This window comes from Agelaius tricolor, unplaced genomic scaffold, assembly GCF_023055355.1.
Source record: "Agelaius tricolor isolate 1412-34295 unplaced genomic scaffold, bAgeTri1.0.p SCAF_13, whole genome shotgun sequence".
Classification (NCBI taxonomy): Eukaryota; Metazoa; Chordata; class Aves; order Passeriformes; family Icteridae; genus Agelaius; species Agelaius tricolor.
The window spans coordinates 18,296,921-18,369,009 of NW_027269273.1; the positions used below are offsets into that span (position 1 = coordinate 18,296,921).

The window sequence follows — 72,089 nt, forward strand, 5'->3', positions numbered from 1 at the left end:
GAGTGACCAGAAATCTTCCCTCATGCTTCCTTGGTGTTACATTTGCTGTGTGGCACCTGAGGGAGGTTTGCAGAAATGGTTTCATTAGAGGGGGAAAAAACTCTGCACTGGAAATAAGCCCTTACAGCTGATGCCTCAAGCTATTCAGCAGCCGTCCAGAAACTCTTACCCACACTTATCTGGTGTGCAGCCTGGGGAATAGCCCTTCCCCTCCTGGCACGTGCCCACAGTTATGTGCAGAGTCAGGCACACCCCAACACACATGAAAATGCAAATAAGCGTACACATATGTAGTTTAACTTCCAAGTGCCTATCCACACATACAATGCCTCTGTGCATGTCAGTATGTTCCTCTTTTCTCGTTTCCATTTACTCATACAGGGCAATCCATCCCTGGTGCAGATTTGCTTCCAATTCTGACAGTCATGTGAAACACAAAGCTCTATGCTTTGAGTTCATCCTCTGTACAGCCAGCCCTGACAACAAACTGTGGGAAAGGCAGCTCATATTTGAATATCCTATCTGTAATTCATACTTTATCTGGTTCTCTAGACATTTGCTTAGCATCCCTTTATCCCAGACTCTGTCTGAACTCAGGTTTCATGACTACTCAGATACCTGCTGCTCCTTGAGGCTTTCTAGTGGAAGGCTGAAGTACAGAAGAGGAAAATGTAATGATGGTAAGTAGGTTGTGGGAATGACACCATTCATTGGTACTCTAGGTATCAAAGTACTCACTAACGGGCAATTTACAAGAGACACTTTTAAGCCATTTTGAAGGAAATCACTGGCTGCTGTGAGCAGGAGAGTGCTTTGTGCAAGCATGAGCTATCGCCCAGGAGCTGCCCTTTGCAGCTACACAAGGAATACAAGTGCCTCTTTCCATTTCCACACTCCTCTATGGATGTCTGCGAGCAGGAGTTTACCCTTTGCAGAATCCTACTAGTTGCCCATGTCATGTGGGCTCAGCAAGGCCGCACAGAAGTTTAAGCCAACTGTCTTCTAAAGCCAGTTTCCTTTCTAAAGGAAAAGGGAAGGCCTCTTTCCTTATTCCAGTGGAATATCTCAAATAGGCATGCAGATCTAGCATTTTGTTTTCCTTATCTTCCTCAGAGCAAACAATATGAATCACTGAAATGCTGTTTTGCAAAGGTCCTAGGCATTTCCATAAAGTTGTACTTTACTAGGGTTTTCTCTTCACTTGTTCTGGCATGTTAACTTATTCTGATTAGCTGTTATGGTAAGTTTCATCTAAACACTGACAGAAATTTGAAGATTTTGATTAAAGTGAAAGGTACTTCAAAGTGCAAATGCCCATTTGTGTACATGCCCACATATTTGTAAATAATACCACATGTGCTGGTGGTCATTTTGCCTTTGGTGGGACACACCAGCACAGCTCAACCTCTAGGTTCACTTTATTGCTAGCAAGTGAAAAGTAGGAGGATGAATTTCCATAGACCATCCTCATCAACTTCACTTGTTCCCAGATAGACTTTGACATACATATCTTTATAGCACCTTCCAGTTCCTAAAGGCACCTACAGGTAAGCTGGAGACAGACTTTGCTTTTTACGAGACCATGTAGTGTTAGGACAAGGGGGTACAGCTCCATACCAAAAGAGGTCACGTTTGGATTACAGGGCAGGAAAAAATTTTTACTGTGAGGATGGTGAGACACTGGCACAGGTTGTCCAGAGAAGTTGTGGATGGCCCATCCCTGGGAGTGTTCAAGGCCAGGGTGGATGGGGCTTTGAGCAACCTGGACTAGTGGAAGGTGTCCCTGCCCATGGCAGGGGGGTTGGAACTGGAGGATCTTTAAGGTCCCTCCCAGCCAAAGTATTCTGTGATCTAACCTGAGCAAAGATACAGCTCGGCAGTGAATGAAAACCCAGTGAGGTGTGTGCCCAGAATTGCAAGTGCAAGTGGTCATACAAATGCTGGACCACAAAGAATGATGGCTTATAACTAGTGGTTCAAAGAGAACTAGCAGGAAATCTGGGGTCACTGGCTGGCTCTGCCACAGATTTCCTTTATGTCCTTGCCTCATTCACTTACTCTAGCTGTTCTCCAGCTAAAGAAGACAATAGTACCTCCCTAATGGTCTTAGGAAGGTCTCTTGAGACTGAAGAGGGAGGACTTGACTCTGTGAATATACTCCTGAGCAAAAGGGATTCCAGATTAGAACTGCCTGGGTCTGCTGCTGCTTCCCAAAGTAATGATACCAAATATCTGAAGCAATAATAAAACTTCACAATGTTTTCCCATTTGGGGTTGGAGGACATATTTTGTTCAATAACCTGGAATGCAAAGTTTGGCTATAGTTGTGATCCCTTGTTTCTTGGTATGTTTGTTTTTTTGGGGGTTGTTTTGGGTCTGGTTTTTTTGTTGTTGTTTTTATTTATGTGGGGTTTTTTCCTTTGGCTGGTTTGGTTTGGGTTGGGTTTTTTAAAATGATTTTTGGTCATTGAAGTCAAATTCAAAGTGCCTACCCCCTCCTTGTTTTACATCAAGAGAGTGCTCCTTTACAGAACAGTTAACTCATTCAGATTTTCTTCTGGATAATTTTTGTGCCTTTCTTCCTCTAACTCAAAGTTTGCAGTGCAGCCTGGCAGAAGTTCTTTAGTTCTGTAAGCTGCAATTTTCCTGGAAAATCTCCTTGCTGGATAATTCCTGATGAGGCTGCAGGAAAGGACAGGTTTGTTTAGCTGTCTGCATTGGAGTGGAATATTGCCCTCTTCCTGCACCTGTCTGTTGGCTTTAGAAGTGTGGGACACTGAATAACCCAGCAGAGAGGTATCACCTGGGAGCAAGGAGGTAAGAGCATGTCCTCTTGGTGAGATGCTGTTATTCTCTGGATAGGTCTTCTGCCTTTCTAGGCGGGACAGTGTGGCCTCTTTAACCCCATCACTGGATCAGTGTCCCCAAACTACACAGTGTGACCATCCCACTTGAATTAAGCAAGTAGCTCCTGGCTTCTGACTCCACAACCCAGCCTTGGATATCCCTCTCAGGCTGATGCAGTCCCCTCTTCCTCCCACTCCCCTGAAGCCCCCTGCTTGTGGGCTCCTTGATATTTCCCAGTCCTTCCCTAATGAGCACTGCAGAATTACAGCTAATTAAGGATGTAAATGATGCTGGAGAGGGAGAGAGGGGGAGAGGATGGGAAGGGGCGGGGGGGGAGGGCAGCTACTTGCTGTGTGCAGCTCTGCAGTAAAGTGTCTCCTACCTCAGCAGAAAAGTTATCACGGGAGACAATGTCAACTTTCCGGAGGGGGAGGGCCCTTCGCAGGCTCCATCCCCGCCTGCAACAGCCGCGCCTCTCTCTCGGTGTCAGCGCTGCAGATGCTCATGTCCTTCCTCCTCCCAAATGCTGCTTTGTCAGCCAAAGCTGTCAGCGAGCCCTGCTCTCCCTCTCTGATACTTGCCACCACCCACACCTGTGTGTCCCCTGAGGGGTGAAGGGCTCACAAGACCCCCAAACCTGCTGGTGCTCTGGGTGAGCAACCTGTTGTGTTCCTCCTGCTTGCAAAGGGATTTTGTCCCCCTGGTGTGGGCCAGGCCCACCTGCACATTCAGAGGGTCAGAAAGGACACCAGTGCTCAGGGGGAGGGTGGATTTTGGCCATTTCTCCCTGGCACTGGGGCACTTGCCTCTCTGGGCTGCCAGCCCTGGCCCTCAGCCCCTGCTCCCCAGGGGAGGATTAGGGCAAAGTCCCTTGTCTCTGCAGCGGTGGCCAATGACTGGGACAACGTGTGTGGGGTGACAGGCGCCCGCGGCAGCCTGGGCTGCCAGCTCCAGCCACGCGACCCTGAGGTACGTGGCTGCTCACACATGTGAGCTGGTCTGGCTTGATAGGAAATGCTCCTAAAGGGTGCAGCAGGGGCACTGGAGGAATTCGAGGTTCATCCAGCAAGGGGCTGCAAACCCTCCATCCCACCACCAGCCTTGGCTGCAGCTCCTGCCCACACCAGGGAGCCAGGAGTCAGCCGGCTGGCAGCCCTGCTTTGGGGGTGATGATTCTGCTGGCGACGAGCAGCTGTTTGAACCCATTCCAGTCTTGCTGGGTCCTCCCGAGCGCGTTTCCAAGCACTCCGGGTCCCTGTTGGTGAATTTCTCTGCACATTGCCCGGATCAATGAATTGCGAAGGGATGCCTGCCCTGGCACCACAGCCAGTCTGTCTGTCTGTCCCCTGCCCAGCTGAAGCAGGATGCACGCCCCAGGTCAAGGGGACGTGGCATTGGGTGGCAGCGACAGCAGCAGCGGTTTTTGTTGTTGTTTCCCCAGAACGCTGTGCAATATATTCCGATTTTTTTTCTTGTCATTAAGCCAGTGCCTCGGAGATGATGATGTAGTCCCTATGTGGGCCGCAGAAAGCACTTCGAGCCGTGCTGGAGTCGTGCTGGGTGGCTCTGATAGCAGAGCTAATGGGAGCGAATGGGATGCAACGAACTGTTCTAATGACACCAGCCAGGGAAGAGACAACAGTAAGAATAAATAAATGTTAACTATTTTCCTCTTCCAGACATTTGCATCTATTGCCATTAAGTTCATTTAAATAAGAGAGAGAGCGAGAAAGAAGGGGAAACTTACTACTACTCTTAATAACCAGTGTCTAAAAATAAATTAGGATGCTGGGATGCACTTAAGGCATTTTAAAAATAAGTCTGATTTTTCCCCCCTTTCCTCTTTTTTTTTGAAGTGTTGGAGGGTTTTAATTTGGGCCAAGTAATTTTGGTGCAAACGCTTGGGCGCCTTTCGTTGGGAAATTGGGAGGAATGCAAACAAGATTTCACTTCATTAAACAGGGGCAAACAGTAGAGAAATTGCACTTACTTATGGAAATGACTTTTAAACATGAACAGCATTTACTTGCATTGCCTTGTGCTGAATTTTTTTTTAAAAAGATTATACATGTGAATAATTCACTGCAGGCCAATTAGATGATGATTTCATTTTTAACCTCCCTTCCTTGCCATCTTGCTGGTTGTCCCTTTCATTACAATTTCCACCCTCTTCCTTCCCTTCAATAAATTAATAAAGATCAAATAATCCCTCTTCCTGCAGTGCCATGAGATAGCTTCTTGGAAAGGGTGTAAGGTGAGAAATTGGAGGATCCCCATCTCTACTGAACTGCCCTGGGATGCAGCAGGAATTACTCCATGGGATTTCTACAAGCAGAGCTGCATCCATGTGTTCAGGAATAAGGAATGGGAGGAATGGAAAATGGACAGAAATGAAATTGGGAGAATTTCAGAAGAAAAAAAGATCTTCATGTTCTTTGCATGCAGAATCAGGTGCTGGAGAGAGGCTGAGCAAGCAGGACTCACCCTCTGTGAGGCTCCACTGATGCTGGCAGGATCACACTGGTGTGACTTGGCTCTGGCCAAGTTAAAAGCAGCCCTTGGGTGACTCTGTGACATTGCTGGGGATAGAGTGATGCCCCAAAACTCTTCAGCATCCCTGGGCCCAGATGCAGGTAACAAAGATGTGCGGCCACTACTCAAACGAAGGAAGAATGGGCTGTAAGAGGAAGCCAGAGGAGGGTGATGCTGACTTTTGTCAGAGGCCTGTGGTAGGTGGACCTTACAGCAAGTGGACAGAGAGAGAGTTCTCCACAGGGCCTCACAGTTTTTCTGTATTCTACAGATGATAGAGATTCTTGCTGTTATTCACATGTGTCAGGGGTTTTCCCAGCTCACCGTGGAAAGCAGTCAGTGAGGTTTCATGCCAGCAGGGTCTGGTCACAAAACTTTCAGGGTGCTGGGAAGAAGGAGTTCCAGAAGACACTGGCTCCCTCTGGTCCCTAGTTTTTGCTTCTGCATTTCATCAGATGCCTGCCAGCTTAAAGGGGCATTGGCAGACTCATGCAAATCTCAGTCATACTTATAGGATGGCAACACCTGTCCTCAAAATAGTTTTTTTCCAAATATTTAACTCCTGGAACTCTGTTCAGTAATTAAATTATGAAATACAGAGCCAAAAAAACCCCTCTAAAAACATAATAACAAAATACATAGTTATTTCTATGTAAAAAATCAGCCAATCTTCCTGGTTAGTTTCTTATGTGACTTTTACCTGTATATGAAACTGCTATCTTCCTTTAATTTGCCCAAAACTGAAGGAGAAACTCGGGTGCCTTCCCAGTGAAACTTCCAGTCCCCTGTCATTTCAAGGGCAAAGGTAAATTGGAATATCTTCCCTCTTTGCATCATGAACATTATACCTTTCTTCTTGGCTAAGGAAGAGGTTTTTCCCTGATGTCAACGGAGTCACGCTGCGGAAGAGCCACTGCTGATGGGGTCTGTTCCAGCCTGTGGGGTGAGTGCCTGTCCTGTCTTCTCCCTACAGGTGGTGAAGCAGAGGCACGGAGCAGGTAGGACACCTGTTTACTCCTGTATGCCCTGGCCAAGCATAGGCAGTCATGTGACAGCTGGGACCCTGGTCAGAAGTAGGACTGTCCATAATTTAATTTCTTCTGCAGCTCTCACTTAAAAGTTTATTTTATGGAGAAAGATCTTTCTGGGAAACTCCCCTCCCCATTGCTGGCAGTTGTCACAGCACTGTGTCATCCCTTCCTTCACCCCTGTCTCTGAAGCCATCACCATCTTCCTTCAGGAGCTCTTATCTTGCACTGTCCCAGCCTGATCCCTTCAAACTGTTTCCCACAATGTTTCATGCTCATTTTGTCAGTGTGTTCTTTCTCACCAGATCAGATTCCCAGCCTTTCTGTGCTTCAGTGTTTTTATGGCTCTTCACTGGTTACAATTTTATTGGGAAAGAGGTGGCTGCAAGCAATGACCTGTGATTTCCAGGGAAGAGCAAGGGGAGAGCAAGGAAACTTCAAGCAGCATGGCCTCCCGCTGGGAGCTGTCCCTTTTAGAGCCCTTGTGTCAATTATGACTTCCCCACTCTATTTGTTTACCCTGGGGAAGCCCAGCATGCTCCCTTCAGGGCTTGAGGCAGGCAAATTCCCTGTCCCAGCAATAGCACAAAGGTCTTTCAGCCAAGGCTCAGGAACTTTGCATTGCCTATTTCTGAGTCAACCTACAGCATCAGGACCTAAGCTCCAAGGAACAGGTTCCCTAAGGAAAATGTGTTCACTTTCACTCTGGCATCTCTGTTGTATCTGGCATCCTCCAGCTGGGGCTGAGGAACACAGAGAGCAGTGAGCCCACACTACAGCAGCCACTGCTGCCTTAGCTCTGTGACTGATGCTGCTGGCTGTAGTGTAGAGTACAGGACATTTTCTGGCTGTTCCTAACATCTATTCCAAACAAACTCCAACACAGATTCTTTTATGCTGGAATATCCATGATTGGAGTCATTCAGAGACATCCTCCTGAGAATCTTTGTGGAGAGAAAAAGCCCAGGAACATCAGCTATGAAACAGCATTTTGTGTGCTGAGCTCTGTCTGTAGGAGAGGCACTTCCACCTGGCACACATCTCTGGAATGCAGGGATAGGACCCTTTGGGCTGTTTGGTACCTCTGTTGACCTCAGCAGGTTGATCACTGGGGACAATTTTAGCTCCATGCACTCATTAACCTGCTTCCCCTGAAGGACCTTTGAGGCTGAGGGCTCTGTGGGGTGGGCACCCACATCAGCCCTTCCCCATGGGCACCCTCTTGCTGATCTGCTTGTGCAGCACCTGGAACCAGGAAATGGTCCTGGGTGCTGATCGTCCCCATGTCCACGAGAGCCATGGAGGTCATCTGCTGGGAGGGCAAGGCAAGGCAAGGCAACATCCTCTGTGCAGTCAAGAAATGTTGGGCTGAGGAGGACTTCAGATGTGGCTGACTCTGAAATGAGCTTTGTTCCTTTCTTCAGCCTCTAGTGACAGAGTGTGTCTCTGGGCAGTGAATCAACAACCTCAGGAAGAGGTGAGCAAGTGTCAGGCACCATTATTGACATTCTTGCTGACACCCTCCCTTCAGAGATCACATCCCTGGGGATGGAGAGGCCAGGGCTGGGCTCCCTGAACAGGGGTCAGAGAAGATTCTGGACTGAGACCTCCCAGCAGGATTTCTACCCACAGCTGCAACTCTTGAGAGCCCATTTGCAGAGGCCTTGTTTCCCATATGGGCTCTACAGAGAATTAGCAGTGGCAGAGTGCTGATGGCACTGGAGAGCTGCTGGTGATGCTGTCAAATACCATCAGAGCTTGAAAAGCAATGTCAGCAGCATCCCCTGGGTGTTATATACTTATTTTCTAAGGCCAGCAGGTGTTAGCCTTGAAGCAGGGTGAGCACATCCATTTCACCCCATCATTGGTGGAAACCATACTATTAAGGACTGACCAAAACATGACATTTCCCACAGTGAACTTCAAATGATGTTCAGTTTGGGCAGAGCAGGGACAGTTTTCTCTCACCAGTATTTCTATGAGAGTGTAATTTGGATAGCAGATGAAAAATCCTTCTATTTAAGGAAACAAAACCAATTTATTTAGCTTTTAAAAGAATTTGAAGTACTGGTAGGTATGAAAAAAAATTAATCTGAACATCTTTTCCAATTTATTGTGTTTAAAATATAAATGCAGAGTATGTTATCTTCAATTTGAGAAAATTGAAATTATCTTCAATTTGAGAAAAAAATGCAGGGCCTATAGGGCTTTGTAATAATAGAAGAAATATTTAAAGAAAAGAGGAAAAAAATGGCAGTGTTTCTGAAGAGTTTTGGAAGGAAACATGGCAAGTATAAACTGGAAAATGTAAAAATACTCCCTACTTTTCAATTCTCAAAGTCTAAGGAGACTTTGGATATTAGTGACTCTGCTTTATAGATATGATGGTGCCATATTGGTACTGTTCCCTCATTGAGTGGATCAATTCACATTAGAGGAGTGCACAGACTTTTACAAATGTATTTTCTTCTCCTTTTTCTCCTCCTTCCAAAATACAGATCGATTTATCTTCTTTGTGCGAGCGTGAGGACACCAAGACACAGAGATGGGAGTGGTCTTACCCAAGGTCACGCTGCACAAATTATCATGGCAAGAGTCACTCATCAGTTCTGTGAGGAACAGCAGAGGAAAATGTTGTTCAGCATCCTGTGTTGGACTACCACCATGGCACTGTTTTTCCAGTCCATCCTGTGATCACCAAATATTCTTGTCATCTCTGACATGCAGAAGAAACAGAGGCTGGTCCAAACTGACTTCTGGTGCTACAGACACTGAAGTCCTTGCAAAAGGAGAAACTTGAGATGTCACTGGCTGAAGATACCCCAGGTTACTGTGAAGGTATTACAAACTGAGGCACATGCATATTGTGGCTGTTTTTCCTGACCTTGGGGTCACGTGCAAGGAAACAATTGGTGGGAAAGCAAAGGAGAAAAGAACAGTGATTTCTCTGGGGCCCTGACAGAAGGAATAAGAATGTGGGGGCACCTGGGATGGCCACAGAACAGAAAACCTGAAACATCTCTTCACCCATTTGTTCTGCATTTTCCACTCTGTGGGTCCTGCTCCCCTCTTTCCTCACCCTCCCCCAGCTTGCTTGGTGATTCAGGAAGAAGAGGCCAAGGAGAGTAATATTGTGCTGAAGACAGGACTGGAAGGGCAGTAATTTAGACTCAGAGGCTTATAGTATTATTGCCTGCAAAGCCATTCATGGGAAATGATTCCACCCATCCCCATTCCACTCCCCCCCTCCATACCACTCTCCTTGCTCTGCAATAACAATAACAGAAATGCCTTCAGGAGGCTTTTCTACTCAAAATGCAGGCAAAGGAGCACTTTTCTCCACCACCCCTCTTCTTTCCCTTCTCTTCTCCCTGCACTCGCTTGTCCCCCCTGCCTCTAAGCCTAACTGCTGCTCCCTCCCTTCTCCCCTCCCCCCCCACGGGATAAAAAAATAAAAATAATAATAGGGGTAATAAGAGAGGAGGTAATGGAACGTTCTCCAACTGGGCACATGTCAGAAGCCATTATATGTGGTGCAGATTTGCATAATTCAAGAAGCATCAAATTAAATTTGCATAATTCCTTTGATTACACTTGTTATTAAATGTAAGTGACATTGATTTACAAAATGGCCCAATATAAGGTTAATAGCAAATGTCACCTTCCAGCAGGGTGAATAGGGTGCGTGTGTGGTGGTGGTGGTGACGGAGGAGGGGGAGAGGGGGGCCTGGGGAGGAAGGCGAGCAGACAATTGATTTCTGCTCCTCTCTCCTCCTTAAAGGGCTCAGGTCTCCTTTGCAGAGGAGCCCTCGACTCTGCATGTCATGGGGACACAGTGTCATCAGGACTCCCCATGTCATGGGGACACAGTGTCATCAGGACACCCTGCCAAGTGGCACTGGTGCCATGGCTCTGCTGCCTCTGCTCTGCACCACAGCTCTGTATCACAGCGTGGCCACTGAGCCACTTCCCAGTGGGAGCCAGGCAGGGTGGAAGGAGCAGGGGAAGCCAAAAAGTGTCTGTCCCAGGCCTAGGCATGCTTGGTGGGCAGGAAAAGCAGCTTGGACAGCATCTCTGCAGGAAGGTCTGATTGAGGCAAGTTTTTTAAGATAGTATGTGAGCTGGATGTGGGCTGTGTCCAGCTGGCAGGAAACCCTGTATGTCTGCTGGGACAGCACTAGGAGGGAGTGAGAGCCATGGAAGGAGCAGTGCCTGAAATGCCAGCTCTGATGGCAGAGATTCCATAGTAAAAACACATTTGTGATTACAGCAAGACCTGTAAGTTACATGAAGAGCTGCAGCCATAAATGAAGGACTCTGTGCCATACATACAGGGCTGCTGGAGATACAGGCCCATCACCACTGTCCCCACCTCAGCCTGGTATGACAGGAATTGGAATCAAACACTACCAGGGTACTCTGGGGGCTGTAACAGGAGTCGTACGTCCATTTTGCTAACATGGGCCTCAGACCATCTTGAACACTTGCCTTGTGAGTAGATTCCATCTCTGAACATCTTTTTGCCTTCTTCATTCTGTATTTTTCTCCAGAAAGGGCATGTGATTTCATGCAAAGAAACAGATTGGCAAGTTGTGTAGGCACCTGAGGAGTCTAGTGATAAAATAAAGTCATATGTGTACCAGAACAGGATGAATATCAGACTTCTAGTCACAAGCACTTTCAAAGACACAGAAACCTAGCCATAACCTGGTTTTTGTTCTGCAGAAAATTTCTTTTGCAAATCAAGAGGCTGGCTGAAGGGGGAACAGGGACCCATAGCTAACTTTTTGGTTAAACTCTCTTGCTCAAGGTGAAAAAGGATGCTTCTTTTGGTATCAGAGCTCTGTAAACATTGTCTAGTAGCATCCAAACAAAATTAGAACTAAATCTCTCTCTGAGCCAGCTGTCAGAAGGGTTTTTCAGAATGTTTCAAAGGAAATGGCATTCACTATTTGTAGCAGGAAGGATATGGTGATTGGTGTAAAATTCCAGGTAGTTGCCGTTTGTAGCTGATTTTTGAACTCTCATAAGCCTTCCGAAGCTCTGGTAGTCCATGCCCAGGATGGAATCAGTGCACCCATCTTTCAGATCCCAACATAATCACATGAAACCAGGTCTAATAATCTAGATTATTATCTACTGAATGAGAGACATTAAATGTATTTTACAGGCCTTTGGGCAATCTAAAAGGAAGCTTCAGCATGAACATTTCTAAGTGTCCCACATCAGTTGAAGAGCATTGCCTTGCTGCATCCCAAGTATCCAAGGCTTGCTCCACAGCAGAATTTATTATGACCCTCCTGAACCCAGATTCTCAAAGGTGCCCAGCAATTTGCAGTGCCAAACTTCAGACAGTTGAAGAAAACATCTTTGTGAGGCTAAGCACATTTATAGTGGCTCCGGCCTGGTTTCCATTCCTGTTGTGAGGAAAGAAGATGAAGTGTCTGGGTTTGGTGGACAGACTTAAAAGGGTGAATGGAATACACAGGACCACTGTGCATGCCCCAGATTTCCTGAGAGCATGCAGGAGGTGTCTTTGTGCAGTGTCAAGGGATTGGTCTTTACTTTGAATATTTGTGTCTTCTGAGCAGGTGTTGTGCTTCCCTCTGCAAAGCAGCCCTCCCCTGTGGCCTGGTGACAGCCCCTTAATGCAGAGGACGCAGGTTGTATTCCCAGCCCTGTCAATCCCGTGTTCTCCACTGCGTCCCCTCCACACGCGGGCGCATCTTGGCTGGTGAGCCTGCAAACTCTTTGGAGCTCTGCTTCAGATCCCCTCCGTGCTCTCACAGACTGCTCGACACATTGGTTCCCAAGTGTGTGTCTCTTGCTTCCCTTCTGAGGCTGGCAGGGATATTTGAGCAGGTCCATGACCCAGACCCTGTCAGGCTGCATCAACCCTTAATGCATCCCGTGAAAGCCAGCTGCTGGCAGTGCAGGTTTGCAGGGCATTTCAGAGGGTGTTCCTCTGCAAGAGCTCTCTCGAAACTCTGTGTCAATCATGCTCCCTGGCCATCATGCCCACTCTGACATGGGGATGCTGACTTGAATGAGGACAGTGAGAGCCTTGTTTTTAACATGGATTAAGGGGCTATGAAATTTGCTGCCAGGTTTGGAGGTGCAAGGGATCCCAGCCCAGACATGGCTGGTGCTCACGTGTGCAATTGCATCCTGAGCTATTTTCGTGCCAGCATAAGCTGTAACTCTCCCAGGTCAAAGTTGGCATGGGCAGAGGCAGTTAGCACTGGCAGCTGCTCCTGCTGCTTTGCCAGGGGAGAGGGTCATTTCTTTTCCCTTCCTCTTGCTAGTTTGGCAGCTGCCAGGCTGGTACAGAGCTCCCCTCGCCGTCGGGAGGATGGGGAGCCGGGCCGGAGCCCCCGGAAGCTGGCAACAGGCGCTCAGGCAGCGGTGAGAGAGTGAGAGAGCCTCTTATTAAGGGTACCCCTGGCTCTGGCTGACAATTGCTGACATCGTCATATTTAGCACCCGCATGCAGCGAGCCTGAGAGACACTCACTCACTCACTGGGTGAGCCAACTGCAAATTAATCGTCAGTTCATTACTGCTCTGCGCCTTTCATCCTGACAGCAGCCTTTCAAACGGGGATATAATTGGAAGGGTCCATGTGGCAGGAATTTGGTGAGGGCTAGGAGGGAGAGACCTTAGCTCCCCCTCTCCTTTCCTCTCTCTCCTTTTCTCAGGCTGAGTTTTGGGAACAAACAGCAAGCTCAGGACAGGCTGATGAAGGAAATTAATCTCTCCTTCCCCTGATCTTGTCCAGGCCAGCTACAACCCTTGACATACATTGAGATTTTGTACCAAGAGATGTGTTTGCATCCAGGAGGTTCCCTCAAGCTATAATTGCCCTCAGTTTGCAAACAAAGTGTGCAGAGTAGTAGGGTTGCCTGTGAGAACTTGAATATGTGCATCATTATGATTGCTGGTGGTGGGTATTTCTGCTATGGTTATTACTGTGCTGCTGGGAGGCCCTGTCTACACAGGCACAGTGGAAAGTGAATCTGCAGCCAGGAAGGTATTACAGGCAAGGGCCAAGGCTGAGAAGCAGAGTTTGGAGGGAGGGTGTTGGGACAGAATTTACTTCTATCATCCTTGGTATTCATTCTCTGAAAAAAGACACAAACCCTTGGATTTTATTCATTATGGCATGACATGAAACACCATTCTGTGCCTCAGTTTCCCTGATGGTCAGAGTGATGTGAATATCCTCATCCTTGTGATGGGAACAGCCACTCCCAGGACACTGTGAAGTTATATCTGCTTCTCTAGAGTGCATGGCAGAAGGCTGCTCTGACAAAGCCATGGGGCAGGAAATTACCTCAGGGGTGGACTCCACGGCACTAGGAGTGTGGTGTGGGCTTGAGATTTTGTTTGGGTTTTGACTGATATTAGGAAATAGTATTAAAATAAATTGTTGATGCAATCCCAATGTCCTGTTTGCCACACTTGAAAACAAAGGGAAAGGGTTTCTTAAAACTCTATTTTTTAATAGGAAGCCACACTTGTGAAGTGATAGAACTGGTGGGGGGCAATCAGGGAAAAAGGCTTTCTTTAGAAACCCCTTTAGAGGGAAGCAGCATTGGAGCACTTCTGGGACATTGTTTTCCTCATTTTTACAACTTTTGGTAGTTGATGTGCAGGCACCTTCCCAATGGCCTGTTCTGGTGGGCCCATCCTTTCCAAGCTCCCTCTGCACAAGGGTCCAGCTCTGCCCTGAGGGATGCAACAGCTGAGGGTCTAAGGAGGGGACCCAGTCTCAGAGATAGGCTGAGGGTCTGTGCTGACCAGGTGCCTACTGGAAAGGACATGGGAAGGGTTAAGCACTTCCAAAACCCGCTTTGTGACTTCCCGAGTTGTGTTAATTTGCTTCCCTCAATGGTCTAAAGGATGAGGCTGTGGTGCTTTTCTAGGAGACAGAGGGAGTCATGCCATGGGGACTCTGGCCCCCCCTTCCCCATGTCCCCCCTGCTCCTCCCGTGCAAAAGTTATTGTCATATTCGGTGGAGTCTCAGGTAGGCAGATGAATGGGAAATGTTCCTCTCCATTACTAGCTGCACTTGACTGGAGTCTCATTACATTACGATGGCGCTTTAGCAGGCGAATGGGCCTTGCGTCTGGGCTCCCAGCACCCCTCATACCTCCCTGATAACGTAAATTACCCTCCGCCTCATTGCCTCAAATGATCAAACATCAAATTGCTAGTAAAAAAAAAAAAAAAAAAAAGAAAAAAAAAGAGGATAAAAGAGAGGAAAAAAGAGAGAGAGAGGAGGGAAAGGAGAAAAACTGAACAGAACCATGGGTTGAATCTAGGTGGTTTGTCAGCAGCAAGAGACGAGTCAGCGGCTCTTAAACACTTGCTAAAGATGAATCCATTGAAGGTTCTGAGCATGGTAAATTTGCTGGCAATAAGTACATCTGTAAAATCCAAACAATGCTTTATAATTCCAAATTACACCAGTCAAGACCTGCTACTTCATTCTTTTGATCCAGGGAGGGGGACCCACACTTAACCTGTGTTTCTCCATCAACAGACTTCAGCAAATTCTGAGAGAGACAGAGGCAGAAATATGCACACAGCACAGATTTGTTGTTGATTTTGTGGTTGAACAATGTGCCAAATCCTCTGACCCCCTTTTGTCCCTTGCTTCCTGGCCTCTGACAAATTTTCCAAACCAGAAGAATAGGTCCAGGATGAACAAAACAAGAAAGAGGAGAAAAAGAGAGGGAGAGGCATCGGGAGGGGAGGGAACAGAGCAGGTACATGCAGGGCTGGTCGACTCTGAGCAGAAAAATATGGATCTGGGCAGGGTAACGAGGCGCAGTGGGAAGAGGAGGCTATACGTCTTCTCTCAGTATTTAAACGTGTGCTTAATATGGCGCTCAGTGGAATGGTTAATCTGCTAATGCTGGTAGTGTTTGCTGTAGTACTCAGAGAAATGTTTACTGCAGTATTTCATGGGGATTGTGCTCGGGATGGCACAAAAGGAGGAACCGCTCTAGCGTACCAGGAAAATGTTCATTGCAAAATATACTGGAATATTAAGAGGTTTATTTAGTGGCGTACTTAGTATAATATGAAAAGAGTTAAGTACAGGATGTTTTATTAATATTTTTGGGGTGTGGATGAATTTCAGTGCTCAGGAAGGTTATGGAGAAGCAATTCCAGCAAAGGCTGGTTTTATTCATAGATTTATAGATCTTAAGACCATAAAGGATTCTTGGATCAGCTAACCTGACCTTCTGTATAACACAGGTATATACAGTGTGGACATACCTCCTGATTCAGCAAAGCACTTTAAGCACTTGCTTAAATTTAAGTATTTCAGTTGCCCCATGGAAGGCAGAGAAAATAACCCTATTGAATCAATGGGACTATTCATGCTCTTAATGGGAAGTGGGTGTTTAGACATTTGCTGAATTTGGACCACAAGAAGATAATGCAGCTAAATGAGTAATTCATAGCCACCCATTTATTCAACTGCTTATGCTTTCTTTTCTGCTTGTGGATTGCTCTGGAGCCAATCGCCATTTCCTGCAATGTATTCATTGTTTGAAGTCATTCACTGAATAATTTCAGTGAAAACTCTTTCTTGATAGCTTGCTCATAAACAGTTCATTGTGAATACAGGAATATATGCACATACATTTTAAGAATGTGTGAGTGCCCGCACTTGTGTGTGTTTGCATTAAATATGTGAACACTCGTGGATGTGCACAAATGCAGGGTTGGGATCTTCAGCTACAATAAAAGACACAGTTCCCTGACACTGGTGAGGTTGCACTGACTCTGACCACTTCCCAGTTCCAAGTTGCCTTTGTTTTGAGTGGACCTGTAATGTTTCTGACCCCTGGCTGTGGGCAGTGAATCTTGAGGTCCAAATATTTACCCAGGGAATTTTTTAAATGTGTTGTTGTGATTTTTCTCCTCTCCTCTATTCATTACACTCTGGTTTGCAACACATCCCTTACCATGAAGTGATTTGCTGGGAATTTTACAGAAAGTGAAATGGAAGAAGGTACAAAATTAGTTGGAGTGAACTCAGCAAATTCTAACTAACCACAGCCTCTGCCAGGCCCTTCATTCCCTCTATTTGCTCAACTTGTCATTAATCAGCTTGGAATTATTTTGAATGCACTGCATAGGGATTTTCCAAATCAGCCAGGGCATATCTTCTTCAAACAAGTGTATTTGCAAACTGCTTGTGGCATAGAGTCTGTCAATTAAGTGACATGGCATGTTTTAAATGGGAGCAGAACTGAAGAGCAGGTACTATGAATGAGGCTGGAAGCTTCACCGGTGGAATTGTGTTTGTGCAGTGGCCAGCTCCAGTTCTCATGCAGACCTTACTGAGCATTATGCATTACAACATGGGAATAATTTGTTTCTGGTACAGGATGCCAAAAAGTCGCACTGCTTTTTAGGATCCACTTACATTTTCAGAAAATCAAAGGAATTACCATGATACTTAGGAGTAGAGAATGAATGACTATAAATTAAGAACTGAACTTGTCATTTCCTGCATCCAGTTTATTTTTCTTTTTTATATTCCCCTCAGCACCAGAGAGGGTTGTGATGGAAACTAGATGTGAGCTGGGCAGTGGCAGCACTGGGACAGTTCATTTAAGTGTGGTTGATACGTGTGAGATAAGTGAGAGTTTGAGATTTTCCAGCGGTGACGTGCAGGGACACAAAGACACTGTAGGACACGTGCTGGTGATGCTGCAGAGCTGATGGGATGTTCCACATTCTCCCTTTGGGCTTCCACCAGCTGTGGCATCTGAAATTGCTACTGAATATCCCTATCATTCATTTTCTTTCATTTGCCCAACTGAAAATTAAGAGAGGTTTGGTTTTCCCAGGTTAAAATAAGGTGGGAGTTTTTCAAGATATTCCAGTAAAACAGAAGGATACTGGAATTTTTCCAGCCTCAATGAGATGTGTTTTTACAGACAGCCAGTGTCCTTTCTAGAAAAACAGTTGTGTTTCACAATGGGAAGTTATTTCAACACATAAAATCAATTATAATGATTCCTTTTCCAAAATATAAAATGAAATATTTTGACTTTTCAAAATTACCTCTTCATTTTCTATTCTTCCCTTGTGGGGGATGATTGGCCAAAATCAGCAAGAGCTAGCACAGCCTGAGGCAGCTAAAAACACAATTCAATCTGCAGATAAATTTCATCTGGTGAAGTAAAAAGAGAAACTGCAAGTCCTGATGTTGCTCTCCAAAAAAGTTTGGTTGGTATGGCTGTATCTGAGGTATCTTTAAAACAGAGCATGTGTCCTTCTGCCAATATTTGCATAGCATTCAAAACAACAGGGAGCATTTGGAGCTGTTTAATACTGAGGGAATAGGTTTCAAGCATGGGAGGGATGGGGTTTGTCTGGGCCCTGGCAGAGGTTTATTTACACTGGGGCTCAGTTTTAGCCCAGTCTGCCTCTATCAATGTAGCTTTCTTTTTAATGAAGAGTTTACAACTTGTACATGCAAAGAGACATTTAGGTGTTAGTTTTGTTTGCCAATAAAGAGACTGTCCATTAGCTATCTTAATCCTCTGTCTGTCCTAACAGGCTGAATCACAAAAACAAAACCTAGGAAAAAAAGAAGGTCCAACTAAAATGCTGTTGTAAATGAAATAAATCCCCTTCTCCTTTTTCTTTTTGGTTTCAGATTGAAATAGCTTGTTTTACTCAAGCTTCTCCTTCTGAAAGTTGATGTATTTTTTACTGAAAAAAAATGGAAACTGGTGGCAGAGAATTTGCAAAAGGAATAAAACCATAGACTGCTTTCAATATTTTGCACAGAAATTAAAACAATTTCAGGAGCTATTCTGGGCTGAGCTTTCAGCAGGTACAGAGATAAGTAGGACTAGTTTTTGCTTATCCTACTCATGAACTTCCCAACATTGTTTTGGATGAAATGCAAAATCAAATTCTGCAAGATGTGATCATTTAGGCTACTGTGGCATATTTTGAAACAGTAGGACTGTTAGCCCCAGCATTTGGCCAAATTCCAGCCTGGATAATTGCATTCTGCCGGCCTATATTCAAGCCTGCAGTTTGAAAGGAAAAAAAAATCAAAACAAAAAAATAACCCCCCCTAAAAAAAGAGTTATTATTTCTCCTCCAAGAAGTCCTGCTGTGTGATGACCAATGCTTTTCCACCCTAGAAGTAGCTGCATTTTGGGAAACATTGCCTATATCATCCTACTTCTTTTGCCCATTGGATAAAGACTGCTGTGGAGATGACCAGGCCCTTTGTGGGAATAAAGCAGCAGAGCTGACCAGGATGGAGCTGTGGTGCTTTATGCCAGCCCTGTCATAACTGCACAACCTTCACTCCATAAAGCCCAGAGTCCTGTGCAAGGGCTGGGTCCCCTGTGGTCTGCTGGCCTCTTTGTCTTTCCAGTAGCCATGGACTGGGGGTACTGGGAGGATGCACAGTGAGAGGAGAGGGCAGGCTGACATCAGATGGGAAGAGGGAGGACTCACCAACGGGCTTGACCCGTGTCTGTAATTTGTAAAGAGCATTTTTACACCAGATCAATGCTTTCCTCAGCATTTTAATGCACCCCATTGGTGTCCTTAAACTCTAATGATGCAGTCTGTGAGAAGCTGCCATTTATTACCCACAGATGGGGTGATAATTATTGACAAGATTGTAACTAATAATTAAACCCATTTGCTCCTTTAAACAAGTTGGTGTGAATTATTTGCAGGGAGTTCTTTAGCAGGCCTGTGGTCACTCCCGCTGCGCGTGGGGTGATGTTGTCCAGGAGCAATCCCACTCCCAGGGAGGAGGGAAGGCTGCTGCAAAGCTGGGCTGCTCAAACCTGTGGCAGGAGTCCTTCCTCTCACCTTCTGTGGTGCCTGTGCTCCCAGCTGTGTTAGGGAGAGGCGTGTGAGCACCACCATGCTCCTCCCAGTCTCCAGGGCTGTGCCTTCTGAGCCCCAGCTCCTTCCAGGGCTAGTGCTGGGGACTCACACAGGGTCTGCTCAAGGGACTTGGGCCAGATGTGGAGCCATGATGGAAAAATGTATCCATGAGAACTTTTCTGATGCTTTGTCTTTCTATTCCTGAACATCTTTTGCCTGCCCCTTCTGCAAGTTGAGGATCAGTAGTTACACATTGCCTGTTGTTAGGTTTATTATTCCTCAGGTCAAAATCCCATTCCCATCCCAAAGCAAGGATGCTGAAAGGGAAGGAGAAGGATAATTTCTGCAGGCTTTTGTTCCTTGGGTGAGCTGAGATTAAAAAAGAACTGTTTAACCCTCTGTAGTACAGTGTGGCGCTCCCATGGTGCTGAGGACTGCAGCACCAGCTGCTGCCCAGCACCCATGGTGGGGTGGTGAGTACACATGAAGGAATGAGCTGGGGACTCCTGGGGGACTGGGCAGGGGAACAAGTGCTGCCCTGTTCCCCACTGCCACAGGGTACTACCCAGAAGAAAATGTGAGCACTCCTTCTGTGCAAACCCAGGCATGGCAGATATGGGGAGCAGGACAGCCTGTGCTGGCCAGCGTGGAGGCCAGCAGGGACAAGGCAGGGTGAGCAGAGAGCAGCTCTTGCAGCACCACGCCGCTGGGAAGGCAGCCTGGGGGAGCTGCCTTCCCCTGGTGTACATTTAGAGGGAGGGTGTAAATCTAATCTCAGTGCTAGGGTCCATTAGCATTAGAGGGGAGTACTGTCTATGCATTCATTCCCTGCTCTCACCTCTGGATGACAGAGTACCCCCCTCTGTTGTCTGCTTTAGCACAGGGAAAAGGCTGCCCATTAATTCTCCAGTGGCGGTGGATAATGCCATCATAAGTCTTAGGTGCCTATGAATTTTGTGAGCATTTTACAGTAATAAATACCCCACACTTGTGCATATAATTAGTTGTGTATCCCTCGGTTGTTCCATCTGCACTATGATCTATCTGTCCTTTTACAGAGGTGGGCCTGGTTCCTCCCCTTGCACTCCTGCTTTAGTATTGGTGTGGCATGACCTAGTGGCTGGAACTCAGGACCTGGCAGAGCCATTTCTGTAAAGGGAAGGAGAAATGCCATTCTGGACTCAGGGATTTATTGGGCTTGAAGTGGAAACCTGAACTAAGAAGCTGAATGCAAAGCAACCAATTTGTCCCTACTAGGTCCCAGTATGTCTGTATTGTCAGTGCCATCTCAGACCCCCTTCCTGCGTACCAGTTTGTGCAAGCAATGAAAAGACTGTAAAAATGTACACCTACAAAAGTTTATCTGTTTATTTGTCTTCAGTATTTTGTGCCTTCCCCTTCTTAAGTGAAAAAGACTATGGAAAGACTAATAGCCTCACATCTACACATTACAGGATTTCGTCTCCTTTTTTAAAAAACTCCACTAAAGCCTCACACCAGCAGAACTTACTGTGCAAAGGTAAGCAATCACCCTGCTGTCTTAAACCTACTGAAGCCTGGATTCAACAGGAGAGAGAGTCAGGCTTTAGGGCTCCAAATACTGGGCCAGAAAGACTGTGGCCACATGACACAAATGCTGATCTGATGTGAAGCTGATCTGCTAATGCAGATCCTTTCAGGGAGTGCTGACAGGTTAACTTCTGACAGACTCAATGTGCATTTGGTGTTATTTGTCTGTGACTCTGACTTTATACCTTAAAATATCGCCTGTCATCCCCCTGTAGCTTGCAGAAAGCTGAAATGAAATTGAAGCTGGCACAAAAGCTGTGCAATGTGTGCTCTGGCTAACTTGGTAAGATGTGATGCTGCAAGGATGCCTGACCTAGGCTAGGTCTGTGCAGCTGGCTGACCCCAAACTGTGCACATCTGGCAGCATCCACCTTCAGAGGATGCTCACAGAGGATGCTCAACTGTAACCATCAGAGGGGCTATTTACATGCCTAAAGTTAATCACAACCTTAAATCTCTTTAGGATCAAGGCTGCAGAGGAAACTAAGAGAAGACACTGAAGAAGCAATTGTCAGCTGAAGCTGTGGTCAAGAGCTCACTGAGACTTAAACATAACATTTGAGAAAATGAGTCCATTTGTTCCAGAGGCATCCTGAGCATTGGCATATAGCAATTGTGTAATGGATCTCTTCAACTAGTCCTAAAGCTGAAATATCCTTAACAAATATTTCCTATAATAGCCCTTAAAGAGGGAATGCAAGGAGAGAAATTTTAAAACATTATTGCTGAGTTCCAGTTTTGAGGGCTTTCAAAGTACCAAGGTAATTTTTCTCCAAATTTGGCTCAATATTTAACAAATCAAGTGAGATCAGGAAGTAACCCGAGGTCAACATTTTTAACCTGACTTGTTTGTTAAATTGTTGCAGCTCTGCAATAGCAACAAGAACAAGTACATGCTGCATTCAAAGGCAATTCAAACAATCCCTGGAAACTTTATAATAAAATCACTAACTGAGGAGCAAGACTGAAACAATGGAAACAAGGAAGAAACCCTTCTGTGGGAGATGGGAAAAGCTCACAGACCTGGGATTTGGAATCAGAAGAAAAGTCAGATTTCAACCTCAGCTGTAGTGATTAACTACCTTAACTGTAGTAATTGTTAATGAGTGTTCAGCATGAGCCAGGCCAAATTGGCATTTGTAGAGAAGCAAGATGGTCGGGTTGCATCCAACCAGAAGCAGTCCAGAGAAGGTGGAAGTAAGCCATGTAGTGTGGAAGCAGCAGTCTTCAAAGAATTTCTCATCCTGGTGGCAACCTGCACAGTGGTTGCTGGATCACTGGTGCTACAGAGAGGTCTTCAGGTATGGTTGGGTGCAGCTTTGATGAAAAGCAGCTCCTTGCAGCCCCCCTCTTGTCAGAGCCACCTGCACCTCTGGGCCTCCAGGATCTGAGAGTGAGCATTGTCCCTCAGGTCACTGCAGCAATCACTCATCGTGGTTCAGCAGGTAGATGTGAATCGGGCTGGCCACATCACCCAGCCCTTTGCAGATCACCAGCAAGGGCTCTCTAGGCCACCAGTGGCACACAGCCCCGTTTCAGAGGCAACGTGCTATAATAATGTATCCCTAACCATGCTTTATACCAATAAGTAGGCTATAACCCTGTCAAGGTGTGCTGGTGACTCTATAAACCATGAGACCTGAATGGTCAATGGTCGAGTGGTTTAAAGCTGTCACCAGAATACTGAGATAGCCTTATAAGCCTTGTGCTGCATGGCTGGGGATACATTATTCACTATAATATATGGTAAGAAATACCTGCACAGGGTCTGAAATGAACTGCTTTAGCCACTAGCCAGCATGGCTAGTGATCAGGGAAATCCGTCAGCATTTTCATGTGCAATGGGAGGCAAAAAGAAGCAGACACTGGAGGAGAACTCATTTTCTCTGTACAGATATTGAGTTTGGGGCAGGGGATAGAGATGATCAGAACCAAGCATGGTGAAGCCTCTCACCTGCACTTTCTGTCACAGGGGAGCACCTAGGGCTGGTGGCCATCAGAGCTGTGGGGCTCCTCATGCCTTCACAGCCCTTCTTCTGTTCTGTGGAGAGCCCAGGAGTACAAGGGCTGTCAGTTCAGCACTGCTCAGGGAAGGCAAGTGGGAACGTGGTGTGAGGCCCAGCCTGAAGGCAGGAGTGTGTGGACAGTGAGTGGCCAGAGACCTTGTGAGAAGGACCAGGGTCCAGTCATTGGCCAGGAGCCTCTGCTGTCTGTCCTGCCTCTATACAGTACCATGAGCACTACAGGAAAGGTCTAAGAGGCAGCTACACCAATGGGGATACAGGTGGGTTGCCCCATCCATCCATACACCAAGCATGTCTTGGGTAGCCCCAAGAGGCAGGGGATGGAGGCAGCTGTACAGATGGACATGCAGGCAGATGGTCCCACTGCCAGGACCTGGGGCTCTGAGAGGATATCCAGCAATTTTACACCTTCCTCCCTCCAGCCATGGCCAGGCCTGGTGTACATGTGTGTTACAGCAGGGATGAGGTCAGAGAAGACAGGGGTAGGTCTGGGTGAAATGGGGTGAAGGGATGCCCCAAATCAAATGTCCAGCAAATGAAGAAAGCAATGAGAGATTTGAAGGGGCTCTGTCACCAACAACCTTAGCAAATAAAAGATTCCCCCATCATGAGAGCCTATCCAACCACAAGAGACAAAATCCCTGAGAGCATGCCTGTGCGAGTACCCTTTGGCAGCGGGGGTGAGGGGGGAGAAACAAGGAGGGCTTGGGGGATTTCATTAGGAGATGGGAGGGGAGGGAGGAAACCTCTCCTCCTGAACAATACACGGAGCTAAAATTGCCTGAAGGGCTTGGCTGGCTTGCTTTATTTATTGCATATGCATATATACATACATATACACATATGGTTCTGTATGTATTTTTCTCCCCCGGGCCTCATTGGTCTTTGTCAGGAGAGGACCCAGGGCATCCTTTCCCAGTGCAGAGCTAGCAGACAATAGTGCTGCCCGGGAAGCAGGGAAGAGCCCAGCGATTGATTCCTGGGATCAGTAGCTGGGAGACAGGGCTCTGGGCAGAGGAATCCAGGGCTTTAGCCGAGCACAGGGCTGGCCGCCCCTCGGCTCACTTGTTATGTTAAGAACCCAACATCAGCAGAGAGGAGGCTGTGGGTGCAGGGAGGAGAGAGGGACGGGTTCTGAATGGCCGCCCTGGCATCCTTCTGTTCTCCATATGGGTACATTGTCTGCCCCCTCCCTCTGCACTGCCTCTCCTCTCCCTACTGTGCTCACGTCAAATGTTGGTTTCCCTTGTTATTAATACCCTCGGAGTGGACAGGGAGTGACAGGCACCAGGAATTTGTGAAGGATGGAAGAGGAGGAGAAACAAGTTTGTGTTTGTTGAGTGGAAGCTGTGTCCGTTTGTCCTCCCCAACATCCCTCATGGGTCTGGGTTGGACGGTGCCTGGGGATGAGCAGGGCTGGAAGCTGGGGCTCACGAGGCAGCAGGAGACACAGTGCTGGGGAGGGCTCTTTCCCTGTGAAGTCCGCCCCATCCCACTGACTCCATCCCAAAACCACAGCTCTCTGTCACACCCTTGTCCCTGGTGGGGTGAGGTACTGCTTCCTGCCGTCCCCCACCACAGACCAAAAGCCTCATCAAATAAGGGTTTCCCCTGTAACATCCATTTGCCCCAGGAGGATCAGGTCAGTGGGCTCTCAAGACCAGGGAGGGACTCCATGTCTCTATGTCCCTCTGTCCAGCTCTGGGCAGGCCCCATAGTTTCTAGTTCTCAATATATTTTGAATCCTAGTTTCTTCTAAAACTTGCACTGAATAAGATCTCACTTCAAGCCATGCTTTTCTGTCCTACCTGATTTCTTTTTAGCAAATATTTTTTAAAGAGCTACCATGTCCCTGAAAATACTTCTTGTTATTACCCATCCAAAAGTAGTACTGAATACATTAGAAAGTCTCTTCTCTAATGTTTTTTTTTTTTTAATTTAATGTCAGTTAAGATAAAACTAATGGTGTCAAGCAATATAAGGAAGGGGAAGATTAAACAAAATCTATCCTTTGCAAAAACAAAGCAATCAATATAACATTATGCTGCTGTAGTGTCTTTCAACTTGCTTTGATTTGTGGATCCCTAGAAAATCTCTCAAGAAGGCTCAGCAACCCCCTAGAAAATTCACAAGCCCTGACCACTGGAGAGCGTTGGTGAAATTGCTTTACTCACCCTCTTTGTCCGACCAGGAATCTGCAGACCACAGGTTGAAAAATAACAATCTACAGGAAACCAGCTCAAATGTAACTAAGACTGACTAAATAAGGACCAACTGAATATGACACTATTGTTACTGTAATACTCTCAGGTCCATCTTTCTTAGAGAATCTGTTTGCCATCTCAGGGAAGCACACACAGGAGCTTCATCACTCTGGTCCCATCTTGCAGGCTTATCTGCTGCTCATAATAGCTAGTTCCTCTGTTCACCACATTAGAAAAATGCAAGCAATTCTAGACAGCTGGAAAAATTCTGAACATGTTTTTCTCTTGTAGAAAAAAAGGATTTTGATTCTAGAGGTACTCTCCCCTCACCTTCAACAACCATAAAAACAAATTAATGCTTAAACCCACTATTCACTTTTATTTCCTATTTTTGATGCTGCTTTGTGTTGTCTGTTTAATTTTGCATCTCTGGCTGAAGTTAAACATTTCTGGACAGGATAATATCACTAGTTTTTAACTCACCTAGCACAAGAAAAATAGGAAAACAGGAATAAAAATAGCTTGATATTTAGGTTACAAAATATTTTAGTTCTACAGGCCATAAGCTGATACTGTCAACGTAACACTCACGAGACCTTGAAAAATTCAAGGTGAGAAGTTTAAACAGCTAAAAAACTACAAAACTTCTTCAGAATTTCCTTTTCATAAAAAGAAAATGGAAATACAGCAGTAACTATGCTTGAAACTAGAGCAGACAGCATTCAGAAATATTGCAAAAAATGTCAAAACAGAAAAGCTGGGTTTTTTCCAAGTTGTTCTACAGATCTTTAGAGATGCTGCTCCATGAAATAACGAGTGGTTCATTCACCAACTCATCAGCTTGGGAAATATATGCAACACAAATTCATTTGTTTCCAGCTAATTGCACTTTCATTTCCTCCTCCCATCGTTGCAGGCTGTGCAGGCTGGGGTTCGAAGCGGTGCTTCCCAGGCTGTGTTTCATGCACCACCCCCAGCACCCAATCCCCACCACAGTGGTAACCAGCCCAGCCAGGAGGCACCGCTGCCTTCTTTGCTTGTGATGTTCTGGGAGAAAAATATTTGGAACCCACAGTTTTAGAGCCGGAAGGGACTGACAATCAGTCCTCTTATGTTTTATTTCTGGCTCCTGTCATTGGCACGCTGTACAGCTGTAGTCAAACAAATGAACTTCTCTACATCTTAGTTACCCTTTCTGTAAAATGAAGGTAATAATATTTATCCAGCTGGGATGCTGCAAGGAGTAATTAATGTGTACAAATCACTGTGAGTTCCTCTAACAAAGTGCAAATTGCATTAGTCCCCACAGAAACTAGTAATAGGTTTGTGTCTTCCTTCACTGAAAGTCTGACCTCAATTCCCTGGGGTAATCTTGAGGAAAAACTCTTCCTACTATTTGTATTATAGCAGCTCATAGGACTCCTCCAATGCCAGAAGCCCCATCATGCTCAGGGCTGCACGTTCATACAGTAACATACACCCCACACTCTGAGCTCTGATATGGAAACTCAGGAAAGCCAGGAGGAGGGAAGGATTAACCCCATTTCAAAGGTAAACAAACAAGGCACAGGGAGGAAGCATTTCCTGGTTATAAGTACCAATATAAGTCCTTTCGGAAGATTTACCTCACACTGCCTTCCTGACTCAAGCTGAGTTTTCACTTTGTTTTGCTGGACATCAATCTTTCTCATTCTGGTGACAGACCAGACAGATGGCAATGGATGGAGCTCACTTCTTAGAGGTGCTCAGAGATAGCTGTGTTAGGGCAAGTCAAGGCTCGTAGATGGAGGATATGAAGTGGCCTGGGGGATAGGTGGCCACTGGTCCAGTTCTTTGTCTCATGCTCTTCTGGAGACCTGGATAGATTTGATGTTCTAATTTCTTAACACTTTCAGGCATCCTTCTGCTATGAGAAAAGGCAGAGCAAGAGAATCCAAGAAAGACTTGTTAAAGTGGTTTTGTAAATTTTTGTGCATAAATATTCAGGGAAATGTGGATCTCCAACAGCTCTCTCAAGTGCATTGCTACTAAACCCCTCCTAATGCCAGTACCCAGATGGGTCAACAGATTTTTCAGTGAAGATAACACTGCTGCTACCTCCCCTCCTCTCTGAAAGGGCCACAGGCATTTGTCATACGGAAGTCCAACCAGCAAGGGAAGCCCCTAATTCCCACTGGAGGCAAGATAAGGAAGTATGGCCCATGTCATCTCACCACCAATGGCATGAGATGAAGGATAAAACTTGGCATGATCAAACAGCTGGGGACATAAATACAGGATTAAAGGCTCTGGTGATGCAAGTAATTCCCATTTCATGGAATTTAGAGAGCCATGTTGCTGTGCACCATGTTGCTGTAGACCTCACTCTCTAGTGCCATTAAGCCATAGACTCCGTTAGTGGCCGAGCAAACACATGCTGGAAAGGAGCCACCAAGAGAAAGGGCACCTTCCCTTGGGAGAGCCTTCCAGAGCAGCCAGCAGAAGCTGAGAAGGACTTCCCTTCCTCCCCCTTCTTCAGCACCTGCCCAGTGCCCACACTGCACACCCCTCTGAGCTGGGGCTCCTTCTGCACTGGTCAGCCTCTGGCCAGAGAACTGGGAACTCTGCCATTTATAGAGGGTATCCAAAACCGCCTTTTTGAACATTGCATGTGCAAGGATGGGAGGAGGAGGGGAGGGGAGTGGGGGAAGAGGAGAGGTACAGACACAGCACTCCTTGGCAGTGATTTATAGACTGGGTCAGGCACAAATTGACTCGTATGCAAGAAATGTAAATGGAATCGAGACTTTTGATGGAGAAGCTCATTTTCAGACTTAAACGCTTTAGATTAAACACACTCACACACAAATGCTGGCGGGGAGGGTGTTTTATATAATTTACATTACAAATCAATTCATTATCCACAGAGGCAGGTTGCACTGATTTTCAAGGATCGGAGATTTGATGAAGAGGATTCATTTCAAGAAATAAACCTTTTAAATTAACCGCAAGATGAGGGAAATTTCTTTATTTAAAAAATGCGCCAGCCCCTTCTTTGTTTCTTTTATTATTATTAATATTATTTTCCATCCGGCTCTGGGTCATTAAGGAGGGTCCAGAAGTCACAGATTGCCTTTCTGAGGGAGGAGAGCTGAGAACTTCGAATGTCACACATTTTGTCTGGCTCCAAACCTTTCATTTCTTGCAACACAATTTCTTACCTGTGGTTGGCTCCGCACACCACTGTGTGCTGTGTGCCAGGACTGATTTAACAGGGAATGTCCTCTCCACCTTGAACTTGAGAGGAGAAAAATCCCTTGAGAGTGGATATGGGAGAATCATGACAGACAGACTTTCAGCAGCCTCAGAAGAGAAATGCCCCTCAGTCTCTGGGTGAAGTCCCTTAAAGCTTTATCAGGGTGTGGGATTTTGAAAAACCCAGCTATAACAAAGGCAGATGGCTTTGTAAGGGAACATTTGAGAAATAGGGGTAAAGAAATGGAACAAAAGGGAACTCCAGAATCAGGTCCTCACATCCCATCCTGCCCTAGAAGTGTGCAGATCACAGTGGACAACAGCCACACTGGAGGCAAAGCAGGAGTGAAAATGATTGAAGGATGTCAGGGACATTACCCTGTTGTTCCTTGGCCAGGCTGCAACGTACCACCTTTGACAAAGATTGTTTCTCACTTCCTAAACCTCCTAATTTGTTCCCTTCTAGTCATTCCTGGCTACAGCTCTCTCATAACTCCCAACAACTGCCCCTATAACCTGGCTGCAAACACAGCCTCCCAGCTGCCCAGCATTCTGCCCAGAAAAGAGAGGCAAAGCAAGAGTGCTGGACAGAACACAAGCACAGCCTGTCTTTCCTGAGAATATATATTTTTTTAAGATAAGTTCATATAAAAAACAACCAAATGGTTGGGCATCTTTCCTAGCTGAACAAGAGTCAATCCTCTAGACAGACAACTTCTCACCTGACTGCAGACAACCAACCTCAGCTGTGTGTGATGGACCTGGGCCAGAGGTTGGTAACAGGTGATGGCTGGGGATGGGCAGCTTTTGGGTCCTGGAGGTACCTGAATCCCTCAGTGCTCCAGCAAAAACCAGTGTGGCCTTCCAAGGGCCCAGTGTGGGGCCTTCCTGAAGCATTCTCCTCACAGGAGGCTCCTGGCCACTGTGAGAATGCGTGGCTGGCACTCCAGTGTCCCAGGAGGGGAAGAGCAGTGTCTGCCCCACCTGAGAGTCCCAGTGCAGGGCCAGGGAAGGCAGCAGCACATGGGCTGGAGGGGAGCCAAAATACTGGGGTTAACAAACCCTGATCTTGGGGAAAAAAAGGCACAGGATCTTTAATGACCACAAATGGCTAAGACTTTTGCTTTATATCTCTTCCGAAAAGCAATTATGCGAATTTTAGCTGGGGAGCTTTTATCTCATGCAGATGGGGTAGACAGCACAGTGTCTTCTCCCAAGCACAGCCAGACCTGGTCAGTACAAGTGCAGAGAACAACATGAGACATGTTTGACCTTCACAACTTTCCTTTACAGACCAGCAAGCTAAAACCCTGAAGGAATTTTCCTGAGTGAGTTTGTCCAAAGCAACATTCACCACCTCATTCAATATTTGCCTGCAAAAAAAATGCCAATTATTAAGAGACAGTCCTGGCTGGGCATCAATAGGCAGCCAGGTGTGAGAAGTTGAAGAGAAATACATCTCATTAATGTGGAATTGTTTTTAGGTTAATAATCTTGCGTTAATTTTCCTTTAAAATATTGTCTTTGACCGTTAAACGCTCGCACTGTTATAAAAAGAACGTAATAAATGATCTTGAAGCAAATTCTCCTGCCAAATGTCATAATTTATTTGCATAATTAGCTCTTAATTTTAATTCAATATGCAAATCCACGCTTCCTTTAAATTGCAGCAGCCTGTTTCCCAGCCCTGGCTGCCATGAATTTATTGTGAGGCGGCTGTTTGAAAAGGCAGCTTCACTGCCTTCTGGGGATGGCTGCCTGGGGGAGGGGGTGCCCACCGCCAATTCCAGTCACTTTTTGTTTGGGTTTTGTTTTGGTTCGCTTCTTATTAAGTTGGACCCCAGCCTGCTTCAATCCCTGAGCATCCCCATTTTCCTCCCAACAAGTCCTGTTTCCCTTTGTCTTCCTTCTGCATTTTTTTCTTTTCTTCTTTGGAGAAGACAATGTTGATCCCCCATGTTCCCATCCCCTTGCACCTCCATGAAAGGCTCTGGCTCAAGGCAGCCTGGCAACTGCTCTGCCTTCCTCCCCTCTTCAGCTCTTCTTCTCCAGCCCTTCCTTGCTGCACAACAGCCCCTTGCTCAACGCCTTTTTCCAGTGTCCTCCTCCTTATGGAGGAAGGTGAGAGGGAAAGGCTCAGCCTCCCTGTGTGGTTTTATCCTCACGTCCCCATCCATGGCCAGAGCAGCTGCAGATGACCAGAACCCCATCTCCCCTGCGTGGCACACTGGCCTGTGCTGCACACTGAGCTATTCTGAGCCACAGGGCTCATGGCAGGGGGGCAGCCGTGGCTCTTCCCCTGCAGAGTCATGCCCTGGCTGCAGAGCCAGGGTGAGAGCAGGGATGCTCCCTCCCTTACACCCTCCCTTCCCAGCTTCCCTCTGCGATTGCTCCGAGCCTCTGCATCTCAGAGAGAGCAGGAGCACAAGCAGCTCGGGCACCAGGCCACACCCAGGCACGGGGCACGGCTCCTTCCCAGTGCCCTGGGATATGCAGCCATCTGGCACCAGGCAGCACTCCTGTGATACAAGGAAAATATCCAAATAAAACAGCTTACAGGTTTCTGCTCCCTCCCTCTCTTCCCAGTCCGAACAGGAATTTCAGCAACCACCAAGTCCCTCCAGGTAAAGAGAGAGACCTGGGGACAGGTGGCTTTGAGAGGAAGGCAGAGAGGTGTTGGAGTGAGAAATCCTGCTCCTCTCTGTCCTCCCACCCAGCTGCCCCCAGCTGTGTAACCACACTTGGGGTGGTGAGGAACACGGGCACTGCTCCTGGCAGCTCTCTCAGGTAGGCATGGAGCCATGGGAGACAAACCTCCAGAAGTTTTTAGGCACCTTGCCTCCTTGTCAAAGTGAGGGCTGACGGTGCTGAATGCCTCTGGCTTCACATCTCAGGATTTGACTCTGGCACAGGGAGCAAGAGGGGCACCCAGAGACTCCTGCCCTTGCATTCTACGGACTGGAAGAAGATGGGGAGAGACGGGTGACAGAGTAATGTGACCACAGGTTTGCACACAGCTTAAGGAATTAAATAAAAGGAACAAATTAGCCTAGACAATAGAAGATCTTTTTCACTGTGGAAGGGACTTGGGGGAGAGGGAGACAATGAACTGTTGCTTCATCAAAGCAGAGGCAGTTTGCAAGCTGCTCTCCCCTGTAACTCTATCGTGCTCACCTCCCAGGCCGGCAGCCCTGCGCTGGGATCGGGTGCCCTCCTCCCCTGGGAGCACGGGAGGGATGCTGGAGCCTGAGCGGAGGGAGGGGCTGGCGGGGCGGAGGGTTTGTTTTGGGGGCTGTAGGAAGGAGAGGGTGTTGGTATCTCATTACAGGCCTTAGATCTCTGGAGGGGAAAAGAAAACGGAAAAAAAAACAACCCCTCAAACTCTAACCACAGGCCTTTGTTAGAAATGCTGTCCGGGAAGGAAGGAAGAAGACAGGAACAGCTCAAATTCAGTCCTTCGATAATTAAAGCTTGCAAAAGAATAAAAGGGGAGGGCAAAAAAATAAATAAAAAGGTCCTTCCCTCCTCCCACCTGCTCCCAAAACAGGGCTGCTGTGACTTCCCCGGGGAACAAAGGGATGTGGTGAGAATGGGCTTTTGCTTGATCCTGCAGTGTCTGGGAGGGAGCAGCGGGACAAACGTGTGGCCCTGCAGATGGGAGCCCCTCATCAAAGCTGGGGGAAAATAGAGGGGAAATGTGTTTTTCTGTTTCACTGATCATCAGAGCAGGACTAGGACTTCCTGATCCGAGGAAAATTTGGAAACTAAAGACAAAAACATTTCCATTCCAAAACTGAGCAGAAAGAAGGCAAACCTTTGTGTTTTTCTACTAAGCAAAAGAAGAGGAAAATTCAGCCACTGGGCAATCCACAGACCCCTACTATCTTGTTTGGCTGATCAGAGTATCTTAAAAAATGCACGTAAACCCAGCACAATCTGGGATTTGTTTCTGCAACACAGCAGGGGTCTGGGGTGTTGTATGGGATGGCTCCCAGGAGCTCTGTAGGGGCAGGCAAAAGGGATTGGTGCATGGCACATAAAAGACTTCCCATTGCCTTCAGCTGAGGATACCCCTTTTTCCTGCACCCACCTGCTTCATGTCTTGGGATCTCATGTATGTCCCTAGGTTTAGTAAGATCTTTGTGTCCAAGAATTTGGGTTTTTTTCACTTCCTCTACTGCCTCTATTATTTCTTTCAGACTTCAAATAATGTTTTTTTCCCAAGTGGACTCCAGATAAGAGTGATGCTGCTGAAGCCTGGGCTGCAAACAGGCACGTGGAAGTTAAGGCAGAAAGGTGTTACAGTTTCCCCCATGGCATTGAGCAATGCATATCAGTCTCTCTTCTATGCCTCAGTTTCTTCACCTCATAACTGGGGATAATGTGCTCTTGGGGTCTGGGCAGTCTCCTGTAGGACCCAGCTCCTTGCTGACAGGCACTAACAATATGCAGAGCACTCTTGCCAGTTGTGTGCTTTACCAGGTGCCAGGGGAGCACGGATGCTGCTCTGTCATATGGCACCACACCTCTGTGGCTTTCTGACTCCCTCTCCATTCCCAGGCACAGATCTGCAATCCCAGCTTTTGCACCTCAAAACCCAAGAGACCAGAACCTTCACACTGTGTGTTGCACATCACAGAGACAGGACACACAGCCAAATGCAGGTGGCTGGGAGCCACCATGATCCAAGTGTTGGGGTGCAAGCAGCTCATTGCTCTGCACTCCCGTTTGCCAGAATGGAGCTTTTCCAAGATAAAAATAAATAAAAACCCTTTAGGAGCTCAGGAAATAGAAAACAAAAGTGACCCAATGAGACCATTTTAAAACAGCTGATGTCATGACTGCAGGAGGCTGGTTTTGCAAGGCCAGCATGGTCAGTTCTGCAGTGCTGCTGTGGGGTGACACCAGCAGACGGCTGCAGGAGCCTGGTTCCTGCCCCTGGCACTGCCCTGCTGGGTGATTTGGGTTCATGTCTCCATGAGCCTTTCACCTGCTTGGCTCATCTGAATCAGAGGTGTTGAGTGAAGATCTCTTGCTTGCCTGGGATGGGCTGCAGTGGGATATGTGTGTCATCCAGCACCCTGAGGCTCTTTGAGCGTGCAGTGATGGGCAGGATTCCCAAAGCTGATGGAGTTGTGTGCTTTGGTTGCACTCCCTAAACAAGCAGCTTTATTATGTTCTCAAGCTGTGTACCCACTCCTAGGGACCAGAAGTGTTTGCATTGAAAAAATACCCCAGATCTCTCTCCTCATCCTGCCTGATCCCCACAAGCCAGCCTGGTGGTTTCCTGGTGCTCAGTGCCCTCCGAGCCTTCTCTCTCAGAGGGCTCAGGACATGAGGCCAGTGAAGCATTGCCTCAGCATGCCTTGCTGCTCCATAACACCTGCCATTCTCCATGGTTGAGTCTGTTTGTGGTGCTAGCCATATTTGGGGTTACACTGCTGCAACTCCTCATAGCCCATGCTGCCCTTCTGCTAAATGCTGCCTTCTGTCTTGCTTAGTTCATGGTTAAACTGGCTGCCACCTCCAGCCCAGGCTGGCCCTTGGGCTGCCCCCCTGGCCGGCCTGGCAGGAGGGGGCTGGCAGGAGCCCCCACAGCCACCCCAGCTCCCCAGGAGCATTCCACACAACGCCTGTGGAAGTGTACAAAGTGTCAACCTCAGCGTAGTTTTTAACCTGGAGTGATAGCTTTACTGATTTGCCACTTTACTACTCTTGTTAATGAATTTTTAATCTTCTTAATGACATTAAACACGGAAAGTAATTAAGGAAAACAAGTTTGAAACTGCTGACTTAAACCCTTTATTCAGAACTATTTAATGTAGAATTAATTTGATTTTGCCCATTATTCAAATGAACACATTACCTTCCTGCGCATTGGCCTCTTTTCCTTTTTTTTTTTTTCCCTCTGTGTGTGTGTGTGTGTGTGTTTTGTTTTATTAAATATATCTTATAATGCTTTGTCCTTTTGCTTAGAGGTAACCAGAAAGTTCCTCCCTCCCATTGACAGCAAGGGTCAGCCTTTGGTGTCTCTCATGGGTCTTGTAAAGTCTCCTTGCATCAGGAGTTCAGCTGTGTTTGGGAATGGAGGCAGCATGCCTGAAACACCAGGTTGCCACCACCTGCTTGATTAGGAGAGAAATGAGCTTTGCCTCTGAGAGATCTGCTGGGCTGAGTCCCCAGCAGAGGATGGCACAGCCACTGCAGGGAGCCAGGCCACCATGGCTTACACAGACTGCCTGGGCCCTGCAAAGGACAGGCTGGTGTCAGCACCTGGGGAAAAGGACATGCTCAACTTTGTCTTAAAGTGAAACGGAGGGGTCCTGTCTTCACTGGCATCATAAGCTAGACCCTTTCTTTCCACCTTTCTTAGATATTTTTGCCTCTGACCCACAAGCACAAAGACAGCAGATGTTCACTTGGCATTGCCCCCCAGGCTGACCTTTCCTTTCCCCAACCTAGCTATAAACCCTGCTACCACTTGGAGCCTGAGCATCTGGCCTTGTGGACCTCTTTCTATTCAGACAAGGATTCAATGGAATGAATCAGTTACATTCCTGCTATGATTTTGCTAACTTTACTGCACACTATCTCTCAAATCCTGACTCTAAAATGCTGGGAAACGTTCAACAGTCAGTAAGTTTTCAGCTCTCAGAGGTCTCTGGCTCTGCCCCACAAGCAGCTTTGGTTCTTAAGAAGCTCTACTTGCACTCTGAGACATTATTACAACCCTTAGGTTCTTCATTTGATTTTCTGCCCGCCCTCATGTATCTGGAAGCAGTGGAACCCCTACAAGTACCCTGGATTCAACCTCCAGTCAGTTCAAAATCCAGCTCTGCCCCAGGAAGACGGGGTGTTGATTTGATGGCAGGAGCAGACCAGATTCCACTGCTGATTGGGATGAAAAGGGCAACTGGTCCTTGTATCCAGAGGTCCCTCATCCTCCTTGCTATCAAGAATGCACTTATGTCATTCCAATGTGCTGTATAAATAAAGCTGTTTTCTCTGCAGCCACCTGCCTGGCAGAGAAGGTAATGTCAGTGGAGCCACACAGGCTAGTCTGCTTCTGAAACAATGAGAGTTGTCCAAATATTTGTGTGCACAGGAAGGATTACTGGATGACAGAGCCAATTTGGGGCCATAAATCCAGCAGATGTGGCGAGAGTCTCAGCTACAAAGAAGTGCAGCAAAAGCACACATCTGAATCACTCTCTCAGACCTGAATTGGGGAATGCCAAGGTTTTGTACAAAAAACTTCCTGTACCTTTCCCTGAGCAGAAAAAAAAAAACCACCTTATTGAGCATTGCAGGGGAAAAAAATACTCAATAAAGCTGCATAGAACATCCAAGTTCTCCTTTCTTTATGGATCTGTAACACAGTGATTACAGGAGAGCAAGCCCTGACTCTAAAGCTCAATATCTGTTGGAGCAATGGCTTTGTTTTGTGGGTCAGTGGTGAGCAGCCAGGTCCTTTGTGATGTTTGCTTCTCTTTGCAAAGACACTGATTCAGTGTGCACTGGAAGTAATGACATCCTTTCCCTTGGCTCCAGTACATAACTGGATCATTCCTCAAGCTGGAATATTAAACATGCCGGCAGATTGTCATTAAAACCCTCTTTACTTTATTATGTGTTTTTGCTTCAACAGCCAAAACTGGAGGAAAGAAAGAGAGAAAACAATTTCCCTGCATGCTGGCTGGAAGACAGTCCATGAGCATGGAGCTGACTTTAGCAGGACCTTTTCCCAGCAAATGAAACCAGGCTGTGGAGCACCACATGGGATGGGAGCATGGTTTCAGACTGGAAATGGTCCCACCATGGTACCTGACCTCTCATAGTCAAGACTGCACTTTAATCTGACAACAGATGTCATAATCCCTTTGGGCTTTCTGCAGGCAGCAAACTGAGGCATTGGATAAATGAAATGACATGAAAAAAATCAGCTGGAAAAGAGAAGAGAGCTCAGGTCCCCAGAGTAGCTGGTGACTGATCTCTCATCTTCAGTCTCTAGTGCTCTTTTATTGACATTCCTGGATGTCACGGAACAGACTCAGCATGTCAGAGCTGGATCCTGGAGCATCACAGTGGTCTCCATGCTCTGCTCAGCACAGACTTGGGGAGCTTGCTGAGGAATGAACACCCAAGTCTCCCCACCTATTGCCTGTATGACTTTAGGCTTTGCATTAATTAGGAAATTATTTTCATGTCATATCTGGCATCCAGCTGCTAACCACCACTGGCCATGCTAGGTTATGTGCCAGGTCCTTGGGTGATGGGTCTCCTCTCTTTGCCTTCAACATCATGTCTGCTGTTTGCTCTGATTCTTCCATGTCTTGCACACCACTTCTTTTCCTAGTAGCAGGACAGAAACATAAGGACAGGCATGCAACACTGAAATGCAAATTGCTCCTCCACACTTAGCAGAGAAGCAGTAGAAAGATTGAGGCCCACAGATAACTCCTCCCAGACTCACTGGGCCACCCAGACTGGCTGCCTTTGAGCAACCTGGCCTATCACCACCACCAAAAGGGCTTTTCAGTACCAGCTGATGGCAGGAGCTGTTGGGAAATCAGCACTGGGGGACAAGCCCAGCCATAGGAAGAGGAAAATTTGAGACATGGAAAGGGACAGTGAAAAATGAGTGGAAAGAAGGAAGGATGAAGAAGAGAAGGGTGAGGGAAAGGTGAGGATTTCAGGTGCCCACATACCCTTCCTGGCACCAGGGGCAGCAGCCTGCATGCAGGGCTCTGGCCTGTGCTCCGTTTCCAATTTGGCTTGTTTGAGAGCATAAACCTCCCTCCAGTCTGGGCGCCAATAAAAGAGGCAGCTCTGCAGAGTCTGCACTCCGCTGTGGCAAGCTGCCGACTTTCATTTCTTTTTACTACTGACTTTGTGTGTCTCTCACCCCTCTCTCCCATTCTGGGGACTTTATGGACTGAGACGCAGCATCCACCTTCCCCAGAGCAGGGGTTGGCTCCCTCGAATTCCAGGAAATTTCCAAGGTTGTCAGCAGCAAGCATCATTGTTTGCACCACCCAGCCCAGTGCAAACAGAGGGCTGTGCCCCACCAGCGCTGTCATCCTGTGAAGCTCAAATCCCTATCACAGACCTGCATGGCGCTTCTCTATCAGAGCCCCTCCTTCTCCTTCCAGAAGGGCATCTACACATCCACATTGTCCATCCCAGCTGCAAGGAGGCACCAAGATGCCAGGGCATCTTGTTCAGCCCTGCTGGGTGTCCAGGGTGTGCAGCTCCACACAGCCAAGGACAGTGGTGCCCCACTGCTCCATGTTCCACCAGCATCACACAAATCAGCTCCCCATCCATAACTTGTCCAAAGTCTGGATGGGCACCACTGCCTTCTCTGGCTGCTGTGCAGTCTGGTCCTTGCTTCCATGCCTCAGTGGAGGTGCCCACTGCTCACCTCTCCTCACAGGGACATGATCGGGGAGGAAGGCCTGTGTACGTGTGAGAGACACTGTTACCTCACACGCTGATGACTCTGCAAACTGATTAATCAATTAAAATGTTTCAAAGAGGAGAAGAACAAATGACAAAGAACAAATGAAAGTGAAGCACAGCCAGAAACAAACCTGGCTGGAAAACAGTACCTTACACACAACTCACCACAGTAGTTCTGCATGCCAAACTTTCAGGCAAAAAGCCAGCCATCCCTCTGAACAGAAGTTCTGGCTGAGAAATGTGGGTTTTTAAAAAAAAGGTGTCCTTTTTTCTAGCACTTTACACCATTCTTTTCATAGAAGGTCCAGTCCCTCCCTGTCTCTGAACAAGCACTCATTTTCTCAGAAATGTCCATGGAAGGACCATTTCCCAGACACAGGCTTGTACCTTCATGCTCATCTTGTACCTTTCCTGCCCCAAAGTCTCACTTTGCGCTGTCCAGCCCAACACAGGGAAGCAGGTTCCAGAAAAAAGACCCGGGATATTGAGAAACATGTGATTTGGGTTTACCTTGTACCAAACAAGTGGCCTACTGACAACCCTCCATATCCACCAACGTTGGTGTTTTTGATGTCCCAAATGCATCTGGGCTGTCACAGACAGCTCCAAAGCAGAACAGGAGGCAAAAAGATGGGGTTCTTTTCTCATACAAGTTGCAAATTCTGAAGTTAACTTTAAGTAGCTTTGCAAATCTTGGCCTCCAGCACCCCTGCTGGCTGCTCCCTCCTCTGCTCAGCAGCACACTCGTGGACATACGATTTCTGACACACGTGTCCATGATTATTGCACATTTCACTATGCCCCCATACATATTTTGTAAGACACACTCCAACATGTACATGACCAAATTCCCAAGCTGTTGGGGGTGTTCCAGTCTGATTTTGCCATGCTTGTGGCAGTTCAGGAACACTTGTGAAGATGCTCCATAGTGATTCTGTGTATGAACATATATGAGTTGGCTTTTGTCTATGATATCATGCATTTGGGCCCCAACCCACACATATCTTATGGAAAAATCACAGACAAATTTTGATATTTATTTTGTCCCATCTATGCCTCTACTGTTTGTGTATGTGAAAGCATTTTATGAAATCATAAGCCATATCCCATAATATCTGCTTCACATAGAGTTGGTTTGTGATTAGGGTGGTTCTTTTTATTTTATTTTTTGCATGGATACCAGTGAGTACGTGAACAGCAGAAGAGGAAGAGAGATCACACTGGGAAACCAAATATCTTGGTATTTCTATTTGTGTTTCTTCTTCATGAGTCTTTCTTTGCCTCAAGGAGCCACTTATGGGGCTGAAATACTGCAAGATCTGGTCTTCTTGTAGTATTCCTACCATCCAGGGAGTGAAACACCCTGAGCAGAACAGATCTTACATTATTTCAGCTTCACAGAGTGCTCCCTGAGGCACCAGCAAGAAACATAAGCACAGCTACAAAAGCACAGAAAATGCTTGAAACACAGATGCAAGTGCTCAATTCCAGGAGTTCCTTCCTCAGAGTTACAAGTGGCCAGAGGCTTTGCCCACCCTGGCTGGGGCATGCTGCACTGCTCAGGTAGGTGTCCTGCAAGAGTCTGCTTTGAGTCTGGGTGACAGTGGTGAGCCCAATCCAAACTGCAGGAACAGGACTGTGTGAGTGTTTGCAAGGTCTATGACTGGAAGCAATCACTCTTCCAGGGTGCACAAGAGAGCTGGGGACAAGGTCCCTGTCATTTACATGCTGCTCTTTCAGCATCACCTGGATCCAGGAGGGAGCTGCGGTTCGGAGCCATCACACACACATCAAAACCAGCTCATGACATCTGTCTGTGCCACCCTCGGGCCCTGAGGGCTCCAAGGTGGCTGGTGCACACCTTAGTTGGAGGGTGCCCTCTCTGATACCACACAGCAGAGTCCTGCACTGCCAGCCTGAACCTAGACCTCAGGGAGGCAAAGGGGAGCTCCAGATTTGTGCTGACAGTCTTTAGTGCAGGCCTGCTCATGGCTGGGTGATGGAGCTTATGCTTCTTGCAAGCCAAGGATGAATTCATCTTTTCTCTGTTACATGTCCAAAACACTTCCATGTTCCTCCATAAAAACCTTTCAAATATGTTACAGATAGACATTCACAGAAAAACTCTGGCAGCAAACCAAGAATACAGACACAGCTCCCAGAAATCTGCGCATTTCAGACAGCAATGCCTGCACTGGTGGGCACGAGGGCTGCAGCCTCTCCCCTCCTTCCATCAGCATCACTGATTGCAGTTTGCCAAATGATGTGATTGAGACCATACACGTACATGGCAGTTCCTTTCCCTGCACGGGTGGCTCTGGAAATCAGTGTAGACAAACCTGCTGTGTTTGACCCTATTTTTGGGAGATGGTTCAGAACTTTGCCTATTCTACAATAACTAGACACTTTTCAATAGACATAAATATTTTCCAAGTAACATCCTCTGCCTTGTCATAATGTTGGGGAAAATGTTCCATTACCCCCTAGAATTGCTGATCTCTGGAAATGGATAGAAAAGTAGAAATTCCAGCTTACAGGAAATTCTGTTATTTCTACATTTATTTTCATCATGAAGTGAAATGAAAAATGAAATGGACAGAATGGGGCAGAACAGAATGTTAATTCTGAAGGAAATTCAATGCAGAGGCATGAAAATAATGTTAAAGTTTCTGTTTTGATAGCATTGAAAAAGCAAAATTGCTTATAAATATAATGAGAAAAGCAAAACCAAATAATCCATTGCATTTTGGGTCAGTTCAAACTTCTGCCAAGAATTCCAGTCAACATTTAACATTTCCAAAAATGGTTCAATTTGGAGGATTCTGCATTTTCCAATGGAATACTGGTTCATCAAAATTCTTTTTTGATCAGCTCTCTTGATTATACTATGCTACTAAAGAGGAATGTTTTCTGCTGCAACCATTTTTTTTCTAGCTGCAGGCATGTAATTTACACTTATATTTCAACTGACTAATACCACATTAAGCATCCTCTTCAAACTGGACTTTCATTATCGGAGATTACATAACAACAAAAGAAAGCAGATATAATGGACAAAAACCTGGGGTGTGTGGTGGGGGAGCCTGTGATGCTGTGCCCTGCAGGAGGCCTGTGCTGTGCAGCCTGGGGGGCCCCACAGGTGTCCCCACAATGCTGCAGCACCACTGTGTCACACACCCCATGGCAGAGCAGCCTGTGCCCCATGAGCCCCACACTGGGCTAAGCCTGGAGAACAAACCACTCTTCCTTGTGTTTGAATCAGCTAGAGTCAAATGGAAAAGCCATTAAGCTCTGGCACTCTGGTCTTTCTCTTTTTCCCAAATTATTTTGTCTTTCCTTTTTATTGGTTTTTGCTTTTCTTTCTCTCTTCCTCCTTCAAACTCTCTCCTTCTTCTTTCTTCCCCATGATTAGGGCTCTTTTCCCTTAGAATGTCATGGCAGACGTTGCCCTGTCTTCAAGGCTTCATGCTTGCACTTCTTTGGGCTGAGTGATTTTGCATCCTCCCCAGCTAATCAGTCATCCCTTCCCCAAAAGTAGGCTTGTTCCTTCCAAGGTCTGGCTTTGGAAATTCCAAATTTCCCCTTCCAGAGGCTCTGGGCTTCAGCACTTCAGCAGGGACGTCATCCTAAACCCGCCCTTTGAGTGACACAGAGGGCAGCACCAGCCAGAAGCTCTCCCCACCCAGACACCCTATTCACACAGCATTTCATCAGAAATAAAAAAGACAAGTTAATCTGTTTGGGCTGAAATCGAAGGAAACAATGGGGGTAAAAAAATGGATGGAGAAATGATATTTCTCTCCTCTGGCAAAGGGGCACGTTGGGGGTGGGGAGGAGTGGGGGGGGGTGGGTAGAGGGAAGGAAGGTTGCTTTATTTTATTGATTTAAAAAAAAAACACACACATATCCCACAGGCGCCAAAAAGCACAGGGCAATGATTAATGTCCCCTCAGAAAAAGAAATTATATAGAATAAATTAAACTACTGTGGCAGCAAATTGAAAAATAAGGATGTAAATGAGGTTTGAATACTTAATATCTGAGAAGGGGAAGCGAGTCCCAGGCACGGAAAGAATGGTGAGAAATTGTCAGCGACCCAGGGGAGGGCAGTCCCTTCCCCCGGCCCAGCAGCCCCTCTGCTCTGGGCAGGAGGCCAGCACTGGGAGCCAGCACTGGGAGCAGAGCAGGGTGGGCTCACACCTGGAGATGGAGCCAGCCACACTCAAGCCTGGGATTGCCCCACCAGCACAGCCTCGCACGAACATTTTTGCACCACACAAAGAACAAAATTTGGCCCAGCTACTTCAGGCAGCCTCATAAGCAGCATTTCATGGTGCAGGTCATTCAAGGGAAAGCTAGGGAGCTGCAGGCATTTGCCTGCATTTGTTGCATGGCATGCAGCCTTTTCCCTGAGGAAGTATGAATTGACATCTCCTTGGCATCCAGGTCACCTCCAGGACAGCGGGGCAGTACATGCCCCTGTGCATTGTGGACAGAGATTTTCGCTCCCCAAATGCACAAATTTAGTCTGTCCTGGATGCTCACATGAGCAGCAGCCTGGTTAAAAGCTGGAGCACACAGACCTCCTGCTGTGATAAGCCAGCCAACATCAGGAAAGGTCAGCATGTGCCAGGACTAAGGAAGGGAAACCACGTGAGGCAAGTGACAGAAAAGCCATGGCAGACATACTATCCTCACACTGGCCTTGTTTGTATGTAAAACCACTGGCCACAGCCCTTATTCCCAGGGCTCCTTCAGCTCAGCTCGGCCATGATGTGAGGGTGACCACATTCACATTTGGATGCAGAGCTGCAGCAGCTCTATCACACCTGCTAGCTGTCAGCTTGCATGTCACCCAGTGTGTGGTGTGGTCCCCCTGGATGACACAATAGCAATTCTGCAGAAATCAAACTTTGGCTCCCATCTCTGGCAACGATTCCTTAGGTTACCACTGTGATGTCACTTCTTCTTTCACTGCCCCGACCCTAGTGCTGGGACAATATGGTGCAGTGAGACCTGGAAAGCATGGAGGAGGCTCATGTTCATGTACTGGGGCTGTGGAGCTGGTGCTAAGTGCTGGGACTGACAAAGGATCTTACAAGAAACCTGTCCTGCTGCTGTGTCCTGCCATATGCAGCTGGCCCTTGAGCTTGTTTTCCGTATTACAGGTGCAGGTGAAAGATCCTGACTGGGGATTAAACACGTTAACATCAAAACAAAACACAAAGCACAAAAATCCTGCCTTGGAGCTCATTTCTAGGAGTTCACCAGGCAGCAAGTGTTCAAGGAAATGTTGCTGATAATAAAGACAGAGAAGCTATATAGTGGGGTTTTGGGGATACCTTACCTACACTAGCACTGAAATCTGGGGATACCAGACCCCTGCTGTGATCCTGCTTCAGGCTAAAGGCTGTATTTTTGTCCTTTTGGCAAAGATGAGAGAGAAAACCTGGTTACTCACAAAAATGGGAAGGAAGAACACTGCCACTCTTGTCCCACTGGAACTGAGCACAGGAGAGTGGCTCAGCCCAGGAGTCACCAGTACGGGAGTCCTGCAGAGCCAGGTGCAGCTTCTGCTCCTGGGAGCTTGCTCCTGATCTGGGGTCAGGAGCAGATCTGACTGCAGGAAGGACTTGTCAAACAGCAGAGAGGCAGAATGACAAGGGGGCAGAGTACAGGGGTAGCAGCCCAATGGGGGTGCCTGAGTTTGGGCTGAGGGCTGTGACAGAGCAGAGCACCTTCACCTGCTATTTCAGCTTAACCTCAGGCAGAGTCATTCATCTGACCCGATGGGAAATTAATATTCCCCAAATTGCCAGAAAGCTGCTCACTCTGGCTTATTTTCTTTCCATCTGGCTGTGGTGGAGGAGAGCCCGTCCTCAGCTTGCTGCTCAGCTGGCTCTTTCTTTTTTATCTCTTGTCTCTCCATCTCTCATTCAGCCCCCTCTATCTCTGCATCTCCTCTCTGCTTCCCTCTGCCAGTGCGGGTAAGTGTGCATGCGCGCGTGTGTGTGCGCGTGTCCCTCTCGCTTCCCTTCTGTCTTTTTTGTTCATATATATTTAGTATTTATTTACAAGCTTGATTTTTTTCCCTCTGAGTGAAGCCAGGCATGCACAGAAATCCTTAAGATGCTATAAAGCCGCTGAGGTATAAAATGGAAAGTGCTTAGCCTGCCTGTACAGAAATATCTCACTGCGCCGCACTGGAAGCCACCGAAGCTGGGCACTGTAAATCTCACAGAGTTTAGCTTGTTTGTTTACACCATGACGACGATCTAAAGAGAAAATGAGAGACAGTGAGAGGGAGAAGCTCTCGGTTCCCCTGTCAGGCCACAGCACATATCCCCAAACCATTTACTGGACCTCATGAGCAGGATCCCAGGCTGGCAGGGCCTTCCCTGCCCATCTGCAGAGACTAATCTACAGGGGGAGGGGGAGAGGTGGCCTCTCTGATCTTGTCCTTCTGAGGACATGGGCAAGGCAGTGTCATTTCCCAAGGCCATCCTAAGAGAGACATTATGAGGATATCCTACTCCCAGGACACAGTGGACTTTCTCGCTTCTTACTTGGTCTTTTTGACTGTCCAGCGTTGGCCTAAGCGGCCTTCTGAAACCACCATGAACCAGTTACCAGTTCCACCAAAGGTCTTCCTAAAGACTTAGACATGATCCTTGCTAGAAGCAAGGGGCCACAAAAAAGCTGAACTTGGAGGAAATAGGCTCAAATTTGGACTCCTTTATTACCTTGTACAAATCAAGGCCCCTCTTCAAAAACCCGTCATACCTGTGTTCCTGAAGCATTTCCCCACCACTTATCTTCCTATCCGGCCCATCTCTATGACAGGGCTCAGGTGAGGACTCCATGCACTAACCTCTGGTAGGGACCTGGCCTTGCTCCCACTGCCTCCAGGCTGGTCCAGGCATGATTCTGGGGTACAGCAGTTTCTCAGCACACACCAGGATGGGCCCCAGCATTTGGTGCTGCCCCACAGAGTGACCCACCCACTCTTCTCCCAGGTGGCTGCTCTGGTAGGGAGACTGCCAGAGCCGGGTCAGATCTGCATTCTGCCCCTTCAGACAGGAGCTGTGCAGAGCACTGCAGAGCAAACAGCAGGAAACCCCTGTTTTACAGGGCCCCACTCAGATCGTGGAGGCCAGCCTTTGGAGCAGCCAAATTTCTTCATGTGTCAGACACAGTGGTCTCCATCTGAGCAAAAGATGGAGCCACAGTAGCATAGAGGAGATTTGAAAAGGAAAGGAGAAAGAAAGGAAACACAAAACAGACTAAAACAGAAATTATAGGTGTTATATATATAGTGCAGTAGCAGAAAGACACTGTGGAAAACATGACAGTCTGCAATGATGGCACCATAAAAACATCTCTTGTTTAAAAAACCACCAGGCTGCTACATACTTGCTCTCACATCACATGTGGGGAATTCAGCCTGCAATGTTGATGTGACCTGACCCAAACCACACAGGGAGTTTGCTGTGGAACTGGGAGCTGAACTCAGGTCTCCTATGTCCTTGACATCAGCTTCTTTCTAACATGAAGATACAAAAGCCTAGGACACAGAAAAAAATAAAATTATCGGAGATTGTCTCAGGCATCCATGGGAAGAGAGACTAGGAAGGAAGGAAGGAAGGAATCCTACCCTCTCTATGAGTATCTGCATTCAGCTGAGGGTGCCAGGTCTTCCAGGCTGCCTCCCAGCTTTCTGCCAGCTTCAGTACCTCAAGGCATGTCCATGGAAATTCTTGCTGTGCTGTGAGTCTGCAGAGATGAGCTCTGTCCACATACAGAGGTGGAAGAGGAAGTGGGAGCTCTCTCAGTGCCTGCCTGGCACATTGGCGGGTTTGCACCTCTTTCCACGAGCATCCATCGGAAAGATAACTCCATCCATCCTCTTCCCAAAAAACCCTGCAAGCATGAAATCTAGAGATGAACAGTCGCAGGTGGTTGTTGACTCAAGCTCTTTTGTACCCTGTTATTCCTAAAAGCTGCTATGCTTCCCAGGCAAGCGGAGGAGAAATTGGAGGGAAGTGTAGAAGTCATCGCTTGGGGTGCCAGCCTACCACTGAGGCGTGCAAAGAGGGTGCAAGAGTGTTCCCTGCAGGAAGATGACTCATTCATGGTCTTATGTTGGTCCAGAGCCACATGATCTTTTTGCTACTGGGTGCCAGAGAATAGGATCTTGAAGTCCTTGCTTGCAAAGTATATTTGCACTGAGGTGCCTTTTTGGCATTTTTTTATTATTGATATGATTATTTTTAAAATATCGATATACTAAATTATATAATTTTTGTAATACCTATAGAAAAACAGTAACTTTGTGCATCCCAATACAACCCCCCTCCTATGGATTCATGCACGTTGGAAAGAACTTCTCACCACTGCAAGAGGAGAAACTGAGTCCTGCCACAAAGATAAAGACCTCACAAACAGTAAGGCTGGATTAGCCTTGAAATCTGTCCTCCATGATCTTTTGCTGAAATCCTTCCTCTGTGTTTGTTTTTCTGTTCCTTCCCAAATGGCTTCCTGGCCTCTTCTTTAAGGGGGCATACCAGGGCCCAGAGTAGGGGTCTCCACAGCGCTCGGAACAGGCCCCCAGACAGCTGCAGTGAAAGGGATGCTGCAATCCTAAATGCCCTGTGCGCTCTACATATTGTGGAAAAAGCTGTTGCATTCATCAATGTCAGATGCAGAGTTTGAATAAATTTGAATGCACTCAAGCGTGTTCCCTGCAGTTTTTTATAATATCACTTTCCAGTTTGAATATTTCACTTACTTTTTTTCAAATTTCTTTTTATCCACCAGTTTCTCCTCCTTTTCATCCTCTCCTCCCTTCCTCTCCTCCTTCCACTCTTACCCCCCTCTCCAGGTTTTTACATTTGCAACCCAAGCAATTGGACAAGGAAGCCATGCTGCAAGCTTTCCTCTCAGCAGTGCCCTGGAAAAGGCAGTCACTTCTCACACTGTACCCATGGCTTCCCAGCTGTTGGCCAGTTTGAACACCTTCCTGTGGCAGAACAACATCCTGTGGGACACTTTGGCCACAAGAAACAATTCGTTTGCAAGGTATCAGTGCAGGAACGGTTTGTAAGGGTCTCACAGGTGGTTCTTGGTTGTCCTGGCCCACTGGATGAGCTCTGTGAGGCTCTGGCTGTGGAAAGGGGACAATGTGGTCAAACAGTGTCATGAGCCATCAAAAGGGTCCCAGCCATTCCTGTGTCCTGAAGGCCAGAAGTAGTCACTGAAAAGCAGCAGATCTGCAACTGATCTCCTCCTGGCATTGCATGGTGGTGTCCTAAAGTTGCCCCAAAGCAAACAAGGTGAACTCAATTAATGCTTTCCTTCCTCCTCTTTGCACCAGCCTAGAGTAACCTATCAGCCCCTTTTGTCTCCCACACTTCAGTTTGTCCTCTCTGTAATAAGAACCATTTTTGTGTTCACACACCACTGCGTGAGGCAAAGTAAACAAACCTACCAAAAGGTTACCTACACTCTTGACCAGCCAAAGAAAAGGGGCTGCTATTCGTAACCCTGCTTTTGGGCTACGTTTCCATGACTTCTGTACAAGTAGGAGGGGACAAAGAAGAGAAATGTCACTCACCATTCTGACCAGGAGGCAGATCCAAGATGGCCAGCCCTGGCCCAGGACTGTGTGTCCTTAGGGCAGGGGGTTGAGGTACTGGGGACGGGGAGGGAGAAAGGGCTGACAGCACCATAGAATGAATGGATTCTACTGCTTGTATTGAGAATTCACTGCTCTCCCTTTTAGTGAAAACTCTATGATCTTGTGACTAACCACTTTCCCCTTTCACTGTTTTTGATTTATATCCCATTACTTCGCCTGTTTGTGCCTTGCAGACATGAATTTTTTCCCTGACATCTCCTATGCAGCAGCCACGTCAAAACCTTTGATAAAATAATAGTGGTAAGATGCTCACATGGCTGTTTTTATGTTTCCAGGGATATAGACATCAATTAAAACTCTTCATACGATCTGATCCGTCGTTATTAAAGGCATTAATACTGGCACGCCCCTCAGATTAGGGGCTGCTCACCGGGCGATGGAGGAAAGCAGGGAACATTGTCTGCATGCATCCCCTCTGCTCAGCTCCCAGAGGAACCTCGCTGGAGGCGATCAGCACAGGCTGCCGAGGGCACCAGCGCCTGCACTGAGCTGGCTGGGGGTGGGACAGGGCAGAGGCATCCATCCCATGTGCCACCAAAGCACGGCACTGCCCTCCCACTGCACCACACCACCTTGGAGGACTGACCCCCTCCCACACTGAAGGGGTCTGAGCTCCCCAGGGCATGGCCACAGAGGAGACTTGAGGCTGCAGCCAAGGGGTGCTTGGTGCTGAGCATTCATTTAAGAAAAGGCAACCTTCAACAATATAGGTAAAATGGGAAGGGAGAGTTGAAGCACTGAGAGAACATGTGATTTTTTTCCATGGCAACTCATAGAGCATTTCCTTGTCAAAGATGTCCAAAAGTTATCAAATACAAGAAACATCTCATAAGCAAGGGGAAACTGAGGCTGCATGGAGTATATTATTAAATATGCCGATGCTGGTACCTAAATGAAGGAAGAAATGGGCACTGTAGAGGTCAGTCTTTGAAAAAATGTCAGTGTCATCACCCAGCATTTCACTTGCTGAGGCAAACCAGAAGGTCTGAATTATAGCTTCCTGCAGTTCTGTCCTGACCCATGTGTGTCCAGCTTTTCTCATTCAACACAGCCCAAAGCAATTCCTGCTGGAGCTGGAAACATTTGGTGTCCCCATCTAACCTTCTCACTGTGCCTGCCACGGGGGGAAATCTGGATTTGCAGTGAACAGTTTCAGATGCAGGACCTTTCCCTTTTCCTCCCAACATCCCCACTATTCAGAATTTGTGTTCCCTCCTTGTTAAAACTTTTATGATACAGCCAAAGACTCCCTTTGGTGATGAAGCCTTCCAGAGTGCTGTTAGAAGACTCTATAACCACAGCACTCTCTGTGTTAGGACATCTTCCCTCCATGTGGATTTCCAAATCCTCATTCAGTAAAGCAAGAAGGTGTAGGAAATCCTCCTTAATGCATGGTGGCTTACAGGCTACTGCTCTCTATGCTGTATTTACATTATTTAACTTTTTTTAGTCCCCTTCTCTTTTTATCATCACCTCCTTTCCATCCTTGTCCATCAGAAGGAGAAAACTGGCCCTTCTCTTGTCATCTCCTGTAAGAAAAGACAGTCAATGCTCAGGTCATGGCCACAGAGTAGCTGCTCCCACTCACAGCATTCTTCCTTCTGCCTTCCAGAGAGCCAGGCAAAAGTGGTCAAGAGATGAGGAAGAAAGGTGGGGACAATATCTTAGGAGACAGCCTCCACCAGCAGTGACAATCCCTCCACAGAGGTGCCAAAGCTTTGAGATACACCAGGGCTCAGCAACACTGTGGACTCTTAGATGAGATGGCTTTTCTCTCACCCTGCCCAGGCATGGGAGGCTACCAGTGCACCAGGCACTACCTTAATAGCTCACCAAGCATGATAAAGATGGGGAAAACTGCCTGGAGTATTGCTTCCCCCAGTTTTGCCCTGGGATGGGAAAGATGTCCATGGGAGGAAAAGCTCCCCTCTGTCATCCAAAAGAAACTCAGGCAATTACCTACTTGCCAGGCACATTGGCACATCCCAGTGCAGCCAGCCTCTGCCCCACCAGTTTGTGCTGTGGGCCTGCAGTTGAGAAGAAATGAAAACCACCCCCCAACACAAGAGAGAGCAGGCAGCAGGGGAGCAAGGTGTGTGTGCATCCTCCATTTTGGTGTCTCTTTTTAAGCACTGGCTTTCCATTGCCCCAGGGGAGCTGAGGGGAAGCGTGTGTCTCTCAGGCACACAGCAGCCCTGACTGGGTAACGGTGCAGAACGTAAAGTGTTGTCTATTAGGTAGGAGACTGGTTAATACAAAGAGTTGTTGGTAATAACAATGTCCTTTCAGCAGTGACAGAGACAAAGTACCTGCATGTGGCGTGTACCACTGCGTGCAGCGACTGATGGTCACAGGGAAGCTTTGGAGATCATTTGAATTTCACATCCAGGGAGAGTCGGCCTATCATTAAAAAACCCTAATTTCAGTGTCAGGTGGAGTTCCAGGTAATCGATCATGGTGTCAGCTGGCACAGGCTCTCCCTGCCTCCTTGCCTTGCCTCCAAGTCAGCCTTGTTTTTTTCCAATTAAACTTGTTGCTGGGATCCAGAGGGAAGCGCAGGAGCACAGGAAAGGCAGACCACACATCCCCCCTCATTACTGGTGAGGTGGGGCTGATGGGGCCAGGAAGGTAGGGCTGAGGCTGGTGTGGAATGACTACAGCTGGGGGGTAAGGAAAGGGGATGCCCAGAAAACAATCTTTGCTGCAGCAGGGAGGGAATCTCAAAACATCACTGCATCTTGGGGAAGGCATTGCATTAGACCCTCCATGCATATGGATACTGCCATGCTCCTACAGCCTCCAACACCATCTCTGCCGCTATCAGTCTTTCAAACCACCTGAGCCCCTGTGAGTCTCATCCTGCACTCATTGTTCATGGCTCTTCATCCCACACACTTCCTCCCTCCTCCTCACACAGGCATGTCTGGCACCTCCAGCCCTTCTCAGCCATCACAAGACAGCTCTCCAGCATCCACCCCTTGCTCTCCTGAGTCATATTCTCTTTAATGGATAGTGTAAGGATCCAGGCTGCTCTCTACAGCATCAGTTACCAGGGCAACATTTTGGCAAGAGAATATTTTGGTTACAAAACAACCTTCCTCTTCCCCCAAAGGTCAAATCTGCATGAAGAATTGCCATCAGTAGAAATGTACTCTGTTTTCCATCATATTTAACCCCAGTTTTAAAACTCCTATCTGTAACCAAAGTTGACTGAAGAGGCTTCATACTTCTATGAAAAATACTTCTAAAAGGAGAAAAATACTTCTAAAATAATGCCAATAAAAATGCGCTTTAGAAAGCTGAAAGAATCTATTAGAAAAAGAGCTTTTAATTTCTACACACATTCTTCAGGAAATTCCATTGCAACACTATTATACAGAAATTATATTGAAACTGGAATACTTCTACAACATTTTCTCAACTCTTGCCCTAGTTCTCCTTACAGCTGTGACTGTTTTGTAAGGTTTGGGTGCAGTAATAGAGTCACTATTTATTGCTGTTTTTACCTACAGATCAGAAATATCAGGCCTAAGCACGATCAAGACTATGTCCCATACACCTAGTAAAAGACAGCCATTAAACCAAAATAGCTGAAAACCAACAGGACCAGGCTTATCCTCTGAACTGAGAGGCAGGGCATGGACTTACAGGGAGAATTAGATGTCTTGTTTTATGCAGGACTGAGGTGCATAACCCCAACAGGATGGTTCAGAAGAAAGGGGCTGCAATAGGGTAAGAGATGAGGAACGTGGGATTTGGGGCACAATTGCCCTGATGGACTTCCTGTGCCCAGGGCTTTCATGCTCAAGTGATTTCTAAAGCCACAACAAAGCAGAGGGAGGTGGCTCTGAAGGTCAGTGTGGGGTGAGCCACGTCTCATGGCCAGAGATCAGCAGGGACCAGCTGAATGGGTCATTCAGGGTTGACCACTGGTGTTTGCAGTGTGAATTGGAGGGAAAACATAACCTGACCTTGACTGTGGGTGCAGGCAGAACTGAAAAGCAAGCCTTGAGGAAGTCATAGGTGGAATGGTGCAGGCAATCAGGTAAATTGTCTGTTTCTGTTTCTGAGGACATTGCCCATCTTCACCCAGCCCCCTCTGACTTGTCTGGGCATCCACATGAGAGGGAAAGGTCAAACAGGTCTAACTGCAGCATTGCAGAAATGAGATCTTCTTTTCCAAGAGAGAAACTGGGCAGGGGGAAAGACATTACTGTAACGCTTAACCATAAAGCTGGGCAGGGAGCCCAAACACAGAAAGTTGAGGTTAACACCATTCACTGTTGGAACAAAGGTCATTGTGGATTTGGAACATTCAGCCAAGACTGGAATTCTCTCAAGCGTAGCAATTGGCCATCCCGTTTATGCCAGTGCTGCAGAGGGACAGTGCACCCAGGGCTGGAGGAGAGTTTGCTAAGCTGCAGCTGCATCCTGGAAAAGAACCCAGGGAAGAGCCTTGCCTTCCTTCTTCGTGACAGGGATTGCTGGGCACAGGGCCACATGTGAGCAGCAGAGACCTTCTTGGTGCTCTTCACAGCTGGATATGTGGCTAAGGCTTTCCTCCCAGGCACCCAGTCCTGCCAGGACTTGGGGCCACTCTTGATCTCAAGGGATACTGATCAGGAACAGGTCTCCTGCAGCTGACAGTTTTGCTTAGATGGTGACAGTAGCTGCAGTGCCCATGTTGAGACACTTCTAAATTCTCAGCCTGGTTAGCCAGATGCTATTTATAACTCAGTGGTTGCAGAAGGCCTTTAGTGCTGAGTCTGGGCTCACTGCACTGGATCCTAGTAATTGTCCCAGACAAAATGTGAGCACAAAAACTACTATTTCATTTTTGCAGATGAAAGAGACATGAGGAGAACCATGGCCTGGTTCCTGTCTGTAAGATGTGTTAGTCACTTCTTGCCACTTCTGACTGTGCTGATCTGCAGTTAGAGAAGTTTGTTTCTCCTCTGCTGTGGGGTAGAGGGAGCCCTGGCCTGAACTTGGCCAGGTAAGCGTGACAGTCCCAGGCCTGCTCTTCTCTGAGATTTGATCCTGGCTTGTCAGAACAATTGGCAGCTGCTGTGGCTCTGCAGGGGTCTGAAGCCACTTGGATCAACATGATGCCCAGAGGAGAGGAGAAATCAATTGCCTTTGCTTCAAGGACACTAAGCAAAGCATAAAGAAACTATGTGCAAACTGAATGGGAGGCATTAGGATATATCTTTGGACAGAGCACAGGCTCCATCAGCAGTCATACTGACTAAGACTGATACATCTGATTTCTCCCTCTCCATCTCCCTCCACCCCTCAGGTGGCTCTCCTGGCTGTCAGTTGAAGGGAAAGAACCATCCCCAATGTCTCAGAGAAGAGCTGGCAATGGCCATGGCTTGTTGAGGTTATCTCTGCAATGCAGGTCCCTGAAGGATAAACCTCAGTGTCTGGGCTGAGGCACCTGGTTTTGTGTCCTCAGTGGAGGATGGGCTCAGAGCTGTGGCAGTGCTGTGTTCCCTAGCCAGGTACACACTGAGGTATGAAACCTCACTCATCTCCCCCCTCCTGCACGGATTCCTGAGATCACACAGAGATGCAAACTAGGCTCAAGGATTGGGGACTGGAAGGGGGACACTTACGGTCTGAGGCTGGTTGGCAGCTCAGATGGTAATTGTCTGTGGGACCTGGACTGAAGCACCTCATCTTTGGGCTTTGGTTCCCTCCCTCTTCACTGTGTATATGGCCCACCAGTTCAATTTGCCCACACGATCTCCTTAACACTGGGAATGGCTGTCCCTGTAGCATTGCACAACATCCCAGTTCAGTCCATTTGCTCTGTCAGGAGCTACTGCAGTGGAAACAGCAAAGCTGGAATGTGTAATAATGCAGAATGGGAGACAGTGAGGCCAGAGCTGACATTCTCAACTCCTAAACTTATGGAAACAGTGACAAATCTCTCATCATTTGTTCCTCCCTTGCCTGGCACTTTTGCTTCTCTTTAAACAGAGTTTATCATGGTGCAATGGGCTTTTTTCCAAGTTAATGTCTGTCGGCTCCAATTTGTTCAAATGACCTTTGTAGGCTCAGGGGAATTTTAAAAATAAATAAAGAAGGGCTTGCTGGAGTGCTTAGGGAGGGCTTCACCTGACAGCCAATGATAGAGACACCTCAGAGTCTGCAAGCACCACATTGTCCCAGGACCATGTGGGACAGGGACAATGTGGGGAAATGGGGAAATGGGCTGGTTAGGGAAAAGTCTTTGGAGCTCCAGGGATGTCTGCATTTTGGAAGGGAGGACAGAGCTGAGCCATAGACACAGGGCTGCTGCTGGTGGGAAAGGGAGCCATGCAGCACTCTCTGAGTCCCCAGAGCAGGCACTTCACTGGGGTGTGGGTTCATGTGATAGACCCCAAAGAACCCACAAAGGGTACAGGGCTCTTATCTTTGCTTCTCTCCCAGAAAGACCTTCTCCAATAATCTCTTTTGAGCTCTCTTGCTTGAACCCAGAAGTCAGGTCTCCTTATCTGGGTTGGTTAGGTTGAGGTTGGTCCTAGGGAATGACCAACTTCATGCTCTGCCTTTACAGGGAGCTGGATACAATCCTCTGTCTCAGCTTTGTCTTCTGGAAAGGCTAAGGCCATTTTTCCAGAATTTACCTCAGCCAGAGTTGGCAAGCTAGGTGGGACTGTGCATGGATTAGAGTGTTCAGGAACAGTGAGGGGGGAAAATCAGCACTTCAATAAGTCTAAAAACATAAGAGAACAGGGAATGAAACAGTGAGAAGGTCAGAGAAATAGTCTAAAACAAATCTCCTGGCTCCAGCTAGTGGAGGCAGACTTTGCAGGGTTATCCAACCTTCCCAAGCCAGCAAGAAGTACATCAAAATCTGTTTGGCCAAAACCTGAGAGGATGGGAACTCTGGAAGCATTTCACAGGGATGCCCCAACTGGAGCTGGACTGAAATTGCAGCAGGAGCCCAAGAAGATGATACAGTTAAATCTGTTCCTTCTGGCTTTGTCATTAGCAATGCTGGTAGTGTGGCACTAGCCAGAAGTCCTGTGCATACACAGGCTCACAGACAGCTGCATGGTGTAGTCATGACTCAAAAGACCTGCTCAAAGTGCTTGAAGGCACACAATGGCCATGCCTGCCTTAGCAAGAGCAACTTAGAGGTTTAGTTTATATTCCTGGACCTGACATTGTCACAGTATGGAAACTCAGGCAAGTCAACATGCATTTGTTTATTTTTTCCCAGTGCATTTGTACTGTGCTCAGCACAACAGGGGTCTTTGTTCTGAGGTGTGCTAGGAGGCAAATGGTAGTAATTAATAATAATAGTGGTGATGATAATAATGATAGTGATAACAATAGTGATAATATGGGCTGAGCTGTTTGGTATTCGTCATCTAAACAGTTCTATATCCAAAACCTGGGAAGAAAAAGAAAGTAGTCATTCAGAGTATCACAACGTAAGAACAAGTAGAGTCAACTGAGATTTAAATTAGTGAGACCTGTTTATTGGATTTTCCTCTGATCCTTCTGCACCCTTTCCCATCCTGTGCTGGCAGTGCCTACAGCAGCTCTCCCCACTCAATTCTTCCTGGTTTCAGTTCCTGGCCCTTTCCTGTGTTACTGAGTGGGCTGTAAAGCAGGCTGCAGAAACCAGGAGGCCATCAAGAACTACTGAACATCCATCAGTTGACATTTGAGCATGAACAAAGCACATGATGCATAAAGATCCATTTGGCACAGTAAACATTATTCCATGAAGGCAGAGTTCAATGACAATCAAGGCTTAGAATTAGTACTCTGCCTTCCAGAATGGCACAAAAATCCAGGTCCTTGCAAGTTGTCTCCAATCCAGTCTTCCCTCCAGACCTCCCCTGAGTCAAAAGAGCTGTGCACAACCCTGAGGATTATGGCTCCAGTGAAGATAACGAGGATTCAGGCCAAATCTGTAGCTCAGTGTTCACAAGGGTTTGGGGGGGGAGCGTATTCTTTTGTTTTAGGTAGGTCCATCGGAATACAAAATATTATTATTTCCTTCTTCATTCTCCTTAAGCTTGAAAGCTTAAGGCAAGGAGCACAGATCAGCTATAATTTCACACATACACTGACACACCCACAACCCAAGGAGGGAGGCAAATAGTGGTATTTATTTTTGGAGCCAGGAACAGGGCAATGGAAGTGGGCTCCAGCACTTTGTGTCCAGATCCTCCTGAGATAAGAACCATAAACTGGGCCAAAATGAGGGAGTTATTGCTGTAGTGTCTGGCTGATCCAGGCAGAGGAGACGCCAGAGCGGGATTCTGCCACATCAGCAAGGTCCTGCAGTCACACCAGCCTCATGACAAGGCCCATGCTCCCAGTGCAGGCCGGATCAGTGGCACTTCTCCTGCCATGTGGCAACCCCACACCTGGGACCAAGCATAATCAGAGCAGAGAGCCTTGGGGGCTCAGTAATCTTCTCCCTCACATGAACATGTTGGCTTAATGGCTGGACTGTACAGCTTGTGTGGTAGCATGGGATTTTTACTTAGTACATTCCTGCTTTACCAGAATTGCATTTTTAGGACTCAAAACTGAATATACTTGGAATGACAGCACATCACAGAATCATGGAACCATATAGGTGGGAAATACCTTTAAGATCATTGAGTCCAATGTTAAACCTAACACTGCTAAGTCCACTGCTAAACCATTTTCTAATTACATATATGCAAGTATATTTAATGTCTGCTGCTCTCCATTTGCAATCCTATATGCATTTTTGAGGTGTAAATGAAAGACTGACTTTACTGTCAGACATTCCAAGGTTGTTAACAAGACTATCAAAGGATTTGTAGATGAGTCCTTAGAAATAAGCTTTGACACTATCCACTTTCTCAGTGTAAAAAAAAAAAAAAAAAAAGTAGATGGAAGAAAAAAAGGTATTGCACTGCTGATTTGTTAAAGAGGGAATTGAACATAAAAACATACAGTGATGTCTGCCTGAGTCGCAGACAGCCTGGACTGTAGCCGAGAAAGGCACGAGCTGCCTACACCCATCTCAGTATGTCAGTTCTGAAACCTAAAGCTGACATTTTAGAAAGAACTACTCAAATGGCTTTCCTATCTGCAAATTTTTGCAGATGCCTGCAACTCTCTTAATTAGCCCCCAGTCCCAGGTCATTTTCTGCTTCTCTCAGGAGGCAAAACATTCAACTGTCTTTTCCTCAACAGCCAAACCAATCTGTATCTTTCATGTTACAGACATTTATGTTGCATTCAGAATGAGGCACCACCTCAAAGAGTAGGAATGGCACAGAATAAAGGCTTTACCATCAACTTCCCTAAGTTTAGGAATCTTGGAATGATTCTATTGTTCATGATTCTCTTCAGTTCATCTCTCCTGGTCCATAGATCATGCTGCAGTCCTGCCTGTGTGCCTCCTTTTCCTCAGTAGCAGGGGTCACACCATTGTGCAGTTCATCTCAAACTCCGTACTGCAGCTATTTGATCAGGACTGAAAGCTGTGGTCTCACCAAGGGGAGGCACTGCGGACTGGGGACAAGGAGGAGGGATTACTGGACATGTTCTGGTGAGCTTTGGAGTGGCTTTCAGCTTTTAAATGCTAGGACTCATAATGGGTTTGGTGGAGGTGTGTGTATTTTCTTTGGTTTTTTTGGTTTTTCAACTAATAAGAACAGAGTTTAAAGCCAAAAGGATTGCAAACATTGCTGTGTGTCTTGTCATGTTCCCAGGTCCTTGTTTTTCTTGTGTTCTAGTAGCACAAATGAAATAAGATCAACTTGAGTCTGAAAAAATCCTTCCATGAGAGTGCCTACTGTCCTTAGTCTGAGAAGGCACATTCATCTTCAATCCCACCTTTCCACATCCAACCCTGTGTGTCACTGGTTCACCACCTCTGCCTCTGTCCCATATGAATCCATCTGAATGGATTTGTATCAGATGGATACATTTCCCACCCATCTCATTCCCACCCACACTTGTCCATCCATCCATCCTAGCCTAGCTGTCTGTCTGTGTGAGAACTGACCTTCCAGAGTGTTTAATCAGCACAGCAGAGATAGCAGCAGAATCCTCAACTCACGTGGAGCTCACTAGCTCTGAGAAGGTGCTCGTCTCCCAGGCAGCAGCTGGTGGGACACGTATGCTGAAAGTCCTCCTCAATCCTCCTCATCCCCTGTTAGAAGGGGACAGCCCTGCAATGATGAGAGGGGGGCCAGCAGACAGCACCCCACAGCAGGGCTAGGAGTACACAGCAAGACAAACCTCTGTGCCAAGGGTTTTCTCCCTTTGTGCTTGCTCCCAGGGAGCCTATCTGGCAGAGCCAAGTCCAGTGCCCTCCCTCTTGTCACCCTTCCTTTCCCCAGCAGCAGCCCCCAGCCCGACAGAGAGACCAGGCTGGATGGAGAGCCTTTCTCTCCAGCGTGCCGCACTATGACAGATGATTGACTCGAAACAATATCTAAGGCGATCAGGATAAAGTACCGACCATTTCAAGGCTCAGCAGAATTCAAATTCTAATTAGACTTCTCACCACATTCCAAATAAAAATTGTTCCCCTGATATCCTTTTTGCCTATCAGGTGTCTCTCCCTGATCGCTGGAACAAAACGCATAAAGAAAGTGATTAAAGCCATAACAAAGGCATAAAATTGAAATTATCGCTGGTATCACATCTGGGAGCAGAGTGTGTCACCACACTGCCCCCCTCCCCTCAGAGCGCTCCCTCCCCAAATAGACACACACACATCCCCCCATAGTTCTTGCCTCAAATGTGAGTGATAGTCTGGGGGACAGGGGGCAGAGGGGGATGAGAGAAGGTCTTGTTTCAGGTTGGAAGTCATCCATTCCCATGGTATGGAAAAGCATCTCAGCCCAGACCCCCAGACCCACTGCCTCCAGCCTAAGGCTGTGCTGGAGTGGCAGTGGGTGTAAATTGCTTCAGTCTCTGGTGCTGCTTTACATCAGCTGAGGATGTAGCCCATATCATCTGCAAAAGCAACACATGCAGGCGCCTGAAGCGTACACACCCAGGGAGAGGAAAACACATAAACACAGAGGCCTGCTCACTGCCAGGCGCTCTCTAATGAAGGCACAGACAAACCCTTCTCTGGGGCACACACCCCCTGTGCATGTGTACACACACATGTGCCAGGCCTCCAGTGCACCACACACATACCAAAAGATTTCTTGTTGCTACTGATGCCTGTGGTACAGCCAGAAACCCCACCACACACCCCCCACACAAACAAGTCTGAGCCTGTTACCTTTTCACTACACAAGCAGGCACAGAGTTATAAATCAATATTCTATCAGATACCCTATGTGCTCCCCCAAACATGTATGAAACATACATATAGACTCCAATCTTGAGCACAGCAATCCACAAAAACTGAATATTGCACACCTTAATTCCTACTCCATGTGCCCCCCCAAGCACCTGCAGTCCCAGAACATGTGTGTAGACTGGCTACATGTAATCCTTATACAGCTTATTGCTATTTTATTGTTTTAGCAATTTAATCCATTTGCAATGTATCTATATATCCATAATGGCAATTCACACACAGGTGTGGATATATATCCATTAAAAAATAAGATATATCGCTACTGCAGAACTCCCTGCTATGTCGCACGGCCCCTGACACATGGAGCTCACACACACACACACAGACTCACAGGCATGTGCACCTTCAGGCACACTCATTCTCAGTGCAGAGGTCACTCAGCCAGCACAACCCTCAGAGGCCCAGATGTGAGCTTGTTCAGACAGAGTAAAAACACACATTAGGCAGGGAGGGGACAGCCTTGTCCCTCTCCCTCCTTTAGCAGGGATGCAGTGCTGTAGGCTCAAACAACCACTCTCCTGATTTACAGGAGCAGGGGGGAGCAGAATGCCCCTCAGCAAGGCACCCAGGAATGCTGGGGGTTCATTTATGGCAGCAGGTGCTGGGCTGTGGTGGTGCACACCCAGTGCCAGGGCTGCCCTTTCCCCCTCCTGGATCTTTGCCCTGCCTCAGCTCAGCTCAGGATGCCCTCAGGAATGGCCCATTTCATTTTTCAGCTGCATGAGGGGCCACTTCAGAAGAGAGTTAAAAAGAGAGAGAGAGTGAGGAAGAAAAAGAAAGGGACTAAAGCGATATAAAATTAAAAGGTAAAAAGCAGGAACGCAAATGGGAGAGAGCTCTTTCAGCTTTCACATTATTAATGACTCTTCAAAAAATCGGCGAGTTTTCCAATCTTCTCCGAGAAGCGCTTGAAGGAGCTCACAGATGAAACTGACCTTCAAAATGTTCTTTGGTCTTTAGTTAAGAAATTCGCTCGCCATTATGGCATCATTAGGGAAACAAGGATAAAATTACTCCATGGTTAATGACCTATAGTATCTCCCCACCAAAATTTGTTTCAGATCTAATAAAACTGTGCTTAACACACTCGGATGAGTTATGAGGACTGTTCTGCAGGGTATTAAAATGTGGAAAATAGATTTTCCGAAGCTGGGGGGACTGGACTTTTCGAATCAGATAGCAGAATGGAATTTTCTGGGCAATAAATTCTTCCATGTCTCAATTTCATCTCGCTCTCGCTCTCTCTCCCTCTCCCTCTCCCTCTCTCTCTCTCTCTCTCTCATGCTCTCTCCCTGAAATGCTAAAGCAACGTGGAAATCTTTAAAGTGCAGAAGCTTATATAAACTTTACCCCCAAAACCCCAAAATAGTTCCCCCATCTTTTAATGCTTTTTTTGTCTTGCATCTGAGGAGTAGGCACAATCCCTCATCAGGAGAGGGTTGGTACCATTCACAGAACCAGTTCAGCTGTGAGGTGTTTTGGTGCTGCAGCGCTGCAGTTTGGACTTTACATCAGTCCAGGAGGCTGCCAGCATCCCTGCACAGGTGCTGGCGTGCCAGCAGGGAACAGGAGCAGGATGGAGACAATGCAGGGCTGCCCAGGGGTGCATGGCAGATCCCTCCCCACTGCCCCACGTGCCAACCTGAGGCACCGGTGGGAGCACACAGGGACCTCTGCCAGGTGCTTCGTTCCTGGGGTGCCCATAGCTCATGTCTCACTGAGGAGGCATCAGCAGTACCCATGGAGTGCACATCTGGGGCGCCTGCACACGTGTGCTGGCCCCAAGGTGACGGGCACGTGCACACTCATACGGCAGCCGGCAAACGCGTCCCTGCCGGAGCCACCAGCCCCATGCCACGGCTGCCCACAGGCAGGTCACCCGAGCCCACGGACGGGCAGCAAGGGGCAGAGCGGGGCCCGTCTCATCTGGCGTTGCCTGAAGCAGGAGCCAGGGACTCCAATGGTGCTTTTAGGTTAGTGAGGGCTAGTTACTGCCGCTGAGAGAGGTGGCTTGCGAGGTAATGGCATTTTGCTCTCTTTAAACTTTAATCTTTCCTATTAATTCCCTGCAACTGGAGAATGTATGAGAGTTAATGTTCCATGAACGTGTTTCTCAGCCGACAGTCTCTTCGAGCTAATTACCTTCAGGTGCTAAATGGAGGGAAATTGCAATCCATTTGGATGTGAAAAAATTTCGCCTTTCCAATCCCCTGTGCAACATTCTTTTTCCTGAGTGTTGCAGAAAGAATGCACTTGGCTTCTTTCTTTTTTTTAATGTTTTCCTCCCCTCCCTACCCTCACCCTCCTCCTTCCTTCCCCAAAACCCCCATCCTCACCAAGAATCTGTCTTCCCTCAAAGACCTTGGGTTCTCCAGAAGACTCCATGGCAGACTCAGCAGAGTGGAGCACTGTCCTCAACACAATCAAATGGGGCAGCACACCACTCAGGAAGAAGGGGAAAAGTAGGCATATCCATGAAATCCAAACACGTGGTGAAAACATGGAGGGCAAAGTGAGGAAGACAGCAAGAGACTTCCTTTGGAGGTCTGAAGTTAAAGTGTATTTACACGCTTAATAACACGCTTATTACAGCCATTTCCCAGTTGTTGAGTTTTGAATACAGAGATAATAGAATTTTACAAGCTACATAAAGCCATTATGCTTTTGGATCCGGGACTGGGGAGGGAGTTCGGTAGAACCCATGGAGAAAAGAAAAGGGAAGGAAATCAAATCCAAATGTGTTCAGACTGGGCCTGGAAGTCAGTGTCTTCACATAGGCTGACAGAGCCATTCAGGGTACATGTGAACAGGCATAACTGCAGGTTTTGGATGAACATCTCTCCTATCTGGAAACCCCATTCTCTTATGCCCCACAGATGACCACTGGAGATGGACATCTCAAACAGAAGCCCCTGGCAATAAGAGGTTTCCTGTTACCCATTTAGCTACCAAAGAGCCAGGACAAGTGGTGCCAGACAGATTCACCAGAAAAAAAACCCCAGTGAGAATAGCTACACTAAATTCAGAGGGTTCTGCGCCATGACTACCACCAGTAGGTTTTGATCTAATCTGTCTTTGGTGTTTATGACAGACTTACTGCAGCATTATCTGAAAGGCTTCATGCAACCTTGCCTCAGAGTCAACCATGGCAATTATCAGGAGCAGAAGTCTTTTCCACAATAACGTAAATATGCTCCAACTGGGAATGGTGTCACTTGAGAAAAATCCTTGGAGCTTTGCTGAACCAGCAAGATGTTCTTGCAAGATCATTCAAATGCCCCATTTTTATGGCTCTCCTCATAGTCCAGATGCCACTGAGAGATAAAGCTAAACCTGCACTTTGTCAGTAGACTGAAATTGAAAACGTTTATCAATCTCTGTAGACTAAAACACTTGCTGAATTCTCGTAGCATCATTTCAGCCATTAGTGACTGAAGGTGCAGATGGTTTGCTATTCGTCCCACTGGTTCTCTGCAGAGACGCGTTCACACTGATGTGGGTGCTGGGGAGCTTGTCTACAGACTCCATCTGAGAAAAGCAGTTCAGAGATGTTCTGTCTCTGGACTCTTGCTCAGTCTGAATTACTAGCATTGACCAACTGCCTTAGATGGTGTTTAAAACCACCTTTATTGAAACAATAAGAATAATAAGGCAATAGCAGATCCAAAGCTTCCAAAGAGTGACAACATTCCAGCACTCTGGGAGAACTTGTTTGGAGCTTGGCTCTAATAAGGATCACCAGGGTAATGTGTGAGGTAGCAGACCAAGACAGGAACTTACACCCCTGCAAAGATCTCCCAGAGTATCCTGGCCACTGTCCATGTCCATATCCCCTCTGATGAGTCTGACTAAGCCCTCTTATTGCAGAATATGAGCATCTCTTAGTCTCTGAAGGATTTCCACTGAGACTGACTGCCACATATGAAAGACAAGTGATTTTACCCAGGGCCATCTGAAAGGTGGTAACAGAAGAGAGTTGTACTATAAGTTTTCTGCACTTCTAAAGTATCCTTTCTGCCTGTCAGCCCAGCCACACAAGAGTAGATTCCTGTCACCTTCATGTTCAGCCACCCCTCCAGACACCTGTGACACACCTACTCATCTGCCAGCCCCACATACCTGTGCTCTAGTCAAGTCTGCTTCCCACTTTTGAACATCCAGCCTTTGAACATCCAGCCCTCAGCCTTTCTACATGGCTGCTCCATCCGTTCTGCATTTAATGAAATTTGCAGAGGAAACAAAATAGGTTTATTTAAATTGGGGTCTTTATGAAAGTGGGGCTTTCTCTGGTAAATTACTAATCCCTCAAAATGTTATTGTTTTGGTTTCATGTTTGTTTTTTAATTCTCTGAGGAAGAAGGTGAGTGGGGATGGTAGTGAGACTTCACAGGGAGGCAATCATTACAACAGCACTTGAGGTTTTTATCATTTTTCATGGCCATGTCTAGGGTTTGCTAGTCAATATGGCTGAGAGGACTCCACTGGCTGCAGCCAATGGTGTATACTTAATGCTTCAGCCTCAGTCAGAATTAAACCACTGGCTGAAGGAGAGGGTTTAAGCCAGCAGCGAGCCTGATCTGTTGCCTTATGAATGCACAGACGCATGCATTGTCATGAGCTGCATAAAATATTTTTTTTAATATACTGTGCTTGGGATGCAGGTGGAAATGGGCTACAAAGGCTTCTCCCTTCCACCTTGACTATATTTTTACACAAAACTTCACTTTCCTACTCCCGACTCCCTCTCCCTTGTTCCAGATTTACTACGTTCTTACCTTCTTTTCCCCTCTTGTTCTCAAACTGTATTTTTCTCTACTTGTTCTTCTTTTCTTGTTTTCATCCTTAATTTTCCTTCTTAAAAAAAATACATGTATATATAAAAATTCGGAATTAGAAATATTGAAAAACTATTTAATTCCCAAAGTGGGGCTGATGAGAAGGCAGTAGAATTTTTCCAACTCACACTTGATGCTGACTGTGTGGCAGAAAATGTTGTCTTTTTTCATTGGTTGCTTGCTTTTAAACTTTTCTTTTTTCTTTTAGTTATTCTGCAATTAGTTTAAAATTGAGGGAGTTTGAAAAAGCAGAGCAATAGCAAATCTTTATTTTCCTTCCATCATTCCTACAGTTCTCTGAAGCTAGAAAAGCAACTTCAAATTATAAAGAAGGGAAGAACAAAATTAAACTTCAGACTGCACACACTATTCACTGCACATACACTTGTTGTTAAAAGAACAAAATGGGGAAAATAAAGAGGACAATTAGCATGTTTGGGATGCAAAAACTCATGTGTCTGTATGTATGTCAGTACAGAAAATGTGAAAACGGATAACAGAAGGATTGCAGCTAGGAACTGATGTACATTACTAGTGATGGTTTAAATAGCATCTTTTAACTTCTTTAATCTGCTTAAAAAACCCTGTGGCTAAATCAATATAAACCCTTCAGACTGTAAGCACAGTTGTACTGCTATCTGTGTACCTAATACCTGTGTAGCTTAATTTCATGCCTACAAGAGAATAAAGTTAAACTGTTAAAAAGCCTATTTGTACCAGTGTAAATGCTACAGGGAAATGCACTGTGTTTATCCTGCTGCCACAGTTAAAATTTCTTATACAGATAAAGCCAAAATGGGACTCCTGACCATCCACTGTTTCTCTCCCTTCCCTTCTCTTCCTCATCCCTTCAGCCCCGTTTGTGTCAGCCTTTCCTTCTCTCTAGAAATTCCCAGCAAACACATTTGTGGGGCACCATGGAACCATGGTTAAATCTCTCACTAAGGGACAGTTCCATCTCCCTGCAGAGCCCCATGGGGATGGATGAGTCCTGAGCCCAGCCTCTCTGCAATGGCAAGTACAGGCAATGGGAGAATGGTGCACACCTCAGAGTAGCAATGGGACTAATTTTCCTTCCAGCTCAGCTTTTCCTGTTTGGCAGCTTTAAGATCAGGAATAAGCCTGAATTTTGTTGAGAAAAAAAAAAAAAAAAGACATTAAAATTTAGCAAAGAGAAGAACAGGTGTTTGTGAGAAATTTACTGTGTGGGAAAAAAGAACCAGGGAGGCTGAAACTGCAGGAAAACAGTGACTACTCTGGGGAATGTGTAATTCTCCATTTAAAAGCTGGACTGCTGGCTCATTCAGTCTCCACACTTGTCCCTCCTGGCTATTTAATTTACAAGCTTTTGGGTGCAGAGAGTACCTGCACTGCTCCAACAGATATCCTGGGAGGTTTTCACTTGGCTCTTTACAGCTGTCTGGGGCATGAAAAGGAAGCTGCACTTTAACAACCCAGGTGAAAAAAACAGCAGCTGGACTCAAGGAAAGAGAGATTAAAAGGCTCTGCCAAAGTCATCCTGTTAGACACTGGTACAATTGAGGCATTCTACCTGCCGTGTCCTACATCCTGTATGTGAAGTAAGGAAGTCATGGAGAGACAAAAACAACCTGATAGAATGGCAGAAGTAAATAAACCTATTATTTGGAGGACTGGGTATCTGGAACAGCCCAGATATGTGTGTTCTTTTTGCACCAGCATCAGGTATAAAGCACTGTGACATCCAGGATCAGTTCACCATCAAGTGATTTGCTCATTAATTTCATCTATAAATCATGTTCCTGCTTTTAAAATGGCAAGGGTAATAAAACACACAGTAAAAGGTATGAAAGACACACAGATCCATACGGTGAGGGAAAATGTTTGCAAAGACAACATTCTAGGTAGAAAATAAAGATAATTTCCAAAACTGTATGGAGGACATGTAACAGTCTCCCAGGGAGAGCAGTCAAGAAGGGATGATCAGTACAGCCATGCAAACTTCATGACCTTGGGGACCTTAGAAGAGGTTGGCAAAATGCTTGAAAGGACCACCTAAATCTCATCACTGAACTATAGTCACTTCTGGGGAAAAAATTCAGCATATTTCTTACTAGAGGCACTCAGCAATTAAAATTCCTTATTAAGTACTCTGCACTTAAGTATGTCCTGAACTCCTAGCACATGCTTATATCCTTATCTGTTCAAGAATGGTAAAGTCCATGACTAATGAAATAAAAATATAATTTACAAATGTTCAGTCCTCCTTTGGAAGATTGGAGTTAAACATGCAGCTCTCATTCTACTGTCTTTCAATATTTAAATGCAAAAAAAACCCCCAAAAACATTATCACTGAAGAAGTTTTAACAGTGATAAGAATAGATGTATTTGTTGTCTCCATGTTAGGATTTACAAAAGCTTTATAGTCATGAAAAATGGAGCTAAGCCTGATGAACAAAATAACAAAATTCTTATTATAATTTACAGGAACACACACACATAAACATGTATCTATCTGTGTATCTGTAATACACAGTGCTTGGTATATAAAAATTTTATTGCCAAATTGAATACCAAATAATAAGTTAAGCTGACAGAAACATAAAGATCTGCATTAGATGGCACCCAAAGGAAGGCAGAATTTCCAGTAGGAAATTGCTTGCTACCCCATTGTGATTTGGGGGGAATTTGTAGGATATATGGCAGTTGCTGGGACATTCTGAAAATGTGGCTGCATGTATCCTCAGGAGATCTGGGTCCTGATAAGGAATGTGGCCTTTCTATTTTCAGGCATACATCCAAGTTGAACTCAGTTCCAAGTGTTGAGCCCTGGGACACTTCTTTGGCTTCCTAAGAACTCAGCAGAGGAGAAGATAGGTTTCTTGGTGGTTGAGGGGAAAGAAGAGAGACCAACAGGCTGTTCTAGGCGTGCTGCTGTAGTGATGCATAATAGTGCAAGATCAGGACCAGAGAAAAGGAACATAAGGCAAGAACCAGCTGTGATGAGGAGCAAGGCTGCAGAAGGCCTCCTCTGCACAGGTTCAGGGCAGCTTTGCTTGGCAGAGCATTCTTCTGCCTCGGGGCTGGGGCTGCCCTTCCCAGGGTGCATCAGCCCACACGGACATGGTCCAATGGCTGCCCTCAGACTGCAGGACAAGAGGAATTGCAGGGACTCAGCTGAGACCTGGATGTCTGGGACACAAGGGGTTGGAAGCTGCATTGGGAGGCAGTTTGGAGAACACCTCCACAGCATTTGAATGGTTTGGCTGATACAGTGGAGCCGTATGGTGGATTACTGGTCTCATGGTTCATGGGAGATGCCAGCTGACTGGGTGCTCACTTCCCTTGGCTTGTCACTCATCTTTAGGTCATTTGGAGTGCAAGAAGTGTCTCCTGTCAGAGGCACCCCTCCTCCCTCAGCAGCCATGCAGCCTGGGGCAGCCCATAGCAGTCCCTGCCTGTGGTGCTTCCTTGTCAGCTGGCAAGGAGCAGCTGATGGGCAGAGGCAGCCAGAGAAGCAATCAGAGACAGGTGATACCACCACAGACACAAGGGACACCTTTCCCAGTGTCCCCTGTGGCCAGGAAGGGTGGGAAGCTGCTGGTTGGTTGGAGCTGCCCAGCAGCCAGAGGAAACCCTGCAGACAGCAGTGTGCAAAAGACTGCAGGCATAAGCTCCACTGATAGATGTAAAAACCAGAATAAATCTGATTATAGACAAACCACTGATTGGCCTCCCCTGAAAAGATGGTCCTGGCATCTCTACTTGTGTAGAGAAGGCAGTGCTTTAGACTGTGTCCAAACCTGGGTTAATCTGATCCTTCCATGGGCAGAAATTTCCATCATAAACTTTGTCTGCCATGTTACTTTGGATGGGCCCCACAACCTCAGAGTGTAACCTGAGGGTTTTGCTCAAGGACCTTCATTGCTCCTGCTCATTCCTGCTGGGTTTCCTACTGACCCCTCCATAGGTACCTGCAGTGCAGAGCACCTGTGTCTCCAAAGGGAAATACACACCTCTGTATGAAAAGGAACCTAGATAGGAAGCATCTCCTACGCCAAAAGGGAAGGATCAAGTGTGATGAGCCTTGTGTCAGTCTGTCCTGGACAGATCCTGAAATCAGCCATGGAACTTTTACTGCCCCTCCATGTAAGTTTTGGTGCCTCCCATATTGAGCTGAAAGCACTCATGGGGAAGGAACAGCACTTTATTCAAGGGCACGGGGAAATATCCTATGAGGGGGAGGTGATGTTTTGCACCATGAGCAATACAAGGCCCAGGTGATCTATGCCTTTAACATAAGCTGTTAAAAATGGGCTTTTCTTTCATCCCAGAGGCCAGGAATTAAAAAAAATTGTAGAAAACATCTTGGGCTTGTGCTGCCACCTCTGCTTGCAACAGACAGCTCGGGCTGTGAAGACACAGTGCTGAGGTGAGTGTGTGTGTGTGTGTGTGTGTGTGTGCGTGCATGTGCACGCCTCTTGGTGCGATTCCTCCTTCCTTGCCAAAACACCTCCTGCTGTTTATTTATTTATTTCTCTCTGATAACGGAGGGGATCGCGTTTCCGGAAGAGTGCCAGCAGATGATACGAACCCAGGACTGATACTGCCAGCAAACCCATGCCAGCCCTTTCTGCCGGAAAAATTTCATTTTTTCCAGAAGGAAGCCATGAGTGTGAAGCAGAATCCAAATCCGATTTCTCGGCATTTTTTGTTATCGCTCAGCAGCCCACCAGGTGGGGCAATGGAGGGAGCGCACTCAGCTGCAACTCAGTGCCTTAATCCAATTTACAGCTTCTCTTGGAGAGATAATTACAGCCCTGAAACCAGTTAGCACTGTACAAAGAGGCACTCGAACCAAAGCCCCGATCCTGTCTTTCAAATATTCACCTAGAGTGTCAGGGATGCTTTGGAGAGGGAGGGTGGCACTTGAGCTAAGCCACTATGTATGGAGAAGTGTGTACACAACACCCCTTCCCAGACACGTGTGTCTCACTTGTACACTCACACAGGTTTCCCAAAGACCCATAGGGAGTGACAGTGTGGGACTGCCAGCCCCTGATTCTCCAGCTCTGGACACCTGGACAGCAGGAAGCTGCAAAGCCTTCTCTTCCAAGCACTACTGGCAGATCAAGGGGCAAGATGATGGGAAACTTGAGGTGTGGTAGGGGGGGTAGAGAAAATGACCAACCCTTCCCCTAGTCATGGACACAGCAGCTCTCCCATTAAGGTCACTCCTGCAGCCACCCTGAGGAAGCCAAACCTGTTCAATTTTTCCCCAGTGATCAGTGGTTTAATATTTGGTTTAATACAAAGATGTAATGTCTCTTTGCAAAGACATGTGGGTGTCCTTGCAGCCACGTACAAAGGTGCAGCATCTCACAAGCTGAGTAGGCCACCCCTGCAGATGCTGGCTTCCTTGCAGCCCACAGCAGCTGGGTCTGAATTCTGGACAACCTGTTATCCCTCTGCTTGGCCCTCATGCAGCCACTCAGACACGTCCCTAAGCTGCAGGGCTGCAGAGGGATTCCTCAGCAGTGATGAGAAGGAGGCTTGGGCACTGTAGCAGGGCAAAAGACATACAAAAGACATACAGGGGCATTTATGTTCCATGCAGACCTCCAAAACCCATCCTTTCCAGCACCACAGCCCATTCTCATCACAAGACACAATGGCTGATACCTCTGCTGTCACCATCACATCATGGCCTTGAGAAAGAAGACATCTGAGAACCTGAGTAGTGGTAAAGTCTCTGCCACTAGATACCTTTAAGATTTCCTGTCATATTACCACATTGAGGTATGGGGACATGCAGACAGGTGACACTTGGTGATAGACACATTGGATTCAACTTGCAAATTATCAAGAAGGAAGCCTGGGGCTTCAATGGGTTTCCTTAAGCCGCATTAAGTAACTCGTAAACTGTAAATTAAACTCCTCCGGCTTAACGATTTTGACCTTCATCACTCAAGTGTGATTCTGAAAGATCTTTCTTGCAGGTGATTTTCACTCCGATTGGCATAGTCAAGAGAGGAATCCAGCCTTTGGGATTTAAGTATTAAAAAGGAATAGAAAAGACAAAAATACAGATCCTTGCTGGTAGGAATGCCAGCCGATGCAGGAGCAATTTGAGATCAAAACATATGTAAATAATGCACTGGATATGTAGCTCCCTCCCTGATGCCTTGGTTCATTAGCAGAGGCCAAGTTCTTACCACCAGGTGACCAGCTGAAATTTCTATTGTGGAAACTCCTCCTTTAGGTGTGGGTCTGCCAAATTTCCCAGGAAAGAATCAGCCAGTATAGCTGAGGCTGCATTTACCAGCATTGCAGAGTAGCAGCTCAGAGGCAGAAGTGGACTTTCCTTCCTTGCCTCATGCAGAACTGAAGGAGTCAGGCTGGCTGCCTGGCAGAACATCCTCTTCCAACAGGCCAGAAAGGCCACAGCAAGTCGGCAGTGACACAGCTTTCCCTGGTAAAAAAACAACCTTTTTGTTGTTGTTGTTCAAGCTTTCAGTCATAAACAGAGTGTGCTTGGTTGGGATCCAGGCTCAAGCCCTCACTCTTCTACTCCTTTCCTCTGTGTCCTTGGCCAGCTCTCTCCACTGAGCATCGGCAGCTGACAGAAGGCACTGTCTCTCTCTGGGTGTGCCTGGGCTGGCAGGCACACTCAGAACTGAGCTCTGAAGCATGGCAGTATGCAGGAGAGGTTGGAATTGGCTGGATTCAAGAGGCATGGCTTATTTGTTCATGTGTAGCCTGGGAAGAATATATCGAGACACAGAAAACTGGCACAGGCTGAACCTCTCTCCTTTTAGACCTCTGGTTGGGATCTTCTGCAGGGCAGATATGCCCCAATATGGGCTTTTATCTGAACGGATTAACGATGGATGTAACTTTGACTGGAACCTCCTAGCTATTATCTGGACTCTAGGAGTCAAACACACGGAAGTTTGTCTCTAGCATGAAAGGAAGGGGCGGAAATCAGATCTCAGAAATACACATTCCATTTTAAAAGTCTTTAGGCTCTGAAGCATTTGCAGAAAAACCTTTATCTTGTAACACAAGCCCACAGTAGCCTCAGATAAACATTTGCCCTGTATCACATACACACTGGACAAGTTCATGAATTCCCCAGCTATCCTGTTAGGTACTCTGGCAGTAGTTGCAATGTGAGGACCATAGATATATTCTATGAGAACAGTTGTTTTTGATTTTCTAGCAGTGCATTAGGATCTAATGCTTCTCTGCCCCTTTTGCATAATATTGTCCAGTAATATGAAACACAGAAGCCCTGCTTTGCACCATCATGTTCTGCCTTTGATTCAGGTCTTTTCAATCAATGCTGTAGCTGTGGTGCTTGGCTTTTCCATTGATTGCTCCCATGGCATTTCTGAACTGCTAGGAATGTGGCAAAAGGGCAGCTGGAGCTTTCCTTCCTAGTAAACCTGGGGCAAAGTGTGGTTCATCTGACACATACCTCTCACAGGGATGACACCCTTTGTGCACGGGATATCCATTTGCTTTTCATAGCACAGCACCATCAGAATCAGTCACTCTCCAAGAGTGTAACACAACTATCTTACACAGTTGATTCGCTTGTGTAGATACAGGAAAATACATGGAAATTCCTGTGTTTATGCCGAAGTCATTTCATCCCTCTAATACAGACACTTTAACATGGGACTCAACTGCCCCATTAGTGAGCTATTATATGGTTCCTTGGGAGGTCTGCAGAGAAATGAAGTATGTTGGTCTCAGTAGCCAACTGAGTCAAAATCCATGTATCTCTTCACTTCAATCCATTTGGCATCTGGGACATTACGTCTACCTGTGAGCAGTGGAGAGACCCAGATGCTCAAAATCCCCATGCTGACTGTGCCAGGGCTGGAGACGCACCTGCAGGAAATCAAAGCACTGGACCAATGCTGACCCACAGCAAGAAGTAAGGCATTAACACTCTGCTTTTAACTCCCCACAGGCTTCACGATGGATCTCTGTACCCACTACCCCTGTCAGAACACTAACTGCACCCCCAACTAGACTATACTGGGAGAGCCCAGGAGACCTTCCAGTCCTACATCATATCATGCCTTGGGAACTCTCTGATCAGTAGTACCTTCTACTCTGAAAGACACACTATGGACTCTTCATCTCAGAGATATTTTCCAACTGATAGGTAAAAATAGCCATTAAAGGAGTGCTGGTAAAATCATTAGTATGAAATATGCTTGGGCTTGGGGGTGTTTATTGTTTGGTTTGTTTTTTACATTGCTGGCTGGTTATCTAATCACTGAAGAACTTAGAGTGTAAGAGGGGCAGGACATCTGTTAGGTGAAGAAGCATATATCCACTAGCAACCAATCAGGAGGCTGGCTTTAATCATGACATTTTACAAATAACTGCATTTTTTAAATGGTGTCCTACACTTAACCAAATTCTAGACCTT

The 72,089-nt window shown here is 46.8% G+C and overlaps 1 long non-coding RNA gene across 1 annotated transcript; it reads left to right on the forward strand.

Annotated features, from left to right (window-relative positions):
* Positions 1 to 5,895: 5,895 nt before the first annotated feature.
* LOC139595316 (uncharacterized) lies at positions 5,896 to 29,729 on the forward strand. Its single transcript, XR_011681004.1, has 4 exons — positions 5,896 to 6,322; positions 7,832 to 7,884; positions 8,906 to 9,245; positions 29,626 to 29,729. It is a non-coding gene; the product is annotated as an uncharacterized lncRNA (long non-coding RNA).
* Positions 29,730 to 72,089: the final 42,360 nt, after the last annotated feature.